General features: G+C 53.1%; 3 protein-coding genes and 2 non-coding genes across 6 annotated transcripts in view; all 5 read left to right on the top strand.

Annotated features, from left to right (window-relative positions):
• Positions 1-3,993, top strand: part of LOC130030117 (transcriptional repressor scratch 2) — a 238,639-nt gene extending 234,646 nt beyond the window's left edge. For both annotated transcript variants that reach the window (XM_056121309.1, XM_056121307.1), the window contains one exon: positions 3,154-3,993. In XM_056121309.1, coding sequence (XP_055977284.1) covers positions 3,154-3,953 — 800 coding nt within the window. In that variant the 3' untranslated portion in view covers positions 3,954-3,993. The remainder of the gene's footprint in view (positions 1-3,153) is intronic.
• A 25,263-nt stretch (positions 3,994-29,256) lies between these two features.
• On the top strand, positions 29,257-34,384 carry LOC130030119 (sulfiredoxin-1). The gene is made up of 2 exons (XM_056121311.1): positions 29,257-29,464; positions 31,849-34,384. The coding sequence occupies exons 1-2, from the start codon at positions 29,270-29,272 to the stop codon at positions 32,050-32,052; spliced, it is 399 nt and encodes a 132-aa protein (XP_055977286.1). The 5' UTR covers positions 29,257-29,269; the 3' UTR covers positions 32,053-34,384.
• A 19,943-nt stretch (positions 34,385-54,327) lies between these two features.
• Positions 54,328-54,437, top strand: LOC130030812 (U6 spliceosomal RNA). Its single transcript, XR_008793494.1, has one exon. It is a non-coding gene; the product is annotated as a U6 spliceosomal RNA (small nuclear RNA).
• Positions 54,438-54,714: 277 nt separating this feature from the next.
• LOC130030890 (U1 spliceosomal RNA) lies at positions 54,715-54,876 on the top strand. Its single transcript, XR_008793551.1, has one exon. It is a non-coding gene; the product is annotated as a U1 spliceosomal RNA (small nuclear RNA).
• Positions 54,877-63,316: 8,440 nt separating this feature from the next.
• On the top strand, positions 63,317-69,246 carry LOC130030606 (transcription factor 15). Its single transcript, XM_056121939.1, has 2 exons — positions 63,317-63,909; positions 69,033-69,246. The coding sequence occupies exons 1-2, from the start codon at positions 63,355-63,357 to the stop codon at positions 69,105-69,107; spliced, it is 630 nt and encodes a 209-aa protein (XP_055977914.1). The 5' UTR covers positions 63,317-63,354; the 3' UTR covers positions 69,108-69,246.
• Positions 69,247-69,687: the final 441 nt, after the last annotated feature.

The raw sequence follows: 69,687 nt of genomic DNA, 5'->3' as shown, positions 1-69,687 counted from the left end.
CATACTGGTGCTCTGGAAGGACTGACAATTGTTCACGATTCTGTTTACCTACTCAGGGTCTCCTTCAATTCTGAGTGAGTGGCTTCTCTTACCCTTCACTTTACAACTGGGAAAAACAGAGGCACAGAGAGATTAAGTAGATTGTTCAAGATCACACAGCTGAGGCAGGAAAAGCGGAAACTCGGTGCAGGTAGCCTGGCCCCAAAGCCAGTCTCTTAGCCAGCAGGCCAACTGTCCTTAATAACTCCTCAGGCAAGGCCATCCTGTCCCTATAGCCTAAGAAAGGACCAGAAATTCTTGCTAACAGCCACCCCATTAGAATCTGTGTCTGGGGAGCAAGTGGTCTCAGGATGAAACAGAATACAGAGTAGGGGGAAGGGCAGGGAGCTGGCCAGTCCTGATCACACGCATTTTACAAATATTTATCAAGTGGTCACTAGCTGTGGCACTAGGATTTGAGGGTGGACAACCCCCCTCCCAACAAGGAATGCCCAATATATGGGAAAAAGGGGTGCTGTGTGCTGGTTCCAGTCCTTGCTCTACCTCTTGACTGTTTCTCGTTATCTGGGTGATTACAAGGGGAAGAAGTACAGGGTGAGGAATTGCCCAGAATTACACTTAGCTCAGTCTTTTTGGGTTTTTTTTTTTTTGGGTCACACCCAGCGACACACAGGGGTTACTCCTCCTGGCTTTGCACTCAGAAATTACTCCCGGTGGTGCTCAGGGGACCATATGGGATGCTGGGAATCGAACCCGGGTCGGTCGTGTGCAAGGCAAACGCCCTACCTGCTGTGCTATTGCTCCAGCCCCAGCTCAGTCTTTTTTTTTTTCTTTTTGGGTCATACCTGGCGATGCACAGGGGTTACTCCTGGTTTTGCACTCAGGAATTACTCCTGACAGTGCTCAGGGGACCATATGAGCTTCTGGGAATCGAACTTGGGTCAGCCGCGTGCAAGGCAAACGCCCTACCCGCTCTGCTATAGTTCCAGCCCCTATTAGCTCAGTCTTAAACCATACTCCCTGTTGACTGGGCTCTTGGGCACTTCCAAAGACAAAAAGGAAGGGAGTAGAAGAGAAAGACCGGGAAAGCCCCCTCTTCTGAACTGGCCCCCTACACTGCTCTCCCTGAATCAGAGTGTAGACTCTTCCCTTCCAAGTCTCCACCTCACAGTCCCCAGTGAGTTCTGTGCACAGGGCCCGCGTGCAGCTGGAGAGACAGGAAAAACATGGGATCCCACCTCCTCAAAGCTGGGAGCATGGGACCAGAGTGATAGCACAGCACGTAGGGCATTTGCCTTGCACACGGCCGACCCGGGTTCGATGCCTGGCGTCCCCTGTGGTCCCTGAGCACTGTCAGGAGTCATTTCTGAGTGCAGAGCCAGGAGTAACCCCTGAGCATCGCTGGGTGTGACTCTTTTGAGCCCTTTTTAGCCCTGACCCCCATCCCCCCCAAAAAAAGCGGGGAGCATGTGGGCACAGACCTTGGCCCATGGCCACCCTACCTGTAGGGCAAGGCAAGAGGCTGAGTCAGCAGGAATCCTCACCAGAGAGAGGGCAGGGGTGGGGGGATACTGGTCGGGCTCCCCCTTGCTGGAGTAGGGGAGCTCTTAGGGTGATGAGAGGTGTAACTCTCAGGCTTTGCTGCTCCCCAGCCGGGCAACCTCAGAGAGAGTCTCTGACTCCAAGGCCATGGGAGAGCATGGTCATTTTACCGCGGGCCGACACCTTTGTGTATGTCCATGGGAATTCCTGAGCACTGGGGTCCTCAGGGCACCTGCGAGGACGATGCTGACCTGGACGACAGACAAATGTGGATGTGGAACACCCCCCACCCCTTGGGAGACCCTTATGGGATCCCCTGGGAAAGTCTCAGCTAGCCCATGCTCCCATCAATCACCGTGGCCCAGGTGGACAGGATTTGCGGGGGCACTCCGAGGTGGGGAGGGGAGTATTCTCACAGGGGCCAGAGCGGTCTGTGGGGGAGGAAGCAAAGCAGGCTGGGAGCAAGCGCTAGAACTTTCCATGGCCGCACCCCGGGGGAGCTCTGAAAAACCCTCCCGCAGCCCTGGGCTCAGAAGGAGTGTGATTGGATTTCTGCAGTGTCTCCTTGCCACACACCTCCGCCGAGGGGCTGAGGGGCCGTGCTGGGCACACGGGGGTTATCCAGCCCCGGGAAAGGCAGAGGCTGGTGGGGGAGGCAGACAATTAAATAATCTTTAGAGAAGTCACTTTCTCCAGCAAGTAAAAAGCATAATTATAACAGCTAACATTTATATAGCAATTACCGTGTGTTCCCTCTCAATTTCCTTACGCTGAAAATGGGGGTTATAATAGTCCCTACTTCGCGGGGTCTGTGACAATTAGCTAAATGACTTTCACGCGGAAAGCGCAGAGGCCGAGCCAGAGCACGGTCAAGGTTTACGGGCGGCATCGCGCCACCTCTGTGCTGTCCACTCAGTGGAGAGAGGCCAGCTGCAAAGTTCCCTTCAGTGAAAGCAGCCGCTGAAATTCACACTCACTGTAACCACCCCCCCGCGGTCTGCGTATTGTTAGAACCAAAAAAAGTCGGGGCTTGAGCACCTGGCTACCAAGGCTTGAATCCAGTCTCCGTCACTTTGCAGCCGCGAACTTAGTGGTTCAGCGCTACAAGCCTCAGTCTCTCCCTCAGCAGAGTGGGTCTAACAACCCAAAAGCTTGCACTGTACGAGTGAGTCTGCTAAGACACAGAACCAGGAGCACCCTGGGGTGGGTGGGGGTTACTGCAGCCTCTGGAGGAAGGGCCGCGGCTCGGCACCTTTCAAACGCAGGGGTGCCTGCTAGGGACCCCTGACCCACGTGCGGGGGCCGTCCTTTCCATTTGGGGGTGGGGGACCCCCCGGCGGTGCTCAGGGCTTACTCCAGGCTGTGCGCTCTGGAATCGGTCCCGGTGAGCGCGGGGTGCGAGACCTGAGCCCAGGTCGGGGGTGAGCAAGGCAAGCGCCCTGCCCGCGGCACCATCGCTCCGGCCTCCCACGGCCGTTCTTTGGTCAACGTGGCCAGGGGCGGCCGAGCTGGAGGGCGCCAGGGAGGGGGTCAGCGACCGGCCCCCAAGGGTCCCCCGGCTCGGCCCTTCCCCGCCTCACCTCCCTCCCGCGCCTCTGTCGCCCCCTGCAGGCTACGCCCCGCACTGCCTGCCCCCCAGCAGCTACGATGCGGCGGACCAGAAGCCCGGCCTGGAGCTGGCGCCCGCCGAGCCCACCTACCCGCCGGCGGCGCCCGAGGAGTACAGCGACCCCGAGAGCCCGCAGTCCAGCCTGTCGGCGCGCTACTTCCGCGGGGAGGCGGCCGTCACCGACAGCTACTCCATGGACGCCTTCTTCATCTCCGACGGGCGCTCGCGGCGGCGGCGGGGCGCGGGCGGCGGCGGGGACGCGGCGGGCGCGGGGGACCCCGCGAGCGGCGGGGGGACCCGCGCGGGGCGCACGGGGGCCCCGGCGGGCGGCGGGCACCGGCACGCGTGCGCCGAGTGCGGCAAGACGTACGCCACGTCGTCGAACCTGAGCCGCCACAAGCAGACGCACCGCAGCCTGGACAGCCAGCTGGCGCGCAAGTGCCCGACGTGCGGCAAGGCGTACGTGTCCATGCCCGCGCTGGCCATGCACGTGCTCACGCACAACCTGCGCCACAAGTGCGGCGTGTGCGGCAAGGCCTTCTCGCGGCCCTGGCTGCTGCAGGGCCACATGCGCTCGCACACGGGCGAGAAGCCCTTCGGCTGCGCGCACTGCGGCAAGGCCTTCGCCGACCGCTCCAACCTGCGCGCGCACATGCAGACGCACTCGGCCTTCAAGCACTACCGCTGTCGCCAGTGCGACAAGAGCTTCGCGCTCAAGTCCTACCTCCACAAGCACTGCGAGGCCGCCTGCGTCAAGGGCGCCGAGCCGCCCCCGCCGCCCCCCGCCGGCCCCGCCAGCTGAGCCTGCTGCCCCGCCCGCGTGCCCGCGCCCCGGGTCCCCACCCCCCACGCACACGCGGCGGCGCTCCCCGCCCCACGCCCCCGCGCGCCGTCTCCAGCTCTCCCCCCACCCAGCTCTGCGTCCCCCCTGCCCGCGTCCCTCGTGGGGGACCCTCCTCCGCTCCCCAGCCCGGCGCACCCTGATCCGCATCGTCCTTTCCGGCTCCCTCCCGAGACTGGCATCGCGACCACCCCCGGCCCCAGCCCACACCCTCAAGGCTCCCGAACTCGGGCGGCACCGGAGCTGGAATCTTCCATCCACAACCTGAGCCTCTGCCGCACACGCCAACGACCCCCCTACGCCCACCCCCCTCTGTCTTTCTCTCTCGGCTCTTCCCCTCGACAGGGTGCCGGATCTTTCTTATTGTCGCCCCCAATCTAGGGCCCAGCCGGACCCTTGGCGTTCGCGCCTGCCTTGGTTTCCCCAGGCTCGGCAAGATAGAGCCCCCCACCCCCACCCCCCAAGCCCGGACCTCCGCTCCACTGTATGCGTCTAGGGGTCCCCAGTCTACCCCAGTCCCCGCCACACCCCACCATACACCGCCCCCCACCCCGCCACAGATCCAGCCATTCCACCCCCACCGCCTGCGCTCTCCTTTGTCCACGGGGGCAAATTCCCAGTGCCCCTCACTGCTCCAGCAACCCCGTTCTCCGTGCTGCCCTGGCCTGGCCAGTCCAGAGCCCACTCCGCTCACTCGAACCCCTCTCCCACCCCAGGCCAGCCCTACCCTGGACATCCAGCGCCCCGCCCCCACCCCACGCCCTCTCTCCACGTTCTCTGAGCACTTTCCCCTACCCCCAGGACTACAGGTACCCCCCCACTTGGTTGGGGGAGGGAGGTCGGAGGCGCCTCGCACATGCCCTTCCCCCTGTCCGGCTGGACCTCTCCCGTTATTGGTGTATTTATTTATTTATCTATTTATTGTTCTAGTTAATCTCTTGGCCTCACCCAGGGAACTGTCTGGCTTCCCCAGCGGGACTGGGGAAGGTCAGGGAGCCAGGCGAGGGGAGGGGCAGCAAAGGCCTTGGAGGGCCGTCACCCCTCTCCCCTCGCCCCTCCGCCCTCCCTCGCGCACCCCACCCCTTCTCGGGAGGGAGGTGAGGGGCCAGGCCCGCCCTCCTCAGAGCTGAACTCCGGGAAGGAGGCTGGAGGAGGGCTGTGCGCGCAGGGGTGGGGGGTGGGGGTGCTATCCCGCTGACTCTCCCCGGGGGTCTGGCAGGGGCGCCAGGAGGGCGCTTCTTGGGGCAGGTCCCCGTCCTCCTGAGCCTTCTTGCAGTCTCACTCTGGTCCCCGGAGTGAGACGCTTCCTCTGTTTGTTCCCCCCACGTATTCCTCGTCTGAGGGACCCCAGGTACCAGGGACCGAATGAGCCCCGGGCCCCGCTGGGGCCCACGGCCTGCTCCGCCCCCCCGGGAGGCGTGCTCACTCCCGGCCACGTCTATGCAACTCTTCCGTGCAGAGGGGCTCCCGCGGGCCGGCCGACACTACCTCCCCCGCCGCTAGTGCATGCCCGGGCAGGACCGGGCACAGCCTCCGCGCCCGCGGGCCCGGCCCCTCTGCTTTAAGCACACGCCTCTGTGCCAGGCTCTCGACGCCCCGCTCCGGGGGACCCCCTCGAGACCTGGACCCTCCGCCCTCCCCCGCTCTGCGCGTACCCACAAAGCAGGGTGGAGCCCGACGGGCGCATCACAGCGCACCTCGGCTGGCCCCGGGCCCCCCAGGGGAGGGAGGCCCCGGGAGAGGGGGAGGGAGAGGGGCCGCAGAAGCAATTACGGAGGGTGTTGACCCTGTAGATAGGAACTTCCGACAGCAATAATTTTCCATGCATGCTACGCCTTTTGGCCATATTTTGTATGAGCGCTAGGCGCTCCCCCCTCTCCTCCCTCAATGCCCACCCCCCGACCCCCACCCTTTCCTCTCCTCCAGCAGTATTACTTGTAACGCAATTCAGGGATATTAAAGGGACTTTGGCCACTCTCTTGCGCCTCTAGACCTTGTGATGCAGGGGAGAGAGGAGGGGAGGGGAAGATGGGGGTGGGGTGTATGTGAGGGGCACTGGGAACTTGCCCCCTGTGTTTTCTACCTTGCGGTTTGACCACTCTACAGCTGCCCCCAGAGGTCACTCAGCTTCAGCTCCAGGGACCTCTTAACATCAAGTTTCCTTTGGATAAATCTCTCTCTCTCTCTCTCTCTCTCTCTCTCTCTCTCTCTCTCTCTCTCACACACACACACACACACACACACACACACACGTGCGCCTCATATTGGGGTCACAAAGTCAAGGGTTCAAGAGCCAGACTAATAATGTGAGTGGATGAAACTTTAAAGTATTTGGGAATGGGGGCAGAAGTGATGTTATTTGCCTTAGTGCAGCCAACCCGGGTTCAACCCCCAGCATCCCTTAGGCCCCACAAGCACCACCATAAGTGATTCCTGAGTGCAGAGCCAGGAGTAAGCCCTGAGCATCACCGGGTGTGCCTCCCTGCCCCCCTCCCCACCACCAAGATGACTCCTCCGGCAAGGTTGTCCCCAAGCAGCCTTACCCAAAATGATTGCAGGTTGGACCACCAACCCTTCCTCACTGCCATCTGCCTTCGTGACCTTTCAACATACAAATCTGTCCCTGCCTCACCAAAGGTTCACCGAGGTCGTGTAATTTACATCCACTTCCCATCTCAGATTCACCAGGAGGTGAGGCCCTAGCCTGCATATCCTCTAGGTTGGAGTGTGGGGTGCTATAGGCTGACACCCTATTTCCCTAGAGGTATCCCGCCCTCATTAGGAGCCTTACACGTTGGGATGGCCTTAACTAGTCTAAGAGTAATCCCAGTCCCTATGCATTGAGAAATATGGGCATGTCTAATTCAGAACAGTGAGATTTACGGAGAGGTTTGCTGAAAAGTGGTGAGAGTGGCTGGAGCAGGTAGGGCGTTTGCCTTGTACGCAGCCAACCCTGGTTCAATCCCCAGCATCCCATATGGTCCCCCGAGCACCGCCAGGAGTGATTCCTGAGTGCAGAGCCAGGAGTAACCCCTGAGCATCACCGGATGTGACCCAAAAAGAAAAAAAAAAGTGGTGAGAAACTTCACTTCTCCCACTCTCTCTTTTTTCTTTTTTTTCTTTGTTTTTCATTTTTGGTCACACCCAGCAAAGCTCTGGGGGGTTATTCCTGGCTCTGCACTCAGGGATCATCCTGGCAATGCTCGGGGGACCATATGGGATGCCAGGGATCAAACCCTGGTCAGCTGCATGCAAGGCAAATGCCCTCCTCACTCCAGCCCCAACTCCTCTCTCTCTTAGAGCAAGGAATCTTCATCTTGGTTACCCCTCCTCCCCCACCATGCCAACAAGGAAGCTTAGCATCTTAGCCAGCCCTACTTGACTGAGTCTCCACCCTGGGTGACAGAATGAAGAGATGGGAAAAGACCGTGACCCTGGTGACATCAGGGGGCCTCACACACCCACCCTGAAGGCCGCTGAGTGCGCTGAGTGCGTTGACTCCAAACCTGTGTGTGATGAGTGCTTTTGTTGTCAAAGTCTATTGGAAACAAGCCTCTGTTACCTGCTTCGACCGCAGCTTTTCACCCTTCTCTCAAGGAATAAAAGCACGACCCAGTTTTCTGCTCTTTCTCTTTCCCATCTGGCTACTCCACCTAGCATGTCTCAACCTTCCTAGACCCCAGAAGGAACAGGATCTACCAGTCTCCGCTGACTCCAGTTCCCACCCACACGCAGATGACTCACAGGCAGACTAGCAGACAATTCCAACCTTGCCTCTCAGCAGCAATCCCATTATCTGCCTCAGGCCCCCTCCCCTTGGCCTGCCCAAAGCACCAAGGACCAGCCCCCAGGCGGAAGTCAGAATTTAGTTCTCCTCTGGGGTTTCCACCTCCCTGAATGGCTCAAGCCCCAACCCAGTCTCACAGCCACGAAATCCAGACGCCAGCTCTCACGTCTCCTCTCTCCCATCCTCGTGTCCGGTCTGCCAGCCACTTTGCTTGATTTTCCTTCTCCTCCTTAGTCTCCATCCGAGTCCACAGTGCCTATTAGCTGTTACCTGGGCAACTGGGCCAGTGTTCTCTGCATCCTTTCGGCCTCCTTCCCCTCCTCCCAGCATGGCAGCCCCAGAAAGGCAGATCTGATCTAGTCACTCCCGTTTCCCCGTCCCTGCAGGAAGCACTTCCCGTTCTGCGACTGGGAAAAAGTGGAAACTACCTGGGGGTGATTCATTTATTTATGTTTTTCCACATCCAGCTGTGCTGAGGGCTTACTCCTGGATCAGTGCTCAGGGTTTACTCCTTTCCCTGTGCTCAGGGCTTCCTCCTTGCTCTGTGCTCAGGGATCACTCTTACTCTTGGCAAGGCTCCAGTGGGTGTTGAGTCCCATGAATTGGCAGGCATTGAACCCTGGGCCGGCCACGTGCAAGGCAAGCCACCTTACCCACAGAACTCTCACTCTCTCTCCAGTCCCTGGGGTGATTTTGAAGCCCTTCCTGGTCTGGATTTTTCCATCACTCCGGCCATGTGACCCTTTTCTCTTGGAGCTCCAGCTGCTTCTTCCAGCCCTGTTTCTGCCTCCTGCCACAGGGCCTTTGGCCATGCTGCTCTCTTCACCTGCACCACCGTCACCACTACCCTTTGCTAGTCCCTGCCTTTTGATCCTTCATCTCCTGGTGGGTGGTCCCTTCCTCAGAGGCCACATGCTGTCACTTGCTGGGACTGAACACTATACCATTCATTCGTGTGAATGCTCATTCTCAATCTCCCCCCCACTAGATTATACGTAACCTGAGCTATTGACCAAAGTGTCTTTTTACTCGTCATTAAGTCCCCTGGTCTAGCACAGCGCCCGGCTGATGGCAGATGACCAGTAATTATTTTTTAATGAGTCACACACCTTTAAGTCATAATCAATAATGATGACATATGCTTTTTAGAAAGACTGTCCGTCGGGGCCGAGTCGATTGGTTCAGATGTGGGCATCTGACTAGAACTTGGAAATTTCCTCTCCTGCTGGCTCTGAGTCATCCGACCTGTAACACGAGAGAGCCGAGAGAGCCGTGTCTCAGACTGTACCCTATTATCGACTCCTCTCCTCCTTTTGTATGAGGACTCAGTTGATTTCATTTCCATTTGTTTGCTTCTGGTTGCCCACCCCGCCTCCCCCCCCCCCCCCCCGGCGGTGTAAGGGGCCACCAGGCCACGCACAGGAGACCAGGCAGTGCCAGTGATTGAGCTCAGGACTCTATGTGTGCCAGACATGAGTTCCGGCCCTTTGAAGTATCTCCTTGACTGGAGAGCTCTCTTTTGTCATTGCAGGTTTTTGTCGCTATTTTGGGGCCACCACCTGAATATGTTCAGGGCTTACTCCTAGCTCTGTGCTCAGGGATTGCTCCTGGTGGTGCTCAGGGGACCCTGTGGGGTGTCAGGGATCCAACTGAGGTCGATTGCATGCAGGGCAAGTGCCCTACCCACTGTACTCTTCTCTCTCTCTCTCTCTCTCTCTCTCTCTCTCTCTCTCTCTCTCTCTCCTCTGTTCTGTTACTGCTTTATGTTTGTTTGGGAAGCACACCTTGTGGGATATTTTTAAGTTGGTTTTTGGGCCCGTTCCTGGTGTGATACTTAGGGGTCACTCCCAGCAGTACCCAGGATACCACACAAGGGCAGGGGGTGAAACCCAGACATTCCACCTGCAAAGCTCGAGCCCCAAGAACCAAGAACGCTCATTTCAGCAGAGAGCATGTGGCCACATTGAATGAAGACTACATATCCCAGCAGCCCTTGCAGGGTGTGAGGATCATGTGACCAACTCCAGCTAGACAGGGCAGTATTGTAGGGAACTCAGGAGCCCTGCACAGGAGGGCATGCTATCCTTTTGCCTTTCTATTTCTTTACCTCTTTTCAAGCTGGTACTTCAGGAGCAATCTTGCACTCGGGAGGTTACCCTAAGACTGAAAACCTACTCTAAAATGATGGAGAACAAGAATCTATGACACCTGGTTCATGGAGCAGCCAGTCCAACCCTGGGCTCCTTCTCATCAATGGAAAGGAGTGAGAGATAAAGAATCTGGTTTGTTTTGTTTTGTTTTGTTTGGGGGGGCAGCACTTCGGCAGTGCTCAGGGTTTACTCCTAGCTCTATTCTCAGGGATCACCCCTGATGGGGCTTGGGGGACCGTCTGGGATGCCAGGGATAGAACGTGGGCCGGATGAGTGCAAGGAAGTTCCCTTGGCTGCTGTGCTTTGTCTCAGGCCCCAGGAGACAAAAATAAAACTGGGCCTAGAAAGATGAGTGGCTGAGGCCAGACAGCCAGTAAAATGGTAACTATAACCCAGGCAGGGGACAGAACTCTTGAACTCTTTTTTTTTTAAGGGTACAATGACAATTTATTTATTTTTTTTGACATTTGCAAATGTTTTATTTCTTCTTTTCTTTTTTTTTTAAATTTTTATTAGTGAAACACCATGAGGTACAGTTGTAGACTTACAAATTTTTGTGCTTGGGTTTCAGTTATACAATGATTGAGTACCCATCCCTCCACCAGTGCCCATTTTCTACCGCCACTGATCCCAGTATCCCTCCCACCCCCCCATCCCCCCATTCCACCCTACCTCTGTGGCAGGGCATTCCCCTTTGTTCTCTCTCTCCTTTTGGGTGCTGTGGTTTGCATTGAGTGGCAATCATAGAACTCTTGAACTCTTGGGGTAGCCCATGAACCTACCCCACAACCCTTTGCTTGAGTCCTGACTCCCCAATAACAGCGTCTGGGTAGGTTATCTGGGAACAAGACTGAGGGAACAAGAGTGGGGCGGGGGCTTAGTCACTAACCGCCCCCCCGTAATAATGGGGAGCGGTAAAATGGGGTCCCTCTAATAGGGACCCAATATAGTCCAAGAGGCCTGGACCGCCTCTCATAGCAGTCCACCTGCACTAAGGACTTTGCTCTCTGGCCCCTGTCCCATGAGCAAACACCTTGGCACTTCTGAGGTCCTCCTGTAGGGGATGAAAACAGAAGGATCTGGGACCTGCCCACCCCAATTTGGCCCTCGAGGTGGGTCAAGGGTCCATACTGACACCCAGACACGGCCCCACCTTTTCTCATCAATGACCTCTCATCTACTCAGACCCCACCACCCCTCACCCCACCCAGATGCCTCAGAGGAGGCTGATCCCAGCAGTGACATGGTCCTGCATCCCAGCCCTAAATAACTCCGCCTATGGCTGGGTCCTAGAGAATATGAACGCACCTGTTTAGTCCTGGGCCTCAAGTCTGCCCAAGTGGACTAAGAGAACAGCTTTTGTGCCATCAGGTGAGGGGTGAGATTCTGTCTTTGGAAGTAAAAATGTATGGAATGAATGTTTACGTACCCCCTAAAACTGAAATATGATCCTCAAGAGGATGGTAGCTGGAGGTGGGCTTTGGATAGGTGACTAGGTCGTAAGAGAGGAGCCCTCCTGGAGAAGGACTAGCACTGTACCTACTGTCCTCCCGTTGTTCATTGATTTGCTTGAGCAGGCCCAGTAACGTCTCCATCGTGAGACTTGTTGTTACTGTGTTTGGCATATCAAATATGTCATGGGTAGCTTGCCAGGCTTCGCCGTGCGGGCAAGATACTCTTGGTAGCTTGCTGGGCTCTCCGAGAGGGCTGAGGAATCGAACTCAGGTCGGCTGTGTGGGCCTCATTCAAGGCAAACACCCTACCTGCTGTGCTATCGCTCCAGCCCTGGAGAAGGACAGTGACCTTAAAGAGACTTCAAAGGGTTCCCTTATCCCCCTGCCCTCTGAAGCCACTATGAGAAGGCACAGGTAGGAGCTGGGAAGCAGACTCTTGCCAGACATGGAACCAAGCATGCACTTTGATCTCACATTTCCAGCCTGCACAAATGCTTTCCAGGCCCTGGCTGACTCAGACTAGAGCATAGAAAAGGATGCTGACCCAGCAGGCACTGGCAGCTATCTTGTGAAAATGAGAAGTTTAAGCGCAAAGCCTCAGGACCCCAAGGAGATACTCAGTGAGCTTCAAAGCTGCAGAAGAGAGGCAACTTTTGCTTAAAACAACAATGACAAAAGGAATTTAGGAACCTAAAGAGGGGACATAGACAAGATGGTGAGGAAAACGAAAGAGCTGGGAAAAATAACAAGGCAGAATCCTATAACCCAAGCTCCTGCTACAGAGATGGATAAGAAAGTTGTTGGACGAGGGGACTGTAAGATCTTTTCTTTCGCTTTTTGATGAAGCATCAATTCTCTCGTCTTCTCAAACATTTGGGAATGTCCTTTGCACTCCTGAGCATATGAGATTCTCTGCCCCCAAAAGAAAAAAGGGCAAAGCATTACTTCTGGGCCAGTCAGCTGAGGAAGGCCCATAGCTGGTTGGGGAGCTGGGAGCGAGGCCCTTTGGCTGCAGCCCAGAAGCATGGACTCTGGCTGGTTCCGACAGAAAAGGAATTGATTGATCTCCTTCCTCTAATTCTCCTGGGCCGCCCGCCCCAAGCAGACAGCTTCGTCCTCAGGGCCCTTGGAGCTTGCTCAGCGTAAGCCCAGAGCAGCCCAGAGGTGGCAGCGATTCATGATCCTGCGGCTCCCTCATGCCCGGACAAACAGGACTCAGTGAATAATACTCAACACCCTCCTGCCCCCTCCCTCAGAGGGTAATTCCCACAGAGGCAGAGTGGCTCTTCTTGGGGTCCCCAGCAGAAAAGAGACTCAGGGGCCCCTCCAGCTGACCTGTTCACTAGCCAGCCTGGCTCTGGCATTTGGACCCTCTGTTGGTCCAAGCTGGGGTCATTGCCCTTGTGTCTCTTCATGGCAGACGCAGAACCTCCCATCCTGCATGCACTCTCAAACCCTTCTTGCTCCTCGCACCCAGAGGTGAGTCTCCGCCCCCTCCCTTGAGCCTAGGGGCCTTGTGAAAGCTCTTGTAAAGAAACCACCACCACATACTGAAATGGCGCCACGATTTCTAAGACTAGGTTGTAAAAAGATCAAAGTTTCAGGGCTGGAGTGATAGTACAGCGGGTAGGGCATTTGCCTTGCACGTGGCTGACCCGGGTTTGATTCCCAGCATCCTATATGGTTCCCCCGAGCATCGCCAGGAGTAACCCTTATGCATCGCTGGGTGTGACCCAAAAAGAAAAACAAAAAACACTGTCCTCCCGTTGTTCATCGATTTTGCTCAAGCGGGCCCAGTAACGTCTCCATTTTGAGACTTGTTACTGTGTTTGGCATATTGAATATGCCATGGGTAGCTTGCCAGGCTTTGCCATGCAGGTGAGATACTCTCGGTAGCTTGCCGGGCTCTCCGAGAGGGGCGGAAGAATCAAACCCAGCTCAGCTAGGCTGGCTGTGTGCAAGGCAAATGCCCTACCACTGTGCTATAGCTCCAGCCCAAAAAGAAAAAAAAAAGAGACCAAAGTTTCCACCAGGTTCTCTTGGGACACTCACTCATAGAGGCATGTTGTCTCAAGTTCAGGGACAGATGGCCAATATAATAGTCTTGTCATTTCTTTCTTTCTTTTTTTTTGGCCACACCCAAAAAAACGCCTGTCTTCGAAAACTCTTGAGCTAATTCGCCAGCGTGGTTTGGCGCATGCCTCAGGCAACCGCAAGCTATCGTCCGAGCTTGCAAAGCAGTGCAGAGATGTGATCAAGGAAGACCTCAAAGAGAGAAGAGCAGAAGTACTGGTAGATGCGGCAGAAGCTGGGAAAAGTATTCGTTACGCCTGCCTGTCCTTCGCCAACTACAAGACCAAGATGACTGCCCTTCGACGTCCTGATGGATCCATCACATCCTCCAGAACGGCAATGGAGAAGATTATCCATGACTTCTACTCAAATCTCTTCGATAGCCATGTCCACTTGCCGACATACCAAATTCCACAGGATGGATATGTCGTTCCCAACGTTCTCCCTTCCGAAATCCGACACGCCATTTCGTCGGTAAAGAAACAAACAGCACCCGGCCCAGACAAGGTCAGACCTGAACACCTGAAGAACCTGCCGTCAGTACTCATCAATACACTGGCTCGGCTCTTCACTCGCTACCTGTCTGAATGCAAGGTTCGTCCCAATGGAAAACCAGCAGGACCGTACTACTGTTCAAGAAGGGAGACATCCATGACATTGGCAACTATCGCCTGATCTGCCTATTGTCTGTCATCTACAAGCTGTTCACTCGAGTCATCCTGAATAGAATTGGCAGAACACTAGATGAAGGACAACCATGCGAGCAAGCAGGGTTCCGCAAAGGATTCAGCACCATCGACCATATCCACACGGTAACCAAGCTCATTGAGGTTTCTCGGGAGTTCAAGATGCCGCTCTGTTTAACGTTCATTGATTTAAAGAAGGCCTTTGATTCTGTTGAGACAGAAGCGGTCATTGAAGCCCTAGCCAATCAGGGCATTCAAGCCCAATACATCAGGATCCTCCGTGAGCTGTATTGCGGATTCACTACCAGGATCTCACCATTCTACAAAGAAGTGATCGTTGATGTCAAGAGAGGGGTGCGGCAGGGTGATACCATTTCACCGAAACTCTTCAGTGCCACCCTCGAGAACATCATGCGACGACTGGAATGGGAAGGAATGGGAGTGAAGATAGATGGTCGGCAACTACACCACCTCTGCTTTGCTGATGACATTGTTTTAATAACACCAAACATCAGCCAAGCGGCACAAATGCTGGCCGACTTTGACAATGAGTGTGGAAAGGTAGGACTACAGCTGAATCTTACGAAGACAATGTTTATGAGAAACAGCCTCGTTCCTGATGCCCCATTCGCTCTCAATGGAACGACCATCTCCAAATGCAACAGCTATGTGTACCTAGGTCGAGAAGTCAACATGACAAATGACCTGGCACCCGAGCTGCGCAGGAGGAAGAGAGCGGCTTGGAACGCCTTCAAGAACGTCGAAGAAATAGCTAAGAGGACGAAGAACCCCGGCTCCAGGCACATCTCTTTGATTCCACTGTTCTTCCTGCATTAACATATGCCTCAGAGACCTGGGCCCTATGCAAACAGGATGAGAATGCTATTCAGGTCTCCCAAAGAAGAATAGAAAGAGCTATGCTTGGAATATCACGTTTCACTCAAATTAAAAAAAAAAATCCGGAGTTCCGACATCCGTCGACGATCAAGAATCAGGGACACTGTCTCATTTGCCAAGGTGTCAAAAATCAGATGGGCTGGTCACGTAATGAGATTTAAAGACGACCGCTGGACTAGAGCTGTTACTGACTGGATTCCACGGGATGTCAAAAGACCGCGTGGCCGCCCACCTACCAGATGGTCAGACTTCTTCGTCAAGATCATGAACGATCGGTTTGAGGCTCTTCATGATCCCAGAGCGAACAGATGCCATTGGGCTACACTAGCACGCGACAGGGACAAATGGAGACGTTACTGGCGCCCACTCGAGCAAATCGCCGACTAACGGGAAGTTAAGTGATTAAGTGATTGGCCACACCCAGCAGTGCTCAGGGTTTACTCCTGGCTCTGTGCTCAGGGATCACGCCTGGCAGTGCTGGGGGCCCATCTGAGGGATGAAACTCAGGTCAGTCACATGCCACACAACTGCTATGCCCACTGTACTCCCTCTTGGGCTCCAGAGTACAACATTATTCTGACTGAGCAGGTCTTTCCCTTCTACCACCACCTCAATGCCCTGAACCCCCTTACTGGGCCCACCCCAACAACCACACAGTCCTGAGAGACAGGAAGTGAAGGTTCCCACACAGAAAAAAAACAGGAATCAGGCCCTCCTGGCTCTGGCCATGGGCCAGTTTCCTGGGCGGGTGAGCTCTCTCAAGAGAGAGAAGTGAGTGCCAATGTAACTCAGCCCATGGGGATAATTCCAATCACTTGCCAAGGACTGTTTGAGCACAATCATGTGATCTAATTCTTGCCAATAAGATGTGAGAAGAAGGTGGGGGAAGAGGAGGGGACCGTAGGGGTAGTTAATAAGTCTCTTCACTCTTTTTCTGGGGAGGAGGAGGGGGTTGTGCCACACCCGGCAATGCGCAGGGATTACTCCTGGATCTGTTCTCAGGAATTACTCCTGATGGTGTTCAGAGGACCATAAGGGGTACTGGGGATCAAACCCAGGTCTGCGGCATGCAAGGCAGGCGCCCTACCCACTGTACTATCACTCTGGCTCCAGTCTCTTCACTCAAAAAATATTTTTAAAGAGCACCAAGGGTGGCATGGGACATGGTTCAAGTGGTGCTGTACATGGCTTGGAACATGAGGCTTTCGGTTTAATCCTCCAAGCCTGTATTCCCTACCCCCCCTCCCCACACCTCGCCCCAGCATCCTGAGCACCACTGCATGCGGTTCCCTTAATAGAGGGGGAAGATAACTAGAAGAATATTGTCATTGTCACTATCACTGTCATCCCATTGTTCATCGATTTGCTCTAGCGGGCCCAGTAACATCTCCACTGTGACACTTGTTACTGTGTTTGGCATATCAAATATGTCACGGGTAGCTTGTCAGGCTTTGCCGTGCAGGTGAGATACTCTTGGTAGCTTGCCAGGCTCTCCGAGAGGGGTGGAGGAATTGAACCTGGGTCGGCCGCATGCAAGGCAAATGCCCTATCTGCTGTGCCATCACTCCAGTCCAATAAAAAAAGTAATTATAAAAAACAAAATTGTGTAAGCACACAAAAAAGGGCAGGCAAGGGGCAGCAGCGGCCTATCTCTCCTGCCGCCCGCGTTTGGTAGTCTCGGGCCGTTTCCCCGCTCCAGGGAGGGCGATGACAATGGTCAGGCGGAGGAAGGAAACGAGGGCCAAGCTGGCTGGTCTTAGCAGCAATTTATTACATGCAAGAAATGTATGTCATGGAGGCCTCAGGAGTCCTCAAGCACGTGCACCCCCAGAGAGCCCCGAAAATCCCCTTATGTAGATCATGGTACCTCTAAAGGGTGCAATATAGAGATGTCATCAAAAGGAGTTACAGAAAGAACCTTGAGGCAAACCATACATTGTTTCTTTACATCCACATTGTTTCTTTACATCCACAGGCCAGTAATCTTGGCCTCATCTTTTACAAGCTGTAAGCACTTGGATTAGCACATCAAAGACCAGTCTGCTAGAGCTTGGAGTCTACATCTCAAAGATCAGCCTGCCAGGAGCCAGGCATCTACATCCCTAAGATCAGGCCTGGTTTAGCACCTGAGATCTGCTTACCTAAGACCAGTTAGGTTCCTGTGAGATAAGGGAAACTGCCTCAATATACTGAAATCATTTACTGAAGGCAGTTTGAAGGGGAGAAAGGTTCAGTCTCATCCAAGCTAGTCAGGACACACAGGAAAACTGCTTCTAGGACAGATCAACCCACCCTAGAACAGATTTCCCTGGATGTGTTTCTCTTCTCCTTGTCCGACCAACATATAAGCATACAAAACATAAATCATTTTGTATGGACACAGTAAGAAATACTTTGAGCTTATAGAATTGCTCTCCTAGTGATGTAGGCAGGTAGACAGGGAGGGCCCCCTCCCGAGGCAATGACAAAAGCCAGCCCTGCAGAAAATAGGAAAACAGGAACTAAGGCTTGATAAGACCCTCACCTGGCTCCAGCAACAGACCCAAAGAAGCTCCTCTAGGAACAAAAGGCCAGGAAAGGAATTTCAAAGAAGACCATAGCCACACCCATCCTCCCTGGCAACCTCCTTAGCAACGGGACATTTACCTGGGAAGAAGCCCCACGTGGGGGCAGGTTGGAGGAATCCTATAAAGGCCACCTTGAACAAAGGAAGCGCGCGCATTTGATACCCGAGCCCATGTGTTGCTTGTGCCCACGTGGCCGAGCACATGTGGTGCCCGAGCACATGTGTCGCCCGCATCTCCCCTCTTGAGATGTGTACTTTCATGCTTTCGTGTCTAACTTTACTCTCTCACTCTCTCTCCCTCCCTCCATACCTAAAAATCCTCCAAATAAAATCTATTTACTTCACTGCTTGTCTACTCCTGAAATTCCTTTCTGCGAGGCGAGACAAGAACCCAGCAACCCTGGGTCCCGAGTGGCAGAGGTGGATGGGGAGAAAGTGACTGTCCTTCTCCTCCCCGCTTCATATAAGTCACCCGTGGGGCCCACCGACATCAGATGGCGACCACGAAGGGACAGATGCAGTGAAGAAATCCACGAGGAAGGAGGTAATCTGTGGAAAATCTGCTGTGGAGGTATGCTCCCTTGGAAATCTCTAGGGGGAAGGGGGAGGAATGTGATAACCTCTGTGTGAATGTGTGTGTGTGCATGAGCACCCTGATGGTCTCTGCAAAAAGGCACCCCTCCTTTGTTTGTCTTGGGTCATCGTCCACTATGGGAGGAATGGGAGGAAAGTCCAATAGTGTGAAGATTCTGGGAAACTAAAGCAGATCAATTTCCAGACAGAAAATCTTCCCAGTCTAACTAGAAAATCCTTTTCCCCAGCCTAACTAGAAAATCAGCTAGAGGTCATTTGAAATGCTAATGAAGGCAGTCCAGAGGTAAGGCAGAAAGAAAAAAAAAGGGTAAAAGGCAGGTAAGAAGCCTGAGAAAAGCAGCGAACCAGCAAGAAGCAGGGAAGATGTAACAAGCTGAGAGAAGGCAGAACTTTTTTCAAGGAGAGAGTTTTAAGACCACAGCACTAGGTTAGGCTCGGGCACACAGCTGTGGGTCTGCCCGATGCCAGGTCCGCCCAGGGACGCCTGTGGTGGAAGCAGAGGCCATTGGTGGAGACGGTCCAAATCCAGTGAGCCTCTGACAAGAGGCCAATTTAGTGGGGGGTTTGAGTCCCCTCGGCAGAGGCCAGGGTATACAGGGGGTTAGAGTCCCCTTGGGAGAAGCCAAAGTGAAGGCCAATTCACGGGAGGTTAGAGTCCCCTCGGGAGAAGCCAGAGTAAAGGGGTTGGAGTCCCCTTGGATAGACCTGAAGAAAAGTTTTGCTAAGGAACCATCTTTTTCATAGATTATTGCTTGCAATTAGGATGGGAAATTCTACATCAGTACCTAAACATTCTCTTATGGGTTGCTCCTTAAAACACCAGAGGAGCTTCCAAGTAGGAAGTCTAGAGAAGAAATGTCTTGTTGACCTCTGTAACACCACGTGGCCTGAGTATAAGTTAGAATACTGGGAAGGATATACAGTGAATGGCAGTTTGCATTACCAGATCATTTTGCAGTCAGATCTTTGCCGGTAACAAAAGAAATAGGATTATCAAAGCAGAAGAGGCAGGAAAATGCAAGATTATACTAGCTCCCTGCCTCAGAACTAGCCTTGACCAAAATATGGTAACATCTAACATCTGACCACCTTAGGTTTTAACATCTTTGTCATAGTTTATTTTGCCGGCTTATATCAACAAAAAGCGCTTTCTTGACCCATTCTGAACAAACAGGCGACTGACTGGTCAGGCTGGGAAACGGGGGGCAATGTTCCCAATCGGCCGACAGGGCTTCTTTGCCCTGGGGACTGCTTCTTCCTTTCTCAGTCCATCAGTTTTCTCCCTGCCATTTTTGAAGGGTCAGATCGGTCAACTGCAGATATGTGCACATATACGTGTGGTGTTTTCGTCAGTTCACTGTCTGTGCCCGTCTGTCTGACTGTGTCTGTCTGTCTGTGTGTCTGTGTGGAACACTCGAGTGCTGGAACCAGGTTGAACTCAGAAGTACTAATTCTAGAGAAGTCAGTGAGTGATATGCAACCTAGGGATTTAAGAAGTGTAGTTGTTTCTGGAACTTGCTAGACAAGGTTTAAACGAAGATTTCTTATCAGAAAGTTACCTACAGAGAAAGCAGAATTCTCAATCAAAATTTCTTATTGGAAGAACATCAAAGGTTATTAACAGTTGTAATTCTTTTGAACTTAAGACTCTATACTGTCCAGGAAGAGCTGCGGAATTAGAACCTAAAACTAAAGTGAAACAAGAGTTTAGAGAAAGCAAGAACTTATCTTACAAGCCTCAGCTAACTTTTATGAAAAATTTGTAAGAGGCAGTTTCCCTTTTCTCACAGAAACCTAGCAGTTCTTAGATATGCAGATCTAGCCAGGCCTGATCTTTTGGGATGTAGATTCCAAGCTCTAGCAGACTGGTCTTTGGGACTCAAGCCCAAGTGCTCATAGCTTGTGAAAGTGCTTGTGAAAGGTTTCAGTTTGGTTTTGTATCTTCTTTCCCCAGGCCAAAATTGCTGGCCTGCAGATGTAAAGAAACAATGTACATTTTGCTGCCTCAAGGTTCTTTCTGTAACTCCTTTTGATGGCACCACCATATTGCAGAGGTACTATGATCTATATAAGGGAGATTTCAGGGCTCTCTGGGGGACACGTGGGTCAGAGAACTTGGGAAGATGGGGCTGAGGACAGAAGCTGAGAGAACAAAGGAGCACGTGCTTGAGAGATCCTGGGGCCTCCATGACATACATCACTTCCATGTAATAAACTGCTGCTAAGACCAACCAGCCTGGTCCCCATTTCCTTCCTTCTCCTGCCCATCGCCATCCACCTCCCTGGAGTGGGGGAAACTACCGAACATGGGCGGTGGGAAAGATAGATTGTTGCCATCCTTTTTGTGTTTACACAGCAATTCAAGTATTTTCTTATGCTAATATCAAAGTTTGGGAAAAAAACAAAGGCCTTTTTCTGTGTCTGAAAGCATGCTTGTATTCTTGTGGAATTGTTAAAAGTACCTGTTGTAGAAAGCTCATGATTTTAAATAAGGTACAAGAACTATTGAAATTAAGCCAAAGGTTTTATCATGTTTTATATTAATTGGTGGTTCATGGGTTTTATGCTGTTATATCAATGTATATATTTGTATCTGCATTGGATTAGAATGACCTAGAATATCTTGTGAGTTGAAATAATGTGGTACATAAAAACAGGTTCATGTTTATTTTAAAATATGAGTTTCTAGAGTTATAAAGTTGGTTGCGAAACTTATCCTACCAGTGCTCTATGTGATCTCTGAGACTCTTGGTTAACTAAAATTTCTAGAACTACTAAGAGTTATAAAATGGGTTCACCTCAGATGTCAGCCTTCTGTAATAGTTTCTGAGAATGGAGAATTGCATGGAAAATGTGGGAAATTTTACTAACTATGTTGTTAATCAGCCTGTCTATTGCTTAAAAGTGCATGCTATTATTTTGATAATTTTATTCTATGCCAAGCTTTGTCTCCAGGTATCAACCTAGCCCTGACCTGACCTGAGAACTTTGTACCTAAGTGTGAAATGCTTTCTGTTTCATGATAATCTATGAGTGTTTTAATCTTTTTGTATTTGTGTTTTCCTCTAAATCAGAATTTTAAGATGTCTCCTGGTTAGTTTCTAATGTAAAGTGATCTTTTGCCCAGTGGATATACCTTGTAAAAGCTTTAATTGTGAGCATTTTTAAGCATTTTGAATATCTATGGAACTGATCTAATGCTTTTGAAATAGTACTGCAGAGTACAGTTTTGTCATGTTAAGTGAGATGGTTGGTAACTTGTGTCTAAATTTGGGAGATCACATTGTACATTGTACTACTATAGATGTATGCCATAAGTCAGAAAGATAATGGATGGAGATATCGTCAGTGGGAAGAAAGGAAAGGAATTCTGTTAAAGTGAAGTTGATTTTTAAATGAATGAAAGTTACAGAATGTATGTAAAGGAATGTGTAGAAGGTTTGAGGTTGTTTTAAGAAAAAGAACTGATCAAATTGTTTTGTTGTAAGAAACTCTTTAAATCACATGCAGAATTGTTCTAGCACCTTTGTGGTAAGATCTATGGAAAAGATGATTGATGGATTGTCTGGACTCCTGTTACAGTGCTCTTAAGATCATTGAATTTTTCAAAAGTTGCAGGAAATCAAGGGTTTTGAAATGGGATTGAAAACATGTTAAATGTATGCTTTATCTTTACAGATTTTAGCTTCTCTGACTAGGACCCACAGCAAACAGGTGTATTACATCTCTGTGAGTAAAGTGAAATGCTTGCTTTTCTCTTCTTTTGTACCTTCAGTATGTTTTTTGATGTTTCATGGCACTATGTTGGTTTGCATAAATCCAGATAAGTCTTTCCTCTCTGTAATAGGGTCTACCCCTTATGCAGACAGGAAAAACCAACTATGGGACCCCAAAGCCCCCTTCCAGGGAACAGTCAGGGGATCTGTCTAAATGACAGGAGCAGGGATTTAATGGGTACTGTTTCAAGTACCCTACAAACCTCAGGGCGACCCTAGAGGCAGGCCGGCTTGAGGAAAGATGTGGAAATCATCACTGCTATGGAGAATGAGGAATCCAGGACTCTGCAATGACTAACTCAGTCTGGGCCTATTCTCGGCGTCAAGGAAAAACCTGGAAATCAGGATTTCTCCCAGCCCTGAAGAAGGGATGGGATGGACTTCTTTCTGCCACGGCATCTCTGTGGAAAATGAGGCCCAAAGCTACATCCAGCTCAACCTGAAGGCTTGAGGCCATCAATCCAGTTCATCATGGGACATCTTCTGGCCAGGCCTGGGTAGCTCTGACGTGCCAGATAAGATTAATGCCACTATTGGTGTGTCTCCTGTCTTTAGCCAATCCCCAGGACTTCTCAGTAAATAATGGGGTATCCCAAATGGAGAGTTCTCTAATCTTACTGTGCTTATGCAAAAGAACAAGCCAGGTTTGTTAAGCTATCTTGCAAAGTTTTAAAATGAAGGTGGAGAGAAAACCATGTTTCTGCAACTTGCTTTTTTGTAAGAATCAGATTCTAATTCTACAGAGGTGATTGAATAAATGTATTTAATCTTGATCTAAAAGGTACCCCTCGTTGGGAAATTTAGATAAAACTTGGTTTACTGACTATAGGTAAACAGCCTAATGTATAAAGGAACTCAATGTTATGCATGCTGTCACTAGTTCGATCAGAGTTTTACTAGGGTGAAGCTCATCTCAAAGTGCAGAATTGCTTTCCCCCAGTCTGTGAATTGGCCAAAGTGTCAAGAAAGGGCATCTAAACTGGTTAAGTTAGAATGGATTAATAGCTTGTTCTAAAATACTGTGAATTTTCTTTCTATACTTCTTGTATTGAATCTCATTTTCTGTGAACAGTCGTTTGGAGAGAACAAGGATGTTAACAGCTCTTAATTTTTGTTGCATCATGGGATTAACACCAGAGAATATTTCCTCTAAGCCAGAATGCTCTGCAGAAGAGGAACGATGGACATTGGAGGGTTCCAAAAGGAAGTTGATGGATTTACCCAACAAGGAAAGTTACTAACTCCTGGACCTATGCAGTGGAATATTATTAAAGGGTCATGCTTTAACACTAGTGAAAATCATCTTCCATGGGAAGGGACTGAATAGCAAGTAAGGTAGAAGTAACTCAGAACTGTGCTTTCTGTGCCATTAATGAATGTAGAGGAAATCTTGATCCTCCTCTCCTAACACCTGTTCAGCATCAAGGAATTTAGAGGAGGATCACAGCTTGACCTTATGCAAATGATCAAATGCTCATATGTTCAAGGTATAAATATCTGTTAGTTTTTTATTGATAGCTTCAGTGTATGGGCAGAAGCTTTTCCAATCTGTACTGAGAAAGCCAGAGAATGGCTTGGTGTTTCTGTGTCCAGTAGAAAAATCTGGACACAAGTCATTTTTCAATCAACCAAACCTGTTTGTAGAGTTAATCCTTTTCATTGTTTTAAGGATAGAGATGGGTATGGCATTATGTTGCTTTAGTTTCTGTTGCTTTAACTCTTGTTTTTTAAGACAGCAAACAACATTGTCCTCACTGAGTCAGAAAGGAACTTCTAATCCTTCAGGGTCTAACCATTTCAAAGTGATATCCCTCAGTCTAACCCATCTGATCTTTTCTTTCAGATAACTTCAGGAACCCAACCAATTCATTGCCTGGGGCCCATTATAAACTAAGGTAGTTTGAGATTTCCCCCTTTCACAGGCAGGGTCTGCGCCCCTTGTCAGCATGAAGCAGCTTCAGAAGATAGACCACCGACCAATTTCCCCTTAAAGATTTAAGGTGGTGAAATCTCTAGGGGGGATATGATGTAGGCAGGTAGACAGGGAGGGCCCCCTCCCGAGGCAATGACAAAAGCCAGCCCTGCAGAAAATAGGAAAACAGGAACTAAGGCTTGATAAGACCCTCACCTGGCTCCAGCAACAGACCCAAAGAAGCTCCTCTAGGAACAAAAGGCCAGGAAAGGAATTTCAAAGAAGACCATAGCCACACCCATCCTCCCTGGCAACCTCCTTAGCAACGGGACATTTACCTGGGAAGAAGCCCCACGTGGGGGCAGGTTGGAGGAATCCTATAAAGGCCACCTTGAACAAAGGAAGCGCGCGCATTTGATACCCGAGCCCATGTGTTGCTTGTGCCCACGTGGCCGAGCACATGTGGTGCCCGAGCACATGTGTCGCCCGCATCTCCCCTCTTGAGATGTGTACTTTCATGCTTTCGTGTCTAACTTTACTCTCTCACTCTCTCTCCCTCCCTCCATACCTAAAAATCCTCCAAATAAAATCTATTTACTTCACTGCTTGTCTACTCCTGAAATTCCTTTCTGCGAGGCGAGACAAGAACCCAGCAACCCTGGGTCCCGAGTGGCAGAGGTGGATGGGGAGAAAGTGACTGTCCTTCTCCTCCCCGCTTCATATAAGTCACCCGTGGGGCCCACCGACATCACTAGGGCCATCTCGATCTCAGACTGCAGTGCTCAGGCCAGATATCTTTCCTATTCTTAGCAGCAGGGTCCTAGTCTCGTCGTTACTTTTGGATCATGACAGCATTTGCCTATGATCAAACTCTTAACCTATAGTTAAGAATCGTGGCACCTTGGCCTGGCCCATCGCGATACCAGGGTAGCACATAACTTACCGGCTTGCCCTGGTTCCATCCAGTCCCAAGTTGGGACCCTGCTTTTGGGGTGCTAGGAAGTGAGGGCAACTGAGGCTTAAGTTGAGAAAGCAGATGCCCGGGAGTGAATAATATTCAAAGCCAATTAAATCCTAAATTATAAAGCATAATATTGTCTTCCTGCATCTATACAAAAAGGCCACTATATTAAAGTAAACTATTCAAAAGACATAAGGAGAGGAGAAAGGCAATATTAACTTACAGTACAGCTTCAGTGTCTAAGAAGGATGAGACCTTACAAATTGGTTGGGGAAGAGAGCACAAAGAAGTGGTTACAGACAAACAAAGGAACGGGAAAAACAAAGGAATTGACTTGGGAGCACTGTGATGGGTGCAACCTGATAAACCTAAGCTCCTTGTACTCCAACACAAAATAATATAAAAAAAAAAACAAAATAATAAAAACCAGAGTGGAGGCTGGAGCTAACAAAAGGAGGAAACAGAGAGTTGGAAAGCACCAGAGACACAGAAAGGGTGTGCAAGCCACACATGCATGCATGCCCGTGCACGTGCACACACACACACACAACACACATACATGCACACACACACACACACACACTTTTTACATGACATGAAGACAAAGTGAAACAGACAGAAATAATGAGCAAGGGACACGGAGTCAAGGTGAGGGGCCTGACAGGACACTGACGGCAGAGGTGCAGAGCTCCCGGAAGTGCAAACTCCGGAGGACTCTCTCCTCCCGGCCTGCTCAGCAGAACTGGAAGGGGTCTTCACTCCTGGCCACCACAGGCAGGGTGTGACAAGCTTAGAGGGGATCCACTCACCTTAATTTCTACAGGGTCGTTCTGGTGGAATTTGATGGGTGCAACCCCAGGGACATAGAAGGCGCTTGTTTCCCACATGCGAGAGAGCAGCAGGGACCACGGCAACCAACCATCCTATGTACTCGGTATTGATATTTTAATATTCGCCTTTGAAATTTGCTGGCCAGGAATGTGATGCTTGGTGCTACAGCAGTCATCCTAGGATCATGAGGGGCAAGTGTGAAGATAAAAACTTGAACGCGGAGGAGATGCTCCAAAGTGATGGGGAAACCTAGCTGACAGCACTGCCAACTATTTCCTCAACCTCAGATGCCTGCTAGTACCTCCAAGTGTCTTGTCATGTGAAAAATACATCTAACTGCTTGGGTCGACCCACAGCTCTGTACCTGGGATATGTTCCAGGAGCGGGGGCCTGGCTGGACCCACCATGATTCTTCCTGTTCAATGTCCATTTTTTTCCATCCCAGCAGCTGTCCATTGACTTCTTCTAACGCCCCCTGTGATGAGGAAGTGGTTTGAGAAGGGACAGCTTCCCTCCTCAATGCGATAACTCCTCATCCTCAGGAACTGGAGCGAGGAGGCCAGTTTCCCGTCCCGAGACAGCTATGATGTAGATGCTCGCGGGGGCGAGAGCCTGCTGAAAGGGAATGACTCAAGTCCAGTTCATAACGGCCTCCGCATTCTGTGGCCAGCGAGACACTCAGTCCCCAGCAACGATCATCGGCGGTGAGGCAGCGCATCATCAATATTCACCGAGCACTTAAGTGCTTTCTCCTGGGAGCCACACTGGGTGGTGGACACGATCCCTTGTGCAGGTATTGGCAGCCCCTCCAGGCCCCTATCCCCTGGTTCTCGCTGATGTTGTCACTAGTTCAGGGACAGATGGGCCAACATAATAATCTTGTCATTTCTTTCTTTCTCTCTCTCTTTTTTTTTTAATTTGCTTTTTGGGCCACACTCAGATGTTCAGGATTTACTCCTGGCTCTGTACTCAGGAATTACTCATGGTGGTGCTCAGAGGACCATAAGGGATGCCAGGGGTCAAACCCAGGTCCGCTGCATGCAAGGCAGGATGTACTACCCTACCCACTGTACTATCACTCTGCTCTCTTCTGTCTTAAAAATATATTTTTTTTGGCTTTTTGGGTCACACCCGGTGATGCCCAGGGTTCACTCCTGGCTCTGCACTCAGGAATCACTCCTGGCGGTCCTTGGGGGACCATATGGGATGCTGGAAATCAAACCTGGGTTGGCTGTGTGCAAGGCAAACGCCCTACCCGCTGTGCTATCGCTTAGCCCCTAAAAATATTTTTTAAAAAAAGCACCAAGGGGGCTGGAGCGATAGCACAGCAGGTAGGGCATTTTTGCCTTGCACGTGGCCTACCCAGGTTTATTTCCCAGCATCCATATGGTCCCCTGAGGACCACCCGGGGTAATTCCTGAGTGCAGAGCCAGGAGTAAACCCTGTGCATCGCCGGGTGTGACCCAAAAAGAAAAACAAAAACAAAACCACCAAGGTGGTGTTCCTTACATGCCAGCCAGATGGAGGAGATGCCCCGGCGCCAGTCTTCAGCCAGGTGTGGGGCTGCCCGGTCTCTGGGTCTGTCCGAGCTACTCCTGTGGTAGTGTCCTTCACATGCACGGTGGCTCAGCCCCTGCTACCTGCTGGCTGCCTCACGGGCTGCTCTCTCATACTCTCCCTGGCCATCCAGAGAAGAAATGGAGGCAAGGAGAAGTTGAGGAGAAGGACCCAGCATTCAAATCCAGATCTTTGTAGGACCCCAGACTTGATACTCACATCACCTCCTGCTTCTTCTCTTGCCCTCTCTGGGCCCGAGCCATTTTCTAGTGAAAGGCCCGGTCGTCGGGAAGCCCCTCTCCATGCTCAGTGGAACATGGCTCCCACTCAGCCAAACCAGCTGCTGTCCTTGGTTACACTATATGGAAGCACTAATCTACACCCAATCCCCCCCCCCCCCCCCCACACACACACACTGGGCCAGGAACCTCACACTCTCCCTACAAACTTGCCATTTCTGTTGTTCTGTTTTTGTTTTGGGGCTATACCCGGTGGTGCTCAGGGGTTGCTCCTGGCTCTTAAAGGGTGCCAGAAATCGAACCCGGTTCTGCCCTGTGCAAGGTACTGCACTGATCCCCTTTTCACAACCATTTTTACACAGCAGGAGGCTCAGTGAGCCAATCTGTGTCAAATTCCTGGGATTGCCCACATACTGATGAGTATGTGGTGCGAGAGCACCCGGTAGGGCATTTGCCTTGCATGTGGCCAACTTGGGTTCGATTCCTCCGTCCCTCTCGGGCAGAGCCTGGCAAGCTCCCTGTGGCGTATTGGATATACCAAACAGAGTAACAAAAAGTCTCACAATAGAGACGTTATTGGTGCCTGCTGGAACAAACTGATGAACAACAGGAGGACATCATGCTACAGTGACAGTGCTACAGTGTTTTTCTTATGGGACCACACCTGGCTCCACTCAGGTCTGCCGCGTGCAAGGTAAGCGCTCTACCCGCTGTACTATCGCTCCAGTCCCAGTATCTGGAATCTAAACCAGGAGCCTCGTTTCCTCCCCCTCCCCTCCCTCGCCCCAGAGGACTCAGCCCCGACCAGGAGAGCTGCTGGGCGGCCTTTGGGGACCTCTTATCTCCGGGCCCCAGCGGCTGACACGCGGAACTGCGGGCCAGCTGGCCTCCACTCCCTGCTGCCCTCCCCTGGCCGCGGGAATAATAACCCCAAGGTTTCCCGAAGACCTGCGGGCCGGTGCCCACGCATGGTCGGCAGGGTTCCAGAAGGTGCCTTGGGGCCGTTACGTTCGCGGGCCGGGGGGGGAAGAAGAGCGCAGATGGGGATGCGCGGGGGAGCGCTCGGGAGGCCTGGGCCGAGGGACCCCCGCAGGGCGGGAGCATCCACTCGGGGGCAGGCTCTGAAGCCCCAGTTCGGGCCCTTGCTAGCTCCACGACCTCGAGCGAGCCGCTGAGGTCCTCTGGCGCGTCTGTCACCACCCTCCTCCTCCTCCTCTTCCAGCCCACGCTGCAGGGTCGCGCGAAGCCCACCCGCAGAGCGAGCGTCCCGGGCGCCGCCGCAGCCGCCGCCGCAGCCGCCGCCGCGCAGGGAGTGGGTGGGCACGGCCCTGGCAGGCGCCGGCGGGCCAGGCGTGGGGGCGGCCGGGCCCCGCGGGTTCTGCCGACTCATCCTGGTGCTGCAGAGCCCGCCGCCCCCCTACCTGCCCCAGCGGCCCGCGCCGAGCCCGTGAGTCACCCCGATTGTGCGTCAGCCGCGACTCTGCAAACTCACCCTGAGTCAGCCCGCCCCGGCGCTTCCACCGGCCGGACCCAGCGCGGCCGCAGGGCCCCCGCCCCTCCTCTCCCCGCCTCCAGCGCCCCCCCGAGCGCGGCGGCCGGGCCCCCCCGCCCCGAGCGAGCGCCCCCCCTCCGCGGGGCGGCCCGGCCCGGCGCGCGCGGGGAGCGCGTCCCGCGGGGAGCCGCGCGCGCCCCGGCCTCTCCCCGCCGCGCGCGCTGGTGGTACGGCCCGGCCGGCTTAAAGGCCCGGGAGGCGGCGCGCCCGCCCCAGCCGCCGCCCGCCGCCCGCCGCCCGCGATGGGACTCCGCGCCGGGGGAGCGCTCGGGAGGCCCGGGCCGCACCGCGGGGCGCCCGAGGGGCCCGCCCAGGGCGGCAGCATCCACTCGGGCTGCATCGCCGCCGTGCACAACGTGCCGCTCCGGGTGCTCATCCGCCCGCTGCCCTCCGTGCTGGACCCGGCCAAGGTGCAGAGTCTCGTGGACACCATCCGGGTGAGGGGCCCCGGGCGGCGCGAGGAGGGAGGGTGCGCGGGATCGGGGTGGCTTGGGTAGGTGGGTGGGGGTGGTCCCCCACCGGCCGCAGGAGCTCAGCACTCGCGGTGTGACCTTGAGCAAGGCTCTGCGCCTCGGGGTCTCCCCGCCCCCCACGCTGAGCCGCGAGAACGTACCCAGTAAGGAGGGCTAACTTGGTGAAGAGTCAGCCCCTGCCCCCGGGCCCATCATACTGGGCGCTGCATACTGACCGTCCCTCCGTCACAGAGGAGGAGGCTGAGTGCCCTGCTCAAGGTCAGGCTGTTAGGAAGTGGCCCCTGTGAGTTCGTGGCAGTGGAAGCGACAGTGTCACCTCTGCTGGGGTTGCAGCTGGGAGGGGACAGGCCAGCCCCCAGCAGAGGGGCAGCGGACTGCTGGAGTGACCCTAGCAGGAAGTTTCGGGGAGGGAGGGACCCAGGTCGGGTTTGGTGGGCATGGGCTCGGGTTTGGTGGGCGTGGGCTGGATTCCCCTTGGAAGGTGACCACAGGAGGGAGGGCCAGGCCCCCTCCCCCTGTCCCCAGACCCATGAGCCAGTATCTCTTTCGGCCCCATGATCTCCCCTGCTGGTCCCTCTCCCTAAAGGACCACACAGCCCGCCCCCAAGCAGGCCCGCCTCCCTGCTCCCTAGCACTCACCTCTTAAGTGGAAGTATCTCCAGAAAAAGCCCCCCAGAGTTACAGCACGCATTTAGTGGGTAGGTTTTCTCAGCTGTTTGCCCCAACTCACCTGAACTCTGAAGGAACAGGAACTTAATTTTTTGTTTTGTTTTGGGGCCACGCCTGGCAATGCTCAGGACTTAACTCCTGGCTCTGTCCTCAGAGTTAGTCCTGGCGGGGTTCAGGGGACCATAGGGGAACCCAGGCCCACAGTGTGCAACGCAACGCATTCTATTAACTCCCCTTCTCCCCTGCTCCCCCCAGCTTAATCTTTACAGGCCTTTTGGGGTAGCAGTGGGGGGGGGCACTTTTTTTCTTTGCTTCGCGTGTTTTTTGGCAGAAAATCTCCCAGTCCCATAAGTGATAGCCCCTGCGGGCACTCCCAGCTGCCTACCTGCCTGCCCTGCATCCTCTCTGTTCTCACTCCTCTGGCTAAACGTTTGGTTGGTTGCTTGGCTTAGGGTCACATCCGGCAGTGCTCAGGGCTAACACTGGCTCTGTGCTCAGGGTCGCTCCTGGTGGGGCTCAGGGAACCACAAGTGGTGCTGGGCATCAAACCTAGGTCGAACAAGGCCTTACCCACTGTACTATTCCTCACTGAGCACTTTGTACGCATTCACTCGTTTTTCGCTCCAGTTTTCCGAGGCCAGTGGGGGCTTCCACATTGACAGACGGGGCCTCCAAGGCACCAGGACATGAGCTGTCCCAGGTCTCAAGGTTGCGGGGTGGCAGAGCAGAGGTTCCCAACGGGCGGTTAAGACACTCTAGCCAACTCCACCACTCATCCTCCCAAGTCGACTGTCCCAGGAGGGGCCCCACTGCCTCACTGCCCCCTTGGGGAAATTTTGTGCCCCCGCCCTGCCCTGCGGTACCACCTGTGCTGTTGTCTCCTTAGCATGCAGTAACTTGAGCTTCTTCCTTCTGCCCTGCGAGACCGTTGCCCCGTGAGCACGGGAGCTGTGTCTGGCCGAGTCTAGGACAGAGGCACTGGCTGTTGATAACTGTTTAACAGCTCAGTCACCATCAGGGGCGGCAAAGCCTGGGCTTGGAGCAGCTGCCCATTTCTCTGGTGTAAATATCCTTACCATGGGCGGAAGCGGTAGTACAGTGGGTAGGGCGCTTGCTTTGCATCTGTGTGGTCAACCTGGGTTCAATCCCCAGCATCCCATATAGTCCCAGAGCAATGTTGGGAGTGATTTCTGAGTGCAGAGCCACGAGTCACTGAGCATCACCGGATGTGGCCTCAAAACTAAAACAAATATCCTCACCGCGGCTGATTTCCACGCCAGCCAGAGCCCCTGTGAGCACCGTCATGGAGCTTCATACAGGGGAACTAAAGGCGTTTTGCACGGGGCAGGAGACCATGAAGCAATTAGGGCATGTGTCAGGCGAGCGTGCGTGCCTGACCTGGGTTCATTTGCTGGCCCCGCTTGGTGCCCAGAGTACCGCTGGGGGTGGTCCTGGAGGACTAGGTATTGCCGCTGCTCATTCTTGCAGGACCCAAGTGGCATCACATTTCAGGTTCTTGTGCTGAACCTACCACCCAGCTGGTTGAGAATCGCAGTGGGGGGGGGGGGGTTTCACACCTCCTGAGCACTGCCTGAGAGTCCTCCCCGCAAAAAAAAAATTGCTTTGCAAACTGTAGAGTGGGGTGCTGTGCATACTAACCCTGTGTCCCTTCTCTCCAGGAGGACCCGGACAGTGTACCCCCCATCGACGTCCTCTGGATCAAAGGGGCGCAGGGTGGGGATTACTTTTATTCCTTCGGGGGCTGCCACCGCTATGCAGCGTACCAGCAGCTGCAGCGAGAGACCATCCCCGCCAAGCTTGTCCAGTCCACCCTCTCGGACCTAAGGGTGTACCTGGGCGCGTCCACACCGGACTTGCAATAACCTGGTTACTTGCCAGGGCGCCCAAGGGCCCAGAAGACACACGCAGCTTCCACCAGCTGGATCTGAAGGAGGCAGAGCAGGGGGCCGGACTTTCCCGCCTGCTGCCAAATCCCTCTCGGCTCTCGGACTCACCACTGAACAGCCTGGGGACCCCAGACCCTGCCTTGTGGCAGTGGGGCATGTCCTGGCTGTAAACCACCCTTGAGGATGGCACTGGGCACCATGGGCTGCTGGCTCCAGACTCCCAAGGACAAGGTCCCCCCTTGCATTTCTGTCTTTAACTGCCCCGGTGTGTGGCATGCCCTCAGCTGTCAGTAAAGGGAACCCGATGGAAGTCTGTTTTGCCATGTAGTCTGAGTGCTGGAGACGGGTGTAGGTACAGCATCTCAGAGGAGGTGGGGCCCGTCTCTGGGGTCCTTCTGCTCTTTCCTTCATTTCCGGGTTCCAGGGTGACTGCTCTCCTGCCAGGAATCATGCCTGTGTCCTAGGAAGATAAGCAGGGCGGGGAGGAGGACAGACCAAACCGGCTGGGTCTGTCACCTGACCTTAAGAGGCCTCTTTCCTGTTTGCAGCCCCTAAACATTCCCTTGGCTCAAACCGAAGCCATTGCCACCCCGAGCTGCAGAGCAAGCGAGGAATTGGCATACTTGAGTACAGTAACTGCTTCCTGGGGTTGGCCCCTGCCTTCCTGAATTAAAATTGAAATCCCCCTGCTGAGAAAAACAAGGAGAAATTGTGTCAGGTAACCTTTGCCATGTAACAAACCAGCCCCAAAGTTAGCAGCTGAGAACCAGTTACCTTGGCTGGGAAGAGAGCTGAAGAGTTCAAGCCCATGTGTGAGACCCCAAGTCGATCCCCCGAACTACATGGGCCTCCAGGTGCTGGCAGGTGTGTCCCTGGTGCTCCCTGAGCACTGCACTGCTAAAACTCGGGCATTAGAACCATTAGAAGGGGTGGAACATCACTGGGGTGGCAACTATGAAAGTAATAATCTGGTTTGTTTGTTTTGGGGTCACACCTAGCGATGCTCAGGGGTTACTCCTGGCTCTGCGCTCAGGGTCCACTCCTGATGGTGCTTGAGGGACCATATGGGATGTAGAGGACCAAACTCAGGTTGCTTGCATGTAAGGCAAGCGCCCTACCTGCTGTACTGTCACTCTGGCCGGGAAATAATATTTTTAATTTAAAAATATGTTTTTTTCCTCACAGTATTGTGAGTTGGTGGTTTGGCTGGCCTCTTTCCAATAGTTCTGCTGGCCTCACCACGGGCCACTCATGGGTCTGTGTACCATCAGCGGTCAGTGTCAGATGGAGCTGGGCCTAGGGGAGCCTTACTCTGGGGTCCTGCTATTGGCTGGGTGCCTTGGTTCTAGGTGACCTGCAGCAGATGGACTGAGGCTCACTTGCGGGATGGCCTCAGGGATCCCAGAAAGGAAGAACGTGAAGACTTTATATGTTATTTTGTTTTGGGTTTGGGGCCATACCTGGCGGTGCTTAGGGTTTACGCCTGGCTCTGTGCTCAGGGATCTCTTCTGGCAGGGCTCAGGGAACCATAGGGAGTGGCGGGGATCCAACCCATGTGGCTGCAGGCAAGGTGAGCACCCTACAAACTGTACGATTTCTCCAGCCCCTTACAGGCTTTTAAAATTCTAGCCCCTGAAACCCGCCACATCACTTTGCTAAGTTACTTCTGGCCAGAGCAAATAATAAGACTGACCCAGATTCAGAGAGTGAGGAAATGGGCCTGAAGGAGAAACTGCTGAAGCTCTGGGTCATTTTCCATCCCTCCAAGATGATGCTGTGTAAGCAAATAGCAGTCTTGCTCACTGTTTCTCCTCAGCATAGGGCCTTGCTCTGCCCAGACCGAAGTCACTAAGACATTGTCCTGGCCCTCTAGAGGGAACGAGGTGGTGGGGCAGGGGGTCTCTCCTCCAGGGCCAGGCCCACGCTAGTGAGAGAATCTCCATCCTGATGGGATGGGACAGGGTCAGGCCAGGTGGGACATTCCAAGGGAGCTTCTGAACTCATGGAGGAAGAGGAGGAGGACGAGAGCAGAGTGAGGCAGATGGCACATACCCACTGCCCTGCTTGGGGAACGTGGTCACTTGGCATTTGAATATCTCAGTCTGGCCAGCTCACTATCCCTAAATGCAGGATGATCTCCCAGAGTGGATCAGAGCTGGGGGGCAGGGGCGTTCATGGGAAAACCGGAAATCTGAGTAAAGTCCACATGCGAGTTTATACACCGATGTTGAGAATGGGAACTCCCTGTACTAACTTTGGAACCCTACTGTCAAACAAAAATCATTCCAAAATAAAGTTGTGACTAAGAGAGAGGAGTTGTTGCTTTAGGCCAGTGACCATGGTTCTCAAGTGGTCCTCACCCCCCAGTTTCAGATTCAGTGGTCTGGGGTGAAGCCTCAGCATTTGTGAACAGACAAGTTCCTTCGTCTCGCTGATGCTGCCGTTCGTGAACTACAGGCTGGGAACCATGGGTCCAGCTGACATGGGCTGTTTACAGATAGGGTCACCCCACCTGGTGGAAGAGAAGTCTGCTAGCTGAGTACCCAGAGATCCGTGTTCTGGGGCCAGCTTGGTGCCCATTCACCACAGGACACTGGGCAAGCCGACCAATTGGCTCTTTACTCCCAAGTGCAAGGAAGTGGAACACAGACTTTGACATCCTTATCTCAAGGTGCCTCCTTGTCATGATAATCAATTACTTCCCTTTCTGGGAGAGTACAGGGGTGGTTGCCCTTTCGCGGAAGGGCTCTTGCTTCTTACAGGTCAAGACCCACGCAGGTGGTGCAAGGGATATTAGCAGACACAAGGGGGCGATGTGGAACAAACTGCTAGTAAGAGGGTCGCTTGTGATGGACGAAAAGGAGCTGGGTGGGGCTTGAGGGATCCAACCTGCTTGTTTTCAAAGGCTGAGAGCTGCGCTTCCTATTTATACCAGCAGGTGGCGCTACTCTCCAACGTGCCGGAACCCGCGGGTCAGCGCTAACGGGTGCAGGGGAGGTGCCCCATGCCCTGGCCAAGCCACACGTGGTAAGGAAAGAAACAGGTGTAAATCTGGCCCTGCAGGTTCTACCTGTCCTGTTCGCTCAGTCTGGTGGCCTGGTACACAGAGTATCCCCAGGCCTGTCTCCTATTCTCTATACTGAAGGTTCTGATCTCCAGCTCTGCAACACCTCCTCCAAGGAGCCTCCAGGTGCTCCAGACGGAGTCACATGCCCCTGACGCTACTCTGCGTGTGTTCAGCCAACAAACTGCAGCTCCAACGAACCTGGGTCCAGAGAAAGGCAATGTGTAGGGAGGGGGCCCTTAATCTTCACGGCAGACTTTTTAATACATCTTTTTTAATTGCACACATTATGTGAGTATATTCCCCTTTAACAATTAACATAGTGGGTTGGAGAGATAATACAGATGTAGGACAGCCGACCTGGGTTCAATCCTTTGCACGACATATGGTCCCCTAAGTAAGTCCTGTGTGCAGAGCCAGGAACAAGCCCTGAGTATTGCCGGGTGTGACCCCCAAAAGAAAAAAAAGTGCTCTGACGGTTTACCATATTCAAATAACAGACATGGGATTAGGAATTATTAATATTAAACCTGTTGTTTCTTGTAGCTCCTGCAGATTGTTTCCAGAGTACCCTGCACGTCTGGATACATATCCCCAAACACACATTTTCGTGCATTTGAATGTAATATCGTATAGCCATAAGCTATTTCTTAGTATAAACTTTCCATTCCTATAAGTCCATGTGAAGCATTATTGCTTTAGCCAATGTATACATATTTTTGTAAGTTAAATGGTTTATTTTTTTCTTTAACTTTTTACATAATTTTTAATTTTATTTATTTATTTATTTTTTTATTAGTGAAACACCGTGAGGTACAGTTATAGACTTACAAATTTTTGTGCTTGGGTTTCAGTTATACAATGATCGAGTCCCCATCCCTCCACCAGTGCCCATTTTCCACCACCACGGGTTACATAATTTTTTAAAGAGTTAAGTAGCAGTTGTTTCTCTGCTTCCAAGGTTTTCATGTCCGTGGATTCAATTAACTGCCGAGAAAACAGGGCGATGCTCATAGAGCTTTGATGGTCATGTCTGTACTGAACAAACACTAGCTCTCCTCATGCTGTGGCCTACCCCATACAGTCTAACACTTATTTGCAAACCTTCTACTAGTTTTTTGTTGTTGTTTGATTTGGGGTCACTCCCAGCTGTGCTCAGGACTTATTCCTGCTTTGCACTCAGGGGTCACTCCTGGCTGTGCTCAGAGGACCATATGGGGTGCCTGGGATCAACCCTCAGTCAGATGCACGCAAGGCAAGCACCCTACCACTGTACTATCACTCCAGCCCCTCAAGTAGGCTTTATCCATAATCTAGAGGTGACTTATATAAGGGACTGAACATCTTTGGATATTGGTACACTTGGGGGTCTTGGCATCTATCCCTCTTGGGAGGGACAACTGTAACAAAACAGCTGTGTGAGACAGAAGCACTCCTGTGCACGGACTTTGGGAAGTCATCTCTGTAAACGTTAACTAGGAACTTTGCTCTTGACCTGTCTTGGGTCATGAACATACCAATCTGGGAATTTGAAGAAAACCATAAGCCCATCTCCAGAAATCCTACATATCACACACACACACACACTCACTTACCTTTTGACAATTTCTGGGGCTCCTTGATGGTCTCAGTAGTGTTTTCTTGTTTGTTTGTTTTTTGCTTTTTGGGTCACACCCAGCGATGCACAGGGGTTTTTCCTGGCTTTGCACTTGGGAATTACTCCTGGCGGTACTCAAGGGACCACATGGGATACTTGGAATTGAACCCGGGTCGGCCACGTGCAAGGCAAACGCCCCACCCGCTGTGCTATCACTCCAGCCCCTCAGCAGTGTTTAAAAGCCAACCGTCTCATCATCTGGGGAACAGGCACACTGGTGGGGTATAAGTGAGTTTGCAGGGGTAGAAGGAAGTGTTCAGACTTCACCTGCCTCCAATCAGAAAAGTGCCTGGTGTGTGGAGGCAGGTCTACGCTGCACAAGGGGCCACAGAGGATGGTTCCAAGGAACTCCAGAAGGCCTGACCAAAGGCAGACCAAGCCTGGAGTCCAGGGTCCAAGCAGAGAACCCGGACACCCCAGCGTCTGCGCCCCCCCCCCCACTCCTGCACACCCAGGTGTCTGTGAGCCACAAACCCACCAGCCTCCACTCCCCACCCAGACTTTGGGGTTCTCATCCCTACCCTCCCTCTTCGATGGAGCAGGCCGGTGGCGCCCCGTACCTGCCGCTGGGGTGGTCAGGGCAGAAACCGTCTTCCCAGTTAGACAAACGGGGAAACTGAGGCTGGGACCGGTGCCCCACGCTGACCTGCCCGGGGGTCCCCAGCGCCCCCACCCCCCATCCCCGCGGGCCCCTTCCCGGGCCTGACCCCCGGCGCTGCCTGACGGATGACCTCAGCTGCCGCCAATCCATTGGTTCCAGCCCGGGGGCGGCGGGAACAAAGCGCGCTTTGTGCAGCCCCCTCCCCCGCGTCCGCGCCGGGACCCTCCGGAACTCGCGGCGACGCCCCCCGGCCGACAGCCGTGTAATGTCTTCCAGGCCCGCCGCCGCCTCCCCCGGGGCTCCCCGGGCTGCCCCGGTCCGCGCCGTCTCTCCCCAGCGCTCCCGCGCGCGGGTTCTCGGAGCGCCCGCCCGGGGGCTCGTGCTGGGCCCGCGGGCGCGGGGTGAGCGGCGGCAGGTGCGTCCCGTCCAGGTGCTGAGCCCGGGTGGGGTGGGGGATGCTGCGGCCAGTCATTGGTGCTCTGAGACTGAACAAATGAGCGAATGAACCAGCGGATGGAGGGGGTGGGTCCCTAAGTAAAGGGTCTGGGACATCGCAGAGGACAAGTGATGAGCAGGGGTGTCAGCTAATACAAGGGAAAATCGCGCGGGCCTAGTGCTCAGGCCCCTGAAGGCTGTAACGTGAGTCCCAAAGCACCCTGGGCAGGAGCCCCAGGTGGAGAAGGCCCCCTCTTTTTTTTTCTTTTTGGGTCACACCCGGCAATGCACACAGGTTACTCCTGGCTCATGCACTTGGGAATGACTCCTGGCGGTGCTCAGGGGACCATATGGGATGCTGGGACTCGAACCCGGGTCGGCTGCGTGCTAGGCAACCGCCCTACCCGCTGTGCTATCACTCCAGCCTGAGAAGGGACCCTTGTCCATCAATCTGTCGTGCTGAAGCTGTGGGGAACAGCTTTGTTACTGTGGGGAGTGGCGTGTTGGTGTTAATTTACTTGTGCACTTACCTTTTATCCACTCATTCATTCATTCATTCATTCGTTCGTTCGCTCATTCATTCACTCTGTCTTCCCGCTGCCCGTTTAGTTGTTGAGCCCAACTTCACCGTGTGGTAGATTGTCTTCATGACTTTGTCTACACCCAAAGCACCTGTTCTTAATATTATTTGTTTGTTTGGGGGCCACTCCCAACTGTGCTGGGGGGCTACTGCTGGCTCTGAACAGGGGTCACTTCTGGCAGTGCTCAGGGGACTGAGATTTGTTTGATGCCAGGAATTAAACTCATTGACCATGTGAAAGGCACACACCTGACCCCTTACTGTCACTCCGGCCTCCTGTTGTTAGTATCTCAAGCACAAAATATCTTAGGCACAGGCCATCTTAAGTCAGCCTGGAGAGAATAATTTCAATTTACGTGCTTGAAATCAACTTTGTGAAAGTATCCTTTACTTATCTTAAAATGCATCCATTTAAAATGCACAGATAGGGGGGCTGGAGCGAGAGCACAGCGGGTAGGGCGTTTGCCTTGCATGCAGCCAACCTGGGTTCAATTCCCAGCATCCCATATGATCCCCGAGCACTGCCAGGAGTAATTCCTGAGTGCTTGAGCCAGGAGTAACCCCTGTGTATCACTGGGTGTGACCCAAAAAGAAAAAAAAATAAAATGCACAGATAGGGCTGGAACATTTATACAGTGGGTAGGGCATTTGCCTTGCACGCAGCTGAGCTGGTTTTGGTCGCCAGCATCCCATATGGTCCTCTGAGCACCACCAGAAGAAATTTCTGAGTGCAGAGCCAGGCGTAATCTCTGAGCATCACTGGGTGTGATTTCCAAAAGCCATAAATAAATATAAATAAATAAATAAAACACACAGATGATGGACTTGAGTCATAGTACAGCGGGTAGGGTGCTTGCTGTTCACGCAGCTGACCCAAGTTTGATCCAGCACCCCATAGGGTCCCCTGAGCCTGCCAGGAGTGATCCTAGAGCACAGAGTCAGAGTAAACTCTGAACACAGATGGGTGTGGCTCATCCCCCTACCCAAATAATAAAATAAAATGTATAGAGTGTTACTCTGAATTTTCTGCACGGATATAAAGGTGAGCATGTGGAAGTCTAATATGAATCACTAAACTTATCAATAAATAATCAGTAAACTCGTCAATAACCAATAAACAGTGCGACAAATCTTTTTAAAAATTTTTTTAATTTGGATTGTTTTTTGTAGGATGCAACGGGAGGGCAGTGCAGTGCAGTGCATCTTGACTTGTAACCACCACCACAATAAAACACAGAACATGCCCTCACCCCAAATTTCCTTTATCTCTCATAGATCCCCATGGTGACCTTGGTCCTCAACAATTCCTTTATCAGAAACATTTCTTCAGGGTGTCTGCATTGTGCGCTCCCATCATTCAAACTGAAATGAAAAATCTGAATCCCTTAGCAAAAATATAAAGTAACTGGTCTCGAGACAGTACAGTGGGTAGGAGTTCACCTTGCACATGGTTGACCCAGGTTTGATCCCTGACATCCCAGGAATGACTCCCAGGAGTCATTCCTGAGTGCAGAGTCAGGAATAAACGCTGAGCAGGGGTGTGGCTCAAAAACAAAATACTAACAAAAATTAAAAGTAAAATGAAAAGAAAAACGCTTTCAAATTTTTGCTGGATAGCACTGCCTGCAGAAGTTCTGAACCCAAGACTAATTAATTTTCTCTAGATGAATGAGAAAGAAGGGAAGAAAGAGAGAGGAGAGAGAGAAAGAGAGGAGAGAGTGAGAGTGAGAGAGAGAGTGGGAGGGAGGGGGAGAGAGAGAGAGAGAGAGAGGAGATTCATAGATGTTATGACCTGGATTCGATCCCTGGCCCCTGATCCCCACCATGAGTGATCCCTGAGCTCAGAGCCAGGAGTAAGCCCTGAGCACTGTCTGGTGTGGCACAGAAACCACCCCCCACACACCCCCAAAACATATATCCAAGATGACCTTCTTGCTCTTCTCTCACACTATCCTTTGTCCACTCTCCCCCTTCCCCAAGTGGTGCAGGTTCCGTCTGGTAAACACGGCAGCTTCTCATAACCCTCTCGTCCACTCAGTCATTCCTGCATTCTCTCACATGACAAGTGCTTAGTCATCACTGCTCTTAGCTGGCTGCTGGAACTACAGAGAAAAACTGTCCTCCATGCACGGTCAGCTGCGGGGCAGGGACGGCACCTTAATGCCGAGTGCAGAGAAGACACAGAGTGAAGAATCTGTTGAATGGGTTTTTGAGAAATTAAATGCCCATATCTTAGTATTCTAAGTTGTTGTGCCAACAAAGTTTGCCTTGAGCAATTACAGAAGGCTTCCCAGAGGAGGTGGCCCTTCAGCAATAATTTCACCCCCTCCCTCCACTCATTGGACAGCTGGAGAAATGGAGCACAGAGAGGTACTGTGACTTGCTGAAGGTCACACAGGAAGAAGAGAGGGAACTAAAGAATTGGCAGAATCTAGGACTTGAAAGACCCCAGCCCGCCATTTCTCCCAAGGACTGGACCACGTCCCAGAGTAGCAGACGGGAGCGCGGTCCTGGGGATGGGCCTCCTAGGTCCCGAGTCTGGAATCCATTTGCTCCGGACCAGCAGTGTTTTCCCAGGGAGGAGCGGGAGGCTCTGGCCCTGCGGTCTCAGCCCCCCACCCCACCATCTGCTCCCTGTTTATTTATTTATACTTAAGTCTCACCTCTTGGCTCTGCTGGGGGCACCAAACATACCAACATCCCCGCAGAGAGGGGAATGGGGTGGGAGCAGGACAGGCAAGCCCCCCTGTGCAGCGGGGAAGCCTGGGTCAGAGTGCTCCCCTGTGTTGAAGTGCTCCCCTGAGTGGGAGTGCTCCCCTGAGTGGGAGTGCTCCCCTGAGTGGGAGTGCTCCCCTGAGTGGGAGTGCTCCCCTGGGTGGGAGTGCTCCTTGTCCACTCCAGTGACTGGGCTCCAGTGTCTGCAGCCGAGCTCCCTGGCTGGGACCCACCCATCCCTCCCTCATCTGTACAATGGGGCTGATGATAGTCGTGACCTCATGGGGTCCACGGTGAGAGGCGGGGCAAGGTGAGTGGGGGATGATGGAGCACATGGATAAGCACCCTGCTCCGTCTGGCTAGCCCCACAGTCTACAGGACTGAAAGCCCTAGGGTTTGTCGGGGTCCAAGCCACTTCCCTCCCCAGCTGCCCCCCACCCACCCTGCTGCGCCCAGGACAGGTAGTGGAGGCCAGCCCCCTGCTTCCGGCAGTGTCCTAATCTGCAGCCCCCCCAGGGCCAGGAGACAGTCCTGCCTTGCCACCCCCCCATGCCCATCTCGGCGGTGCTGATGTGCTGATTAGCGCTGTGACCGCCAGTCCCAGGAAACCAGCCCAGCTGCTCATTAATGATAATTAGCTCTCGGGGCTGTCAGCTGGGAAGAAGCTGGGGGCTGCCCCCCCACCTCCCGCAGAGCAGGCTGCTCCCCTGGCTCGGTGGTCGTGGTCCCTTCCTCAAGCCCAGCTGCACCCTCTCCTCCCGCGGCCTGCTCTCCCCCAGCCCCATTGCTGCACCCCAGCCCGCCAAGCCTTCATCCTCCAGAACCCCGTGTCCTCTCCTCCCGTTCCTTTCTGCACCCCCAGCCTGTCTCTGAGACCCAGTGGTGCTCCCCAAAGTTCTATTTAGCAGAGTCAGAGCCCCTTCCCTTCCCTTCCCTGCCCTGTCCCACCCTCCACCCTGCCCCCTTCACCTTGCACACTACACAGTGTATACACCACCTAAGGGCCTTTGAGGGGTGTCACAGGGCATCTAGGGCATCTTCCCAAGGCCACGGGGTGGGAGGTGCATTTCGGATGACGGGAAGGAGACATGAGAATCTCCCGGCAGGCAGCAGGCTGGGAGCTCCCTTCCCAGGTGACACATGAGCAGAGACCAGCCTGTACCTGCACCCCGCTTCCTTGCAGCCCCCCCCCCCCGCTCCTCCCCCATTGCACCCAGGTGCCTCCTGGAACAGGCCCCACCCCCATTGCTGCCCTTGCAAATGTGGGGAAGTGGGGCAGGCCCCTCAGCAGAGAGGAAGTGAGTGGTGGGGTAAGGTATTGGCAGGACTGATGATGACCTTGACCGCCACAGCCTGCTGGCGCCTCTGAAGGCAAAATAGGTTCAGGAGGTGCCAGGTTGGCCGGAACCTCCCAGGAGGCCTGAGCTGCAGCCAAACTGGGCCGGGCACACCCCAGAGCCCAAGTTGTCTGTGCCACTCTGAAGGCCGCCAGTCCACCCCCTCTCTGGGCCTCTGGACCACCGTGCAGGAGGAGGCAGAGGAGGAGGGCGGGAGCTGGAGGGGGAGGGGCAGGGAGGCAGGTGTCTCTGGGATGCTGGATCCTCCGGCTCCCCACCCCCGTGGGCCCCTGACCCCCCCAGGCCCGTCTCATCTGGCCTCCATGTGCCCTGCCTGCACCTGAGTACACACTCCCTGACCATCTGTCTTGGGCTGTCAGAGGATCAATGGGGCTCCCAAGGCCCGGCCCAGCGGGGAGCGGGAGGGAAGTCCTTGGCGAGGTGAGGGCGAGGGGCACACGGAGAAGCCAGGCCGGGCACAGGCACACAGGAGTCTGGGCACCGGGTTGGCCCGAGTCCCTGGACCAAGGTCCTGCCTGGTCTGGCCTTTGCGGCTTTGTGGTCTTTTATCCTGGGATGGGAGGCGGGGGGCAGCTGTCATTCCCCACAATGGGCCTCAGTTTCCTTCATGGAGAACGTGAAGGGATTGCGTTTCAGGTCAGCAGATGGCTGGGAGGTCAGCAAGAGGGGTCTATGTGCAAGTAGGAAATGGTCTCTGCAGCATTAAGTGGACACGGAGGAGACCAGTGTAGACAGATAACTTGAGAAGAAGACCTGGGTCTGGGCATGGGAAGCTTCTGGAAGGACACGGGGCGCAGCAGGAACAAGGATGGCTCAGGGAAAGGACCAAGATGGTTGGGCCGGGGTTAGAGGGGGACTGGCTGGACCCTCTTGGGTCAGACTGTTGTTGATGCTCGGTGTCCTGTGGTCCAACAATGACCCTATTTTCCACAAACCACAGCATCCTCCCGCAAGCACGTGGTTCACCTAGATGCAAGGCACTGCCCTCCCCATTGATATAATTGCAAAGGAGAGAGCAATGGTTACCTCCTCAGTCAGGCGGGCAAGGCAGAAACGGGGCTAGCAGATGGCATGTGCCCACCCTCCCACGCCCCCCGCATAGGAACACCCCAAAGTATGCAGGTCCTTGGATAATATCATTTCCTTCAACATCGATGCACTTAGTGGGCACTCACGGCAGTGCCCAGGGGCCACCCTCCCTAGTACTCAGTGGCCACACAGATCATAGGCAATGTCAGGACTCAAACCAGGGTCCGCATGCTACAGAAAGCACTCACCTTTGTGCTCACTCTCTCTGGCCTACACCAATAGGACAAAACCATCTCTGCCAACACTGACGCTAATGACACAAGAAAAGTGTCATTCTCTAGCTGTCCTGTCGCTTACGGCCCGTTTCCAAGAACATTGAAGTGAGGACTAAACTATACACTGCATAAATCCTGGAGCACTCCTTCCTAAGCACACGTTATGAAGTGAATGATGAGGGAAAATACCAGAAAAATGCAAAGAGTAGCAGTTAACACAATAACTGTGCTAGATAGACCAAAAATAAAAAATGTCATGAAAGTCAAAGAAAAGCCTCCAGGCTTGTTCCAAAGAACAGAAGAGCGAAATGACAAGGTGATGTAAGGGGCAGGAGAGATAGGACAGTGGGCAGAGCACTTGCTTTGGACGCAGCCCATCCAGATTCTATTTCTGGCACTTTCTATGGTCCCCCAAGCCCATCCAGGAGTGATCCCTGAATGCAGAGCCAGGAGTAACCCCTGAGCACTGCTGAGAGTAGCCCAACAACAAAAAATTCATTTCAGCTGATGTATGCGTAAAGTCCTGGGTTTAATTTCTGGTACCATTAAATAAATAAATTCAACCGTGTTGCAAGTGTCTTAAGCCTGATGACATCACACTGCCCACCAGCCCACCTCACTCCAAGATTTTAAGTTTTACCAAGATCTCCTCTAACTACACATGTGACTCTGCGTCAAACAAAGCCCTAGTGTTAGCTGGGCTCCTGCCCCCCACCAGCTCTTGCCTCACTCTTCCACCAGCCCTTTAAGACCCCAAATCTCATCCTGAAAGTAAGATTCCTCCATCTAATTCCTCCATCTTCCCATTTTCTTCCCAATAACAATTGTCTCTTGAATATTGACCTTCAAGAGGCGATCAACTGGCCTTTGGGGTGATGTCACAGGAAATCTGCAACAACACGATGGGGTTCTCGGGACAGAAGGGCTGGAGACTAGAATCCTGTGAGAAGACCAAGGGGTTGTGGCTTGTTACTCAGCACTGGGACTGTGCTGCTGGTGGGACAGTGGCCTGGATGCGATTAGCCATCCTCCCGCGAGCATCCATTCCTTCATCCTGTCATCCCATCATCACTGTGGCCATGTGTACTAAGCTACCTCACAGAAGCTACAAAGGAGAGTGGCATGGGCTGACTCTTATCCCATCGGGACTGGGTGCTGGGCTCAGCATGGGGTCTAGAGAGAGGAACCAGACCCCATTCCTGCTCTCCAGGCACCCATGGCTGGGGCAAGGAGTGTGGAGGGACCCTCCAGGTAAGGCAAACAGAAAAGCGGAGAGGTGAAACTTCGAAGGAGTGGAAGGTTAGGGAAGATCTCACGGAGAGACTCTTTGATAGGGTTTATTTTTGTTTTTGTTTTGCTTTTTGGGTCACACCCAGTGATGCACAGGGGTTACTCCTGGCTTTGTACTCAGGAATTACTCCTGGTGGTGCTTGGGGGACCATATAGGATACTGGGAATCAAACCCGGGTTGGCCGTGTGCAAGGCAAATGCCCTACCCGCTGTGCTATTCCTCCAGCCCCTCTTTGATAGGTTTTGATGGATGAGTAGGAGTTCCTGAAATAGAGAAAGGGAGAGCAGTGCTTTTTGTTGTTGTTGTTGATCAGACCTAGCGATGTACAGGGGTTACTCTTGGCTCAGGCACTCAGGAATTACTCCGGGCGGTGCACAGAGGACCATATGGGATGCTGGGAATCGAACCTGGGTCGGCCGCATGCAAGGCAAACGCCCTACCCGCTATGCTATTGCTCCAGCCCCGCCATGCATTTTTGTGAGGACATAGTACAAGCAAAGTTTCGAAGTCAGGACAGCTGGAGTTTGGGGCTCAGCTGACAAGCAAACTTAGTTGGAAGGTAAGGAAATAAAATAGAAATAGCATCCAGGCCTGGCTTGATTTGCTCGTGCCTTGTTAAAAGTGCTCTTCTCTCGGCCCACCTCCCACATTCTGAGAAGTGCCTCCTGTTATTTCTCTGCCTTGCATGCTGCTCCGTCTGGTTCAATTCCTGGCACTCCAGAGGGTCCCTTGAGCACCACCAGGAGTGATCCCTGAGTGAGGGAGTGAGCCCTGAACACTGCTGGGTGTGGCCCTGAGCAAACAAAATAGACCTGGAACTCAGCCACTTCTCCCCATCCCTGCCCAAGCAGCCTGGTTCACCCCGCTTGGCACAGCCTCTCTGCAGCTGGCCAGTCTTCTTGCTTTTCCCTTCTGCACTCAGCAGCCAGAAAATTGCTGCAAAAACACAACCTGGGGGACCGGAGCGATAGGCCAGCGGAGAGGGCATTTGCGTTGCATGTGGCTGACCCAAGTTTGATCCCTGGCATGCCCTATGATCCCCTGAGCATCGTCAGGAGTAATTCCTGAGTGCAGAGCCAAAAGTAACCCCTAAGCATGGCCGGGTTATGACCCCCAAAATCAAAATAAATAAATAAATAAATAAATAAACAAAAACCTCACAGTCTGATTGTGTTTCTAACCCCCAATGAGTAAAAACCATTGCTAGGGAAATCCAGGACAAATGTCACCCCCTTTTCCCTTTAGGTCCCCACCTTACCTCCAGCCTCTTCGCTTTCTCTTGCTCCCCTTGCGCTCAGCAGGCCGCCACGCCTGCCCACAGCTCCTCCCTTGGCCCTCAGTCTCCCCACTGGGACCCTCTTGCTTCAAGTCTGTTCTCTCCTGCGCCTCCCTGGCCGTTTCCCCAACCGTCCATCCTCCTCCTCTCTGCTTAAACCTATCTCCTCATTTACTGCCTTTTCTGTCCGTTTTCTTGTTTTGTTTTCTCTTTTTCTCATTGTTTAGGTTTGGGGGCCACCCTGGGCGGTGCTCAGGGCTTACTCCTGGCGTTGTTCAGAGAACCATGTGGGGTGCCGGGGATCAAATCTGCCTCACCTGCATGCAAAGCCAGCACCACCCTAATGCCTCCTCTGTCTCGTGAGCGTCTAAGGACAACGAAGTGACATGCTTACTTTCTACAGCTGACGGGGGCGGGGGGGGGGGTGCCTGGCTTGGATGCATCTCAGCCCCATTTCTGGCTGCCGAGTTCAATAATCACCCCATGGCACGGTTCAGGGAACTGTGTGCTCAGAGGGATAACCTGGCCCAGGTATTGGGAGAGGATTGCCTTGTTCATCAAGGTGCACAGTAAAATGTACATGAAAGGCACAGGGGTGAAAACTGGGCTGTATTATTCCATGGCTCACCCCTACCCAGGCCCCTGGACACCCAGATAACTTTTCCATATCATTTTGTTCTCCACCAAGACCACAAAAATGACTGTTAACAAGGACTAACAACTAGCCTGCTTCCTGGGTGCTAAGAATCCCCTCTGCACTTGGAATCTCTGAAACAGTCCTAGGAATCAGTGGCCCATTTGACAGGTGGAAAGACTGAGCTCCCAGCAAAACTGGGATTTGGTGCCTGCGGATGGGGTGCTGGAGCCCTGCTGTGGTGCCATTGTTGCTACCCTAATGGTTGCCACTGTGCTGGCAAGAAAATCGCCACATCAGGCCACACTCAAGGCCACGTCACTCATTGTATCAGAACCCGCCCCTTCACCTCCTCCCCCAGCGACTGGGAGGTCACAGCTGGGAGAGCCCCGATTTATAGTACAGGAAGGAGGGAGGCACGTCCCTGGGCAGTGGGGCTGGGCCCACTCGGCAGTTGCCCAGAGATCCTGTTTACGGGCAGTCCAGGCCGGAGGAACACCAGAGCAGGAAGGAGGGGGCCCCCCGGAGATGCCCCGTGCCTGGCTTCAAAGTCCAGCCCTGGGCTTTCCCATCCTCTGCGCTCCCACAGGGCAGCCAGCTCTCACTTCCCTGGGATGTCCTCTAGCCCTGCCTCCTTCGCTCAACCTGGCCCCTCCAGTCCTGCCCTTTCCTGACCCCCATCTGCTTCCCCGTGCTGACAGCCTCTCTCTCCTGCTCCCGAGCGCACATGCGCTCACACACACACACACACACACACACACACACACACACACACACACTGGAGTTTCTGCAACTCCTCCATTCATTCAGCAAACTGGGATCATATGTCAAGGGCTAGTTCAGGCACTCAGGTTGCTCTGGAGAGTGAGTGCTCCGAAGTCCTTGGTGGTTGGTATTTGAGGGTAGGAAAGGCCGTAGGTGTAAACATGCTCATGAATTTGTGTTGTCTAGGGCTGGAGCGATAATAGAGCAGGTAAGGCTCTTGTCTTACACAAAACTGGCCTGGTTTGATCTCTGGCATCCCATAAGGTCCCCCAAGCCCACCAGGAGTGATCCCTGAGGGTTGAGGCAGGAATAAGCCCTGAGCAATGCTGGGTGTGACCCAAAAGATGAAGCAAAGAAAGAAAGGAAGGGAGGAAGAAAGGAAGGAAGGAAAGAAGGAAGGAAGGAAGGAAGGAAGGAAGGAAGGAAGGAAGGAAGGAAGGAGAAAAGAAGGAAAGGAAGAAAGAGAGAAAGAAAGAGGAAGAAAAAAGAGAAGAAAAGGAAGAAAGGAAGAAAGGAAGAGAAGAGAGGAAGAAAGGAAGGAAGGAAGGAAGGAAGGAAGAAAGAAAGAAAGAAAGAAAGAAAGAAAGAAAGAAAGAAAAGAAAGCAAGTGTCTGTTAGGCAATTAGAAGGCTCAGGGCAAGATTTAAAATTGAGACAGCAAGTAGCTTGCAGGTGGGGGGTTGTCACTGGGTTAAATAAGGCAGACAGGGTACTGTCACCTTCACTGAGTAGGTGACATCTCTCTGAGCAGAGATAGGAACCAGATGGGGTACAACCCAGCTAACTTCTGGAGAAGCGTCACTGGCAGTGGACACTGTTCATGGTTCAGAGGCCCCAGGGCAGAGGGTGTACGTGGAGGCAACACAGCTGGAGAGGGCTGTGAGGGCTGAGAGGGCGAGGGTGGGAGCCAGGGAGAAGGGGGGTCGGGGGGCAGATGGCAGAGGGCTTTCGTTCTGGGTGAATGTGGAGTGGGGGCAGGGGTGTTCTGGGCCTGGGGGCGGGTTCTGAGTCTGAGGGGGTTCTGAGTCCATGGGGGTGGTTCTGAGTTTGAGGGGGATTCTGAGTCAGGGGTGGGGTTCTGAGTGGGGGGGGGAAGTTCTGAGTCTGGGAGGTATTTCTGAGTCTGGGGGTTCTGAATCTGGAGGAGGTGTTCTGATTCAGAGGGGGAGGTTCTGAGTCCAGGGGGGTTTCCGAGACCAGGCTGAACAAGGTGGGTGTTGGAGGACATTGCTGGCTTCTGTCCTCCAGAGCATGTAGCTGAGGGGCAGTGACTGTTGCCATAATCCTGACAAGAAATGTAAGTGTGGGGGCTGCAGTGATAGCACAGCGGGTAGGGCATTTGCCTTGCACGCGGCCGACCCGGGTTCGAGTCCCAGCATCCCATATGGTCCCCTAAGCACCACCAGGAGTAATTCCTGGGTGCATGAGCCAGGAATAACCCCTGTGGAATGCTAGGTGTGACCCAAAAAGAAAGAAAAAAAAAAGAAATGTAAGTGTGGACCAGGAGATGGCTCATAGGACTGGAGCATGTGGGGGGCCTGAGCTCCGTCCCCTGCATCACATGGTCCCCTGAGCACCGCCGGGACTGACCCCTGAGCACACCCGGGTGTGGTCCTCTAAATACAAAGGAAAACAAAAAGGAAGGGAGATAATTGGGCTCGGTGGCAGCCGTGCTGCCGTGAGTGTGGGCGCTGCCGTGAGGGACCCCCCACTGGTGGCTGTCTTGAGGCCCTGGACCAGGAGACAGAACAGGTGGCGTGAGAGCCTCCACATGGCCTCTCCCTGTGCCCTGAGCTCCTTCTGCGAGTGGCTTGGGGTTGGCTCGAGTCCCCCAAAGTGGATGCTCCAACAAATAAAGGGAAACCCAGTCACTTCCTACGGTCCGGCCTCAGTAGTCGCCCAGACTACATGGGAGGGAACGTGGCTCAGGGGGTGAGCACTTGCCTCACATCTCACACCCTGGCACCAGGAAAATAAATAAATAGATAGAATAAAGTGAAACGAAAGGGACCGCCGTTCCCCTTCAGGAGGGTCTTGTTCTGAAACCACCACAAGCGCTTGGCATCTTCAAGTCAAAGTGAAAGTTTCTTGGACTGGCTGATGCCAGAGGCACAGGGGCATCAGCTCCTGCTCAGGGCCAAAGCAGTCACCAGCCAGGGGTGGAGTTAGCGAGAGAAGAGCCCTAACACAGCCGAGCTAGTCCTAGCAGGCTTCTTGGAGGAGGTGATGCATGAGGAAAGGTTTACTATGATAGCACAGCGGTAGTGCGTTTGCCTTGCACGCAGCCATCCCGGCAGAGCCGGGTTCGATTCCTCCGCCCCTCTCGGAGAGCCTGGCAAGCTACCGAGAGTATTCAATATGCCAAACACAGTAACAAGAAGTCTCACAATGGAGATGTTACTGGGCCCGCTCGAGCAAAATCGATGAACGGGAGGACACACACATTATTATTATTATTATTATTATTATTATTAAAAGATAACTTTATGGGACTAGAGAGATAGTACAGCCGTAGGGCACTTGCCTTGCCCATGATCAAGCCAGGTTCTATCCCTGGCACTCCATATGGGGACCTGAGCACCACCAGGTATAACTACTGAGTACTGTCAGATGTGGCCAAAAAGTGAAGAAAGAAAGAAGGAAAGAAAGAAAGGAAGGAAATAGGAAGGAAGGAAGGAAGGAAGGAAGGAAGGAAGGAAGGAAGGAAGGAAGAAAGGAAGGAGAAGAAGGAAGGAAGAAAGGAAGGATGGATGGAGGGAGGGAGGGAGAGACAGAGGGAGGGAAGGAGGAAGGAAGAGAGAAAATAAAGAAAAAAAGAAAGGAAGGAAGGAAGGAAGGAGAAGGAAGGAAGAAAGGAAGGAAGGAGGGAGGGAGGGAGGAAGGGAGGGAGGGAGAGACGGAGGGAGGGAGGGAGGGAGGAAGGCAGAGAGAGAGAAAATAAAGAAAAAAGAAAGAAAGAAAGAAAGAAAGAAAGAAAGAAAGGAAGGAAGGAAGGAAGGAAGGAAAGAAGGAAGGAAGGACTTTATTTTCCAGAACAAAGTTTAGGGTTTCTCCCAGGGAGAAACTCAGGGTTCTACTTAGTTGCTTCCCATCCATAACCCCCAAGTTCCACTAACTAGCATACTTCAAATATATAGTTAGCACAGCAGTAGGGCATTTGCCCTGCACACAGCCAGCCCAGCTGAGCCGGGTTCGATTCCTCCACCCCCCTCAGAGAGCCCGGCAAGCTACCGAGAGTATCTCGCCTGCACAGCAAAGCCTGGTAAGCTACCCATGACATATTCAATATGCCAAACACAGTAACAACAAGTCTCACGATGGAGATGGTACTGGGCCTGCTCGAGCAAATCGATGAACAATGGGAGGACAGATAGACAGATATAAACACACACACACACACACACACACACACACATATATATATATATAATTTTTGCAAGGGGGTTATTCTCAGTTGAAGGAAGTTTTACCTTTGGAGTAAGACGTAGAAGAAGAAAAGGAGTGGCCAAAGCAATAGTACAGCAGGGAGGGAGTTTGTCTTGCATGCGGTTGACCTGGATTTGATCCTCAGCATCCCATATGGTCCCCTGAGCACCACCAGGAGTGATTCCTGAGTGCAGAGCCAGGAGTAACCCTTGAGCATTGTCGAGTGTGAAAAATAAAACAGAGAGAAGGATTTGTTTTTTGACAAGTTCACAGCAGTTTCCAACATCCCATCTGAACCTGCCAAAACCCACAGTAGGACTTTTCACTGGTGTTCCTGAGATGGAACAGCATCCCAGGTGCGAGTCAACACACAGTCAAGAGGAGACGGGGCCAGGGCCATGGGACAGCAGGTTGGGCACTTGTCTTGCACATGGCTGATTGAAGGTCAATCCCCGATATCCTATATGATCCCCAGAGCACTCCAGGAGTAATCCCTGAATGCAGAGCGAGCAGTAAGCCCCTGAGAACCGCCAGGAGTAGCCCCCAAACCAAAAACAAGCAAAAATAAATAAAGAAGAGAGAACTCTTCCTTCAGAGGCTGTGTAACTAGAACGAGGCCTGGGCAACATTCACAGCCTAGTGGCCTCGTGCTTGGCCAGTCTTACTGGGAGGGCTTGTGTGCAGCCTTACGAAGTGAGCGGGTCAAGCAAGGCAAGAGGGAGAGGGCACCCCTGGATGACTAGAGACAGGTCATTCATGTCGGGAGGTCTGGAGGGAAAGCTTGAATAAGGGTGTCTGCCATTGTGGGGACTGGGTTTGGACCCCTCCCTGTCCCTTCCAGACGGAGACACTGGGCAGGTCCACTCTCTGAGCCCCAGTTCACTGGTTCCTTGGAAAATAGAAGCGATCATCACTGCCTTCAGGAAGAGAAATGCAGGCAAAGGATCTGCTAGTTCAAGAAAGCCTCAAACTGTCAGTGATAGCCAGGGATCATGTTTACTGGGGGTCCCGGGGTGCTCAGATGGAGAAATGAACAGACACTTGCCCCATGTGACCCAACACAGAAGGGGAGCACCTGAATCCCACCCCCTTAGCTGTCACCGCCTGATCCCTCCCCTCCTCCCTCCTCTCACCCCTTGAGTTCATTTGCAGGGGGATGGGGGGGTCCCTTGTCTGAACAAACCTCCATCCAAGGGGGCTCCAGAAGGGGGTCACCTGACCCAGAGGGTGGGGTGACCTGGAAGAGGGAGGTGGTGTCCCCACTGCCCTCTCCTCCGGGGTGTCTCTGTTCAGCAGGAATTCCTCCGTCAGGCATGTAGTTCCGGTGGATTTTATGGGCCAGCCACAGCAGACAAATGGAGAAGAAAAACATCCCTCTGGATCCCTGAGCGGCTCTCAGGGTCTGACTTCCGCTCAGCCGGAAGGAGGCTGGACGGCTTTAACCCTCTGTGGGAGAGGACCATGAGGATCCACTCAAGACCAGCCCAGCTCCCCACCCTGCCTGCTACCAAACACACCCCAATTCTCCCCCCAGCTCCCGCCCTGCCCCGGGGCTTAGCCCACACACATGCTTTGCGGGGGTCCCCTCCAAGGCCCTCAGATCACCACTGAATGTCCACTCAGCGTGCACAATTTCTACACCAGCCACATTTACAAACCTGGGCAGCCGGGAGAGCAAGGTGGGGAAGTGCATGGTCGTGAATCTCAGCCGAAATCCACTGGAGACCAGGTGTTGCCTGTTCTTGGACAAAGTTCACGGGCCCTGTTGGGCTTCAGGTTCCACCTCTGTGAAATGGACTCAATACCCGGCTCTCTCACGGGGCCATATGAGGAGTCTATGAGTGCAGCTGTGTAAATCACTCAGTACCCAGTACTCAGTACTCGGCCTCAGTCAGCTACAGTTCTCACATGCCCTCCGCTCCCCAGACCACCACAGGTTTGTCACCCACATTTTACAAATGAGAAAAATTCAGGTCCTTGGTACATGCCTTGTCCTGCTCTTGTCCTTTCTATTTTCTCCAATTATTAACAATTGTTAATCCCGACTGCAAGCCTTGGAGTTTTGGGGGGGTTTGCTTGGTTGGGTTTGGGTTTGGGGGCCCCACTAGCAATGCTCATGGCTTTCTCCTGGCTCTTTGCTCAAGGATCACTCTGGCAGGGTCCAGGGACCGTATGAGGTGCTGGGGATCGAACCAAGTCGTCTGCACGCAAAGCAAGTACCTTAAGCTGCTGCACTAGTTCTCTGGCCCCAAGCCTTGGACCTCTTGAACAATAGTCAGTCCTTAATATTCCAAGCTACGTGTTTGTGAACTTACTGACTGTTCAAAGTATCTGTTAGTAATCCTGCAATAAACTTTGCAGAGCTCCTGAGATCATTCACAGACACTTGGGCCGCCAAGCGCTCACATACGCTCCCAGCTGATGTCCTGCCTCTTGTCTGAACTTCACACTAGGGACAAGAGTCCTTTGGCAGTCTTTTGTTCATTTGTTTGTTTTCTTTTTTTATTTTGGGGTCACACCAGTAGTGCCCAGGTGTTACTCCTGGCTCTGGACTCAGGAATCACTCCTGATGGACTTGGGCACCATATGGGATGCTGGGGCTAGAACCCAGGTTGGCCATGTGCAAGGCAAAATGCCCTACCTACTGTACTATCTCTCTGGCCCCTTTGGTGATCTTTTGGTGCCTATTCATTGCTATATGTTCATGCTTTCAGTGTTTTCTCTGTTAAAATGGTCCCATGCACAGTGCTGAAAATGCAAGCTGACTTTTCTAGACTCAAGAAATTCATGATTGGGGCTGGAGTAATAGTACAGTGGGTAGGGTGTTTGCCTTGCAAGCGGCCGACCCAGGTTCAATTCTCAGCATCCCATATGGTCCCCCAAGCACTGCCAGGAGTAATTCCTGAGTGCAGACCCAGGAGTAACCCCTAAGCATCGTCAGGTGTGACCCAAAAAGAATAAAAAAAGAAAAAAGAAGTTTGTGATGTGCTTTGCAGAGAAAAAAAAATCACATCAGGTTAATGCTGTTCAGGTATGAATTACAGGGCTGTGTCCATGAGATCAATGTGGATGGAATCAACAGGATGTATGAAATAAGGGTCATTAAACAGAAACACACTCAGAGCGAGAGTGTGGAATGAAAATAGTGTGACCGTTTTCGGCAGCACATATACTAAAATTGGAACTATACAGAGAAGATTACCATGGCCCCTGTGCAAGGATGACACTCAAATTCATGAAGGTTCCCATATTTAAAAAAAAAAAAGAAGAAAAAGAAAACAGTGTGACCAGAGGCTCACACAAACCTACGCCTCCGTTTCACCCTGGAGCAGTGGTTGGTGTGTTTACCAGTGCAAGTGTGTGCCATGACTTAACAGAGTGAGCATTAAAAAATTCATTTCACTTTCAGATTTTGGTACTTCCAGGCAAGAAGAGGTTCTCTGGGAGGCATTGCTGTGAGCTACAGTTACAATTAACATCACGATGGGACAAATTGCTCCTGCAAATTATAGTCTTAAAACGACCATTTTCTATCCTTACCTAGCAGGGAAGAGACCATAATCACGAAGGTGGTTTTCCCAGGGCGAGTCTTCTCTTTGCACTCCAGATGTGCTGACCCCGGCTATATCCCAAACATGGGAAACTCGACTGCATAATTTGTGGTAGTGAGAGACTGCATTCACCCTCTCTCCTGGTTCTGCTTATTTAAATGGAAAAATTTATGGAATAAAGAGGCAGGAAAAAAATTTTTAATAATAAAGTGACTGTTTTCTTAGGCACACAGATTCTATAACTGAGAATTTCTAACAGGGACAGCTGGGAAACCTTGTTCTTGCTCCTTTGGGTCTTAGGCTTCAATTGGGACTCTGCAAAGGTGGGCTGGCTCAATAGTTGGGGCTGGGATTGCATCCCAGGGGGTCATCTTTGCTGGTATTATCTGCCCCCGGGCTGCAAGCACAGGAAAAATGGTATCAGAAGCAAGTGAAAACCGTTGGGAAGCACTTTCCTGTGGTCTCTCTATATAGCTTGGCTTTTAGTTTGGCCTTGTTACCTGGGAACACTGAGCTCCTATAAGAATGGAGCTGAGGGAAGCTCTCAGAGAAGCACCAGCCTGGTCTCTGCATTTGAGCAATTCTGCTCAGGCCCAGGACTTGCATCCCCACTCCACACAATTGGAACACTCTGGTGAATAGGCACGCTCTCCCAGAAGCAGTTTTAAGAGAATCTAAGCTTGAACTTCCTTCCTTCTCTTCCCCATAATCTATCATAGAATTTCTGTCCAGGGGCTGGGAAGATAATATAAGAGATAGGGTGCTTGCTTTGCATGCAGCAGACCTGCGTTCAATCCCTTGTACCTCATATGATCCCCCAGCTCCACCAGGAGTGATCCCAGATTCAATCCTTGGCACTTCATGCAGTCCCCTGAGCCCTCCAGGAGTGATCCTTGAGCACAGAGCCAGAAACGTCACCCCAAAACAAAAATCAAACAAACAAAAAAGGAATTTCTGTTCACTTCCTAGTTGTGTGACCTCAGGTAATTTACTTAACCTCTTTCTTAGTCTATTCATTCATAAAAAGGAAACATTAGTATATTATTAATTTAACTATTAATAATCTCTATGTGCATGTGATATTTTAGATAAGATGGTCCAATCATGTTAAAGTACACAGTATTGAGGATGCAGCAATAGCACAGTGGGTAGGACATTTGCCTTGCACGCGGTCAACCGGGGTCCAATTCCCAGCATCCCATATGGGCTCCCGGGCACCATCAGGAATAATTCCTGAGTGCAAAGCCAGGAGTAACCCCCGTGCATCACAGGATGTGACCCAAAAAGCAAATAAATAAATAAAATACATAGTATTAATATACAAAATTACTGCATCACCACCACTACCAAAATGCCCCCCAGCCCCCATCACTGTCCCCATGTCATTTCCAGTCTGGTCCTCATACTTCCCTATACCCCACCTCCCCCTCTAGTGCTCAGCAATCCATTTTGTAATCCAAGGCCAAGGGTTCATCATTGTTGGGTGTTGTCTACGCCCCTGTTTTGTCGTTCTCTGTTGCACAGATGAGTGAGATCATCAGTATATGTCCTTCTCTGACTTATTTCGCTTTAACATGATACCTCCAGTTTTATCCACATTGCAGCAAACTGCATGATTTCATCTTTTCTTATAGCGGCATAGTATCCCATTGTGTATATATACCACATCCTCTTTATTCATTCCTTTGTCATTGGACCTTTGGGTTATTTCCATATCCTGGCTATTGTACTTAAGAGCTGCAATGAACATAGGTGTGCACATAGTTTTTCAAGTCATGATTTTGTGTTTTTGGGGGTAGCTGCCAAGAAGTGTAATTGCTGGGTCATATGGGAGTTTTCTACTTCTTTTTATGAGAAGTCTCTGTACTGCTTTCCATAGAGAGGAAACCAGACAACAGTCCCACCCATCCTGAATGAAAATCACTTTTTCACCACATCCCCACCAGCACTGGTTGTTTTTAGTCTTTTTGATATAGGCCATTGTCTTTCATGGTGCTCTGAATTAGAAATTCCTCTATAAAATTATAATTCCAAGTTTCATGACAGCTCCTTGACAGGTGTGCAGAAGACACTTTTTCCTGATACGTAGCATTTCCAGTGATATGATAGTGTTCCTTAAGAAATGAGGTAAAGGGGCTGGAGCAATAGCACAGCGGGTAGGGCGTTTGCCTTGCACGCGGTCGACCCGGGTTCGATTCCCAGCATCTCATATGGTCCCTTGAGCACCACCAGGAGTAATTCATGAGTGCAGAGCCAGGAGTAACCCCTGCGCAAAAAGAAATGAGGTAAAGAAGATAAGACAAATGCAGAAGAAAGTGACATAAGTGAGGATAATAATGCAAAATAATACTTTAAAAATGCAATCCCAATTAGAAAATGTAAATTTTATTTGCTTATATAAGAAATGTGTCAGATTTCTAAACAACTATTTTGAATGATAATAAGATATACTCCTTAGCCAAAGTAGAGAAAATATAAACAGATAAAAATTAATAAAAATGCAGCTTACTAATATGTTGAAAATTTATTAGACCCAAACATTTTGAAATAAAAGAGTTGTGCATTATGAAAAAAAATAAAAGAAATGAGGTTCTGGGGCTGGGGGAACAGCTGATAGGGAGCTTGCCTTGCATGTGGTGGACCCAGGCATTCCATATGGTCCCCTGTGCACCGCCAGGAGTAATTCCTGAGTGTAGAGCCTGGGATAAGGACTAAGCATTGCCAGTGTAGCCCCCAAACCAAAAATAAATAAATTTTAAAAAGCGGGGTTCTGGGGAAATACCTTAGAGGCCCCTTCTTCACCCAGATATTCCTGGTACCAGACAGCCACCTACTCCCTCTCCTCTCACTCCTACCAATGTGCTCTCAGAAAGAATGGGGCACTCATCCACACCACGTGGCTGGCACTGAGGCCTCGAGAAATACCTGCTAACCTGGGTCCTTAGTCAGATGGAGGATGATGGGCTTCGGTGAGGAGAGTCTAGGGCCAACTAAACCTAGAAAATGCAGATGAAAATAAAATCCCAGGAAATTTTTTCTGCAGGAGTCCTCAGTCTTTTTTTTAATTTATTTTTTCACTTTTTTATAATTGAGGCAATGGGATTTACAATCCTGTTAATTATATATATTTATTTATTCATGCATTGTTCCAGCATCACACCTGGTGCCAAAGAGCTCACTTCCCTTTCCCAGTGTCCCAAAGACCCTTCCCAACCCCTGTTCAATCCCTGTCACAGTATATGGTCCCCTGAGAACTACTAAGGGTCACTTCTGAGCACAGAGCTGGTTGTAACCCCTGAGCACTTCCAGGTGTGGTCCAGAACTTTTCCAACCCCTTCAAATACCCTAAAAATAGCGGCCTATATTACCAATATTTATTATTTTTATTTCTGTTTGCCTTCCTGTTTTATTATGGTTGTTTTTCACAGTTCCCCTGAGTCAGGAATTCAGGATCCACATCCCAGAGGCTCCCACTCACACCCGGCACGTTGGTGTTGGATGTAGGTGGCATCTCAGCACCTCCCGCATGGCCTTTCTTCACACGGATGGGACGGTCTTTGGGTATCTGCTGACCCAAGTGATTCAAGAGTGTGAAGCAGTAGCATAATTGCCTTTTTCAGACAGAATCACAAGTCACATGCTCTCATTTCTGCTTTTGTGTCTGTTTGGGGTTTGGGGGAGTTCATACCCTGTGATGCTCAGGGGCTACTTCTGATTCTGTGCTCAGGAGTGACCCCTAGCAGTGCTCACTGCCAGGGATTCCAACCAAAACCAACAGGATCAAGATAAGCACCTTAACCACTGTACTAACTCTCTGGCCCTTTCTGTCATATTCTTTCTCCCCCCACTCCCACTTTTTCTTTTAGCTTTTTGAGTCATACCCGGCAATAATCAGGGGTTGCTCCTGACTCTGAATTCAGAAATTACTCCTGGAGGTGCTCATGGGACAGAACGGGATGCCAGGAATCGAACCCAGGTTAGCCATGTACAAGATAAATGTCCTACCCACTGTACTATCGCTCTGGCCCCATCTTCTGTCATATTCTTCCAGTCACATGCATTCCATTGGTACATTCACATGTTCTTTCTTTGATTCTATTCCGTATTGATTAGTGAAGTCTTGATGTTTATCATTCAACTTTGGTCTTCATCAATATTGTGGTTGACTCATCTGGTGGGTTCCCTTTGAATATTTTTATGTCTTTGGGCATATTTATATCCTATATGATTTATGATACTGATTTGATGGAATGGATTTTTTCACAGAGTTAGACAGACGGCCATTTCTATAGGTGTGTTTCTTGGGTGTGCCAGCAGATCTATTCAATGGGGAGGGATTAATCTACAGAAGAGGGTGGAGACCAGGAGAGAAGGATTTCTGTGCCACATACCCAGAGTGGGAGTAGGGGCCTGGCAGGAGGGAGTGAGGAGCGAAGGGAGAAAAGTCAAATAAGGTGTGAGCCTCTAGGGCTGGAGCGATAGCACAGCGGTAGGGTGTTCGCCTTACAAGTGGCCAACATGGCCGACCCGAGTTCGATTCCTCCGCCCCTCTCAGAGAGCCCGGCAAGCTACCGAGAGTATTCGATATGCCAAACACAGTAACAACAAAGTCTCCAATGGAGACGTTACTGGGCCCGCTCGAGCAAATCGACGATCAACGGGAGGGCCTTTACCTTTACCTTTACCTCTGTACAGGAGTTTGCACTGGGCTGGAGATGGCACTCACCTTGCAAGGAGCCTAGCCAAGACTCCTGGGTCTGTCATATATGGTCTCCTGAACACCACTCAGAGTAAATCCCTGAGCACAGAGCCAGGAGGAAGATGGGTGTTCCCCCTGGCCCTGCAAAAACAAAACAAGAGTTTGTGTCAAGGTAGGCCAGGAACAGCCCAGAGGTTAAGTACACTGAAGTTTGGCAGAGGGGTCGGGCGGTTTGCTCAGATCAAAAGTGATGGATGGTCAAGGCAGGGATGAGGAAACAGCAGGGCAAAGGCGCAGCAATGTACAGCACAGATGCCACAGAGGGGCTCCTCGTGTCCTAGTGACACTGGAACCCGGGAGCCCTGTGGGGGTAGCAGGGCCAGGTCTGGTCTCTCAGCCCCTAAGACCTTCCCTTTCTCTCCTGCACATTCGTACTCAGCCCTCATGCTCCTCCTGGCTGCCTGAGAGGTCTTGCAGTTGGGAATGGTGTTTGCCTGACCTAGGTTGCCCCACTGGGCCCATTGTGTGATCTCAGGTAAGTCACAATCCCTCCTCAGAATCTCTGTTTCTGGGGCTGGAGCGATAGCACAGTGGGTAGGGCATTTGCCTTGCATGTGGCCGACCCAGGGTCGATTCTCAGCATCCCATATGGTCCCCTGAGCACCACCGAGAGTAATTCCTAAGTGCAGAGCCAGGAGTAACCCTTGTGCATCACTGGGTATGACACACACACACACACACATGCACGCACGCACACAAAAGAATGTTTCTTCACTGCAAAATGGGTATAATAGCAAACTGTACTCTGAAGGCTGTGATGGGAAGTGAGAAGAGTGAAAGACAGACGCCCTGGGCCGGTTGCTCCTTGCTCTATATCCTTGGCACACAGCGTTGGATTCACGCTTGTGCATGAATGAGTAAAGAAAGAGGAAGCACGAAAGTGATGATAAATACTACATGGAGAAGTAAGGTAGAGGGGGGTGGAGAGACCATTGCTCTTGTCCTCTCAGGGGTCCAGGAAGTTCTCCCTATGAGGAGGTGAACTTTGAGTGGAGAGTGGAAGGAAGTGAGAGATAGAGTTGGGGACTTGGGGGTGGGGGTCAGAGTCTGCCGAGCAGAGCAGAGCAGAGGGGGTCCAGGAAGCAGGAGGAAGCCAGTGTGGCTGAAGCAGAGGGAGGGACAAAGGACAAAGAGTTGAAGTGCCTGGTGGGGCGAGTGAAGAATGGGACAAGTTCTATGGGGGGCGGGGGAGCGTCCGGTCCCTCCCTCCGTAGGCTCCTGGCCCTGGCCCGTACCAGCAGGCACAGAGCCCTTGCACGTGGAGGGCTGGGCCAGGGCCCGATTGGCATTAACTCACGGGAACCCTCACTGGCCTGACAAGCGGGACTATTATTATCCTTGGGGTTGAAAGCCAGAAACGGACACTCGAAGTCGCTGACCTTGGGCCGGAATCAGGTCTCTCTGATGCCAGACCCTGGCTTGCTCCTACCACATTGTCCTGTGAGTCTCTGTTTACAGCGCGCCTTCCCCTCTGGGGTGCAGAAGGCCCGTCTCCGTCTCATTCATGGTTTTATTTTCCTCCTGGGTCCCCTGTGTCAAAACCTGCCCGAGTTGCAAAATGAATGGATGAGCTTACCAGGTCAGCCCCGTCCTGCCCCCGCCGCCTTCCGGCTCGGTTCACACCCAGTTTGGCTGGTCCCAAGCTGGAAGGGGGAGGAGCTGGACGGAGGAATCTCGAGCCACCTGAGGGTTGAGAGCAGGAGAGAGGGGGAGGAGGGGGGAGAAAGCGAAAGTGAAGGGGAGCCTGGGAGCCCCTGTGAGGAGGCGCAGACAGGGAAGGAAATCTCCCGGTAATAATTCATCAGTGCAGGAAGCAGCAGCCTGGCCTGGGGCTGCGTGTGGGACTGGCCGGCGGGGAGGGGGACCCCGCGGCTCCTTCTCCTCTTCCCCCAAGCCCAGCCTGGCCGGGGTCACGGTCAAATGGTGGAAAGGGGAGGGGGAGCCAGGGAGCCAGGTGTGGGAACAGACTTTACTACAGACCCCTAGCCTGAAGCTCTCTCAGCAGCTCTTGAACCTCCCTCCCCCTCGTTCTGGCCAGGGTCAGGGAAGTTAGGAAGAGAGAGTGGCAGAGCAGAGACGCATGCTCACCAAGAGGAAGATGGAGCTGAAAGAGACCTGGGAGCCTTTTGGCTTGCTCCTTGTATCTGTCTGCCTCATGGATGCCATTTGCGCAGGAGAGATATTTTCAAGGCCAAGTGGATGCTGGCTTAGCCAGCCCCAGGATGGAGCTAGGCAGTGGGCACGACGGTGAGAAGACCCCAGGAGCCATCAACAGCTAAATGGTTCTTTTCAGACCCTCTGAGGAGGACCTGTCAGACTGAACAATCTAAGATTTCCTGAAGGCAGGCAGGCGGATGAGGGAAGAAAAAGTGGAGTGTAAGAGGGGCGGCTTAAGTATTCCAAGCTGAGGTGGGATAGTAAGCATGAATTCTGGGCAAGCCATGTAACAAGGTACATGCTTTGTACATGGCTGACCTAGCTTCAATCCCTGGCACCATTTATGATACACCCAAGCCCCACAGGGAGTGTCGCCTGAGCACAGGGACAGAAGTACCAGAAGTAGTTCCTGAGTATTGCTGGGTGTGACCCTCCATTTGCTCCCTGCCCCCCCCCCCCCACCAAAAGGAAAAGAAAAGGACTGGGAGTGAGAAGAGAAACTTGCGTTTTATTTTATTTATTTATTTTTGCTCTTTGGATCACACCTGGCGATGCACAGGGGTTACTCCTGGCTCTACACTCAGGAATTACTCCTGGTGGTGCTCAGGGGACCATACGGGATGCTGGGAATCGAACCCGGGTTGCCGCGTGCAAGGTAAACGCCCTACCCACTGTGCTATCTCTCCAGCCCAAAACTTGCGTTTTAATGGGGGTGGGGGGAGTAGGATATGAAAGACAGACTAGGGCTATTCCAGGTCCCTGCATTTTAAAGACCGAAAGAACATTTATCTGCAATTGGGGCACTACCCACAATCTCAGGGCAGAGTAGTAAGGATCAGCCCAATGCCTGTCACATAGCGGGACCTCAGCCGAAACGTCAGCTCTGCCAGGACAAAGTTCGTTTGGATCACATCTCTGTCCTCGGACCAGAAATCACAGTGCGGAGACCTCACAAATATTTGTTGGATGAATAAATGGAGAGATTGGCGTTTCTGTTTTGCTTTTGTTTGGGGTTTTGCTTTCTCAAGTTTGTCGTCAGGGATGTGACACTGTCACGTCCTTATTTGGAAAGACCGCAGCTCCTGCGAGAAAGTTCTCCCCAGACTCCCGTTACGTTAATGCGCATTCCTGAGTCTGTGAAACAGAAGAGGGGAGTCAAAAACAATACAAAAAAACACCCTCCCCAATTTTTGACTCTCATTTAAAGTCTCAGAACTAGTGTGATGAAATTTAAAAGGGGCGAAGACCCGAACTGGCTTCCCCTGTCGTTCTCTCCTCCAACGAAGAAGACGGCTAGAAAAAACGAAGCTGCCCGTTTTCTCCCGGAGGCTCTAAGGCGGAGGCTAAGGGGCCCGGGCTGGACTAGGGTCGCCCCATCCCATCACGCAGAACCCCGCAGCATCAATCTGCCAGAATCGCCGGGTGCCGACCGGGTTGCCGTCCGGGCGGGCGCAGAGCTCCCGGGCCGCGTTCAACCTGGGAGACCCGGGCGGCGGGCGCGTTCCCATTGGCTGAGACGCGGCGGGCGCGTCCCCATTGGCCAGGGCGGAGCCCCCGGCCGGGGCGGCCTCGCGATTGGCCCCGCCCTCGGCTATAAGGCGGCGGCCGGCCGGGCCGTGGGAGCGCGCGGGAGCGCACGGCGCTGCGGACGCTCGAGCGGGGCGCGCGGGTGGACGGACGGACGCGCGGACGCGGTCCCGGCCCCATGGCATTCGCGCTGCTGCGCCCCGTCGGCGCGCACGTGCTGTACCCCGACGTGCGGCTGCTGAGCGAGGACGAGGAGAACCGCAGCGAGAGCGACGCGTCCGACCAGTCGTTCGGCTGCTGCGAGGGCCTGGAGGCGGCGCGGCGCGGCCCGGGCCCCGGGGGCGGGCGGCGGGCGGGCGGCGGCGGCGGCGGCGGCGGCGGCGGCGGTGCGGGCCCCGTGGTGGTGGTGCGACAGCGGCAGGCGGCCAACGCGCGGGAGCGGGACCGCACGCAGAGCGTGAACACGGCCTTCACGGCGCTGCGCACGCTCATCCCCACCGAGCCGGTGGACCGCAAGCTGTCCAAGATCGAGACGCTGCGCCTGGCGTCCAGCTACATCGCGCACCTGGCCAACGTGCTGCTGCTGGGCGACGCGGCCGACGACGGGCAGCCGTGCTTCCGCGCGGCGGGCAGCGCCAAGGGTGCCATCCCCGCCGCAGCCGCCGCCGCTGCCGACGGCGGCCGCCAGCCGCGCTCCATCTGCACCTTCTGCCTCAGCAACCAGCGCAAGGGGGTGAGTGCGTGCGCGCCGGGCGGGCGGGCGGGGGTCGGGCGCAAAAGCGGGCCACAGGCTCCCCATGCCCAAGTGAAAAAAAAGACAAGCCACTCCAGGTACCGGGGGGCGGGAGGGGAGGGGGGGCGCTGCAGCGCCCAGGAGCAGTGCCACGGAACCTCTCGCTCCGCGCCCCATCAGCAGAAAGGGCTGGAAAAAAAGTCCAGTGTGGGCCAGACTTCTTCGAGGATGGAGATTGCACGGGGAGCCCCACACCTCTTCCCGCTGGAGCTGTGCTGGGAAGAGGGCATGAGGAAGTCCTAACAAAGGCGCTCTCGTGCCCCGGTGGGGACAAGGCTCTTCTTTTTTATTGCTTTTGTGTATGTGGTTTGTTTTTTTTTGGGGGGGGGGTGTTTGGAGCCACACCCGGCAATGCTCAGGGCTTAAGCCTGCAACCAGGAATCTGAGACCAGGAATCACTCCCCCAGCGGTGCTGGGGCACCAGATGGGATGCTGAGGATCAACCCGGGTTCGGCCAAGTGCAAGGCAGGAGCCTTACTCTGTACTGGCCCTCCCACCCCGGCGAGCCCCTTCTTTTCACCTTCAGGCAGGTAGTTTTGTGGTTGATAAGGGGGTATGGCTCCAAGCCGGGTTTGGTTTAGTCCCATGTCCAGCGTTCCCTCGCCCTGGCTTCAGAAGCCAGATTACAGGCTCTGGTTTTTGCTGGTGGTGTGTGTGGCCTCAACTAACCCCTATGATTAAAAAAAAAAATTCATCTCTGTCATGAACAAGAGGCCTGACCCAAGACCTGATGCTGAGAAGGAAATTGAACCTGTATTCCAGACCAAGACCCAGCAATACCCAGCTAATGAGCAATAGGAGTTTTTGTTTAAAAAAAGAAAGAAAGAAAGAAAGAAAGAAAGAAAGAAAAGGAAAGAAGAAGGAAAGAAAAATGAGAGGCTTCCTTAAGGACCAGGCCTGAAGGATGGAATCTGGGGGGAAGAGCCTGCGGTATGCCCTAGTGTGGACGCAATCCATACCCATAGGTTAGCTGTGGCGTTGGGGGGCCTCCTCTGGCTGAAAGCCGCTGCTTCTGCCCACACCCCAAGGAGCTGGCCTCACCCCCAGACTGTTCCCCTTCAGCCAGGCACTTTTCCTACACGAAGGAAGCTTGTCTGTGTGACAGCTCTTCGTTCTAGTAACCCATTGATCCCTGGAGAAACCAGGCTGAGACTTGTCTGTCTGCCCACGCGACCTTTTGAAAAGGAAAAGGGGAGCCGGGGAGATTGTGCAGAGCCCTGTTTGGTTCCTGAACACTGTATATGGTCCCCGGGGCAGAGAGGCCGCCCTGACCAATGGATGTAGCCAAGCCTTTGCCCTCCCTCCAGAAAGAACAAAAGGGCTGGGGAGATCCGACCACACTCCGGCCTCTGGTCCTCATGCACCCCAGGCACCCTGCTTCCCCTCTTTTCCCCGGAAGCCTTTTATATCCTGGCTCCTCAGACCCCAGTCTCAGCTCCTCATGGCTGCCTCAGTTTCCCTGACCCAGTCGTCTACTCTCTCAGCCCCTGCTGGCAGCCGGCCTCACTGGGAAAGGCTGACTAGGCCCTCGGTGTCCCTCCCCGGTCACCGTTCACCCTCATCGCAGACCCCAGCTCTCCAGCAGCCTCCGGGTAACGGGAGGCGGCTCAGCATGGGCTTTGCATGCAGGAGGCCCAGGTTCCGTCCCCGGCACTGCACGGTCTCCACTCATCCCGCCAAGAGTGGCCCCTGAACTCAGCTGGGTGTGGCCCCTCCCCCACTCTACTAAAACTGAAGAAATAAGAGAAGCGGGTTGTGGTATCAGGGCCAGGGCAAGGAAACGAAGACAGGGGTGGCGTGAAGGTGGAGTTCGGGGTTGGGGGCAGGGGGCGCCCAGGGCTTGTCCTGACGTTTGGGAACTGAGGCAGATCGGCGTAGGGAATGGTGTTCCGGAGCTAAACACAACAGAGTAGGGGTGAGGAAACGTGGCGTGGCTCGGCAAGAGGGTCAGTGTTAGTGGCCACAGCTGCCTGCATTCCTTCGGCATGTGCATGGGGTTGTCTGTGCCCGTGGACGTCTCCTTGCCCGACCACTCAGCCCCTGGGTGCCTGGGGAGGGACTGCCATAGCTTCCCACCCGCTTCCAGAAGACGCTCTGGGATACATAGGCCCTAGGGGCCAATGTTCAGCTTGTGTCTTTTTTTTTTTTTTTTTTTTGCTTTTTGGGTCACACCCAGCAATGCACAGGGGTTACTCCTGGCGATGCACTCAGGAATTACTCCTGGCGGTGCTCAGAAGACCATATGGGATGCTGGGAATCGAACCCGGGTTGGGCCGCATGCAAGGCAAATGCCTTACCTGCTGTGCTATCACTCCAGCCCCTCAGCTTGTGTCTTGCTGGCCTGGGAAGTGGACAGGGCCCTCGTGGGAGGGTGTCCATCGCTGCCCCCTACCACCGCAGGGCCACTGGGGGTGTTCACCTCAGTCTCAAATCTGTCCCCCGCACAACCAGCTCTCGCATTGGTCTGGCTGCTTCCTGGGATCTGGCGAAAGGACCACGAACCCAGCCAAATTTGGCATGGAAGCCCAGCTCTCAACCCCACAGGCTCCTCTGGGGATAGGGTCCGGGCGATCCCGGCCAGCTTGGGCCCCTCTAACACTTGCTAGGAGAAAATTGACTTTCTTGGTCTTGGGGGTGGGCGGGGGGGGCGCTCCTGACTTGGGGGTGCCAGAAATCTTCCAGTCTTGGTCCCCTCTCCCTTTCCTCTGAGCTCCCTTGTCCCTCCCACCTAGTGGTCTCTGTTGGATCACCATGGAAACATCTGCTTCTGGTGGATTCCCGTTGAAGGAGAGACTTGGTGTGACTGTTGGTGGTAGAAGGAACTAGCGGGAGGTGAAGAAGAAGCCTTGACTCTTGTCCCTTTGTCACCTGGGACTGGTGTCCTATAGATCCGGCTTGGAAGGGCCCCTCTCCAGAGCAGAAGAGCGTGGAGCCAGCCAGCAGGCCCCGTGAGCAGACGGGGCCCGTGTGTGTTTATTGCTGGCTCGCCGTGCTCCTGGCCAGGTGCTCGGGTCTTGTGTGAGCAGACACCTGTGTGTCCCCACGGTGACACCACTTTGCATGTGGGGACACGGAGGCCGAGGAGGTGAGGTCACTTGCCTTGAGGTCCAGCAGTCAGCCCAAGGCAGAGCATAGATGACAGCCCAGTTGTGTGTCCCTCGAGCCCAGCTCCTGACCACAGTGCTACCCAGAGGCCTCGGTGCCAGGTCCCTGAGGGACGAGGAAGGACCAGGCTCTTCAGGCCCTCATCTGAGGCGCGTCTTACCCAGCCACGCTTGCAGCCCTCTCTCTGACTCGGATGGCAAGTCGGCCCCTTGGTCCCCAATTCTCAGATGAAGAAATGAGACCTGGGGGTCGAACAGTCCCCGCGCCCGTGTGGGACCCAGGTCTCCCAGTGACCACCAGCCTGGGGGGAAGTGGCAGTTCCTGTCCCCACAGACGTCAAGGGGAAGGTGGGAGTTCACTCTCTCCCAGCCACGTCCCTTCCCCCGCCCGTCCGCCCTGCACAATCGCTCCTGCCAGAGTTTGTCTGAGAAGCCCAAGCCCTGGGCTCTGCTGGGATGTGTCCTCAGCCCTCAAAATAGCCCTGCCTGTGAATGGACACACTGTCCTGGGGCCCGGCGCGCCTCGAGGGAGGCTGGACTCACATCTGCATGGACTGGCCCCGAACTGGGCCCAGGAGCAGAGGGGGCAGGGGGGCAGCGCTCCCAGATGGTCGGCAGTTTCTCCCCATGGCTGAGAAAGATTCTGCTCTATCACCTCCCGGCCTGGCTCTGGGAGAGGATGGAGGGAATCCAATGCCACTGAGTCCTGGAAACGGGACAGACTGTTGGACACGGGGGAGCTCCAGCCGACACTTACCAATTGGCTGGGAGCCACTGGGCCAGACCTTCTATGGTTGGAGGCCTCCAAAGACTCTCTGAAGCCGTGACCCCACATGTCAGGCCTCAGAGCACAGCCCTGCAGGCCGAGTAGCGGCATCAGGAGCTGCTACCATTAGCATGTCCACCAGGCACCACGGACTGGCTGTGTTGGTCTTTGGCATCTGCTCCGTGCCTGACCCTGGACTAGAACTGGGGCCCAGAGTAACGTTTTCCCTGCTCCGTCCCGGGCTCCCAACCCTCATGGGGAAACAAAAGAGAAAGCCCAGCTCCCCCCCTCTGAGCTATATCCTGGTGCTCACGTCCCCCCAGAGAGGCCGGAAGTGCAAGGCAGGGACAGAGACTTTCTGGGGAGACGGCCAGAGAGCATGTTCTTGGCGAAGTGGACGCCCTGGATGAAGGCAGGAAGGTGGTTGTGGGGTGTGCCTGTGCCCTGGTCTCACAAGTGGTTTGGGGCCGGAGAGATAGGATAGTGACTAAGGCACTTGCCCACGGCCTTTCTATGCTCCTCAGCATCACATCAGGTCCTCTGAGCACCACCAGCATAGACCCCTGAGCACAGAGCCTGGAGTAAGCCCTGAGCACCTCGGGGTGTGACTCAAACAACCCGCTTCCACCAAAAAGAAAAAAAAAGATTAATGTTGCAAAGTTTTAAATTTATTTATTTTTCTTTTTGGGTCACACCCAGAGATGCACAGGGGTTGGCCCTGGCACATGTACTCAGGAATTACTCCTGGCAATGCTCGGGGGACCATATGGGATGCCGGGAATCGAACCCAGGTTGGCTGCATGCAAGGCAAACACTGTGCTATTGCTCCAGCCCCAATGTTGCAATTTTAAATGCACTGGGTGGTTATTCAAACTCAAATGCTCTGGGGAGACACTTGGGAAAGATAAAAATGTTACTAAAATCAGAGCCTTCCCCTGCTCCCACACTTTCCACTCTTCCACATCCCACTCACCCTGCTCCTCCTCCCAGGAACCCCTTCCTATGGCCCAGAGAGGCCCCTGCCCAGTGTGTACCCTCCATCCTGTCCCCCATTGGTCCATGCTGGGGCCCTGCTGCCCTTCACCGTGTGGCCGGGACCCGTCTGTCCAGAGGGCTGGACGCTAGGTCGGTTAGCGCCAGGGTGACCCATGAGCTGATTAACCCTCCAAACACTTCTCTCTCCTCCCTTCTAGGGTGGCCGCCGGGACCTGGGAGGAAGCTGTTTGAAGGTGAGGGGGGTGGCCCCCCTTCGAGTGTCAAGAAGATGAATCTGACGCCTATGGCACTTGCTCCAAGCGGGACCCTCGAGAGGGAACCAGAAGCCGGCCACCCACTGGACAGGGAGAAGACGCCGGGCGCTGAACCCCAGCCTCCTTTGTGAGGGACAAGAGGACAATGGCCGGGGCACCCCCCTCCTCCCACCCTCGGGGCAGGCCCCACGCCAGGACAGCTGTACTCCACCCTGGAGCAGACAAGGGTCCCAGCAGCCAGCACCAGCCCTGGCTGGCCAGTGACTAGGTGGACATTCTGGGAAACGGACTGTTGGTGACAGAGGATGTGTGTAAATCTGTGAGTGCAAGTGTGTGTGTGTGTGTGTGTGTGTGTGTGTGTGTGTGTGTGTTCACGCACACGCGTGCGTGAGACCCTGTGGGTGTGTAAGGGAGAATTGGTGGGTTTAAAATAAAAGATATTTTTAAGTAAAAGAGGTTCCTAGCTGGAATGGGATACAGGGATGGGAGCGGTCAGAGCGTTCTTCCCTGGACAGAGTCTGGGGGTGGGTGAAAGCAAGGCCACCTGCTCCCCGTTCCCTGAAGTGGAGCTTCTCAAACTCTCCTCAGCACCTTCTTG

Source organism: Sorex fumeus, unplaced genomic scaffold (genome assembly GCF_029834395.1).
Source record: "Sorex fumeus unplaced genomic scaffold, SorFum_2.1 ptg000044l, whole genome shotgun sequence".
Classification (NCBI taxonomy): Eukaryota; Metazoa; Chordata; class Mammalia; order Eulipotyphla; family Soricidae; genus Sorex; species Sorex fumeus.
Note: the sequence above shows the minus strand (reverse complement) of the source record. Positions and strands in the feature narration are given on the sequence as shown.

What these genes read in the sequence shown, in the direction of transcription:
- LOC130030119 (XM_056121311.1), top strand. Translation starts at nt 29,270, where the DNA reads ATGGGACTCCGCGCCGGGGGAGCGCTCGGGAGGCCCGGGCCGCACCGC. An exon ending in GTCTCGTGGACACCATCCGG is followed by an intron (nt 29,465 to 31,848) that starts GTGAGGGGCCCC and finishes CCTTCTCTCCAG; the next exon opens with GAGGACCCGGACAGTGTACC.
- LOC130030606 (XM_056121939.1), top strand. Translation starts at nt 63,355, where the DNA reads ATGGCATTCGCGCTGCTGCGCCCCGTCGGCGCGCACGTGCTGTACCCC. An exon ending in TCAGCAACCAGCGCAAGGGG is followed by an intron (nt 63,910 to 69,032) that starts GTGAGTGCGTGC and finishes CCTCCCTTCTAG; the next exon opens with GGTGGCCGCCGGGACCTGGG.